The sequence below is a fragment of the Aphelocoma coerulescens genome, chromosome 5 (genome assembly GCF_041296385.1).
Source record: "Aphelocoma coerulescens isolate FSJ_1873_10779 chromosome 5, UR_Acoe_1.0, whole genome shotgun sequence".
NCBI lineage: Eukaryota > Metazoa > Chordata > Aves > Passeriformes > Corvidae > Aphelocoma > Aphelocoma coerulescens.
In genome coordinates, this window is record NC_091019.1 from 62,523,675 (window position 1) to 62,590,578 (window position 66,904).

Here is a 66,904-nt window from a genome sequence, read left to right on the forward strand (position 1 = left end):
CTCTTGTGTTTAACTTGAAATGGGAAACCTTTGTTTTCTTTGAAGTTCCTTGATGCAATTGTCCTTAAAATTAAGGAAACATAAACTGAAAAATTCTCATAGAAATAAAAATGTTTAATATTATTAATGGAAAAATGGCTTTTATGAACAGCATAGTTGCATCAATATGATTCACAGCTTTCCAAAATACTTGAACCAGTGATTATTGGTTTACTCATTAGATACACATCTTGGCCAAGACATTTTGAAGCTGAATTTTCTCCCTCTTTTACTGGGGGACCCTGCTGAGCTCTGGTGCTCAGAGCTATATGTCACAATGATAGAAGGGTATGGGTTGGAAAGGACCTTAAAATATTATCTCATTCCACCCCCTGCCATGGGCAGGGACACCTTCCACTAGGCTGCCCACAGGGGCTGTGGCTACCCCATTCCTGGGAGTGCTCAAGGCCAGGCTGGATGGGACTTGAAGCAATGTGGGATAGTGGAAGGTGTCCCTGCCCATGGCAGGGGGTTGGAACAAAAGGGTCTTTAAAGTCCCTTCCAACTCAAACCCTTTGAGTCTGTGATTCTAATTTAATGGCTGAGGGCTGTCTCTGGTGACTGCAAAAGGGTAATCCTTGTCTAGAGAAGATCAGTGTTGATGAACAGGTTGCTGAGACCTGCTGAGCGTGGCAAACCAAGAGGAGCTCTGTGTGCAGAATTTCTGCCCCTTCTGAGGGGTGCAGATGATTTTGAGCCGACACCATCCATCACAGGCTGCCATGCTGTGGGATGGGAAGCTGAAAAGGATGACCACCCCCAGGACCCGTGGTGTGGCAGTGCCCAGCTGCTCACAGCCTTCTGCTGCTCCAGGAGACTTCTGCAATGGGAATGGTGGCATAGGAAGGCAGGCAGGGTCTGGAGTGGGGGTGGGGGCTGCTGTGACACTGTGCTGCAATGTCACAGGCTGCTGCTGCTCGTGGGGCCCTGGAGAATTCATGAGAATTGACAGCAAGGTCAGGGAGATAATCTGAAGGAGCTAAAGCAGCTGGAAACCTGGAGAGAAAAATGACAAGTTCTCTTGCACTTTTTGAAGCTGAACCTTATTTACTTCTGGGGACAGATCATCTGAAGGACTGATGCACACCAGTGGCTAAGGTAGAAATTCCAGGGAAGTAAGAAAGCATCCCTTTAGAAACATGTGGGTAACGAGTAGCAGAGGAAAAAGAGGCAAGGATAATTTTGGATCTGAGATCGATGCTACTGGAATTTTTCTTTTGATTTAAGAAAATTTGCAGAAGATATCTCATCATTAAAAAAACCCAACAATACACCGAAATGCACTCAAGCATAACTAGATCTGAAGTGCAATTTTCTCAGTGACACAACCATCACCCTGGGTTTTTTTAACATACATGGGGCAGGGAGGAGACAGCAGTCAGGCAGCAGCCCCCCTGACAAGGCAAATTTTTCATCTTGCATACACCTAAGGTAATTCCTTTCCTGCCACTGAATTCCTGGTTCATAGCCCTCTGTGAGCAGGTGTTTTGGGGCACAGGTTAGTTCAGCACAGAGAGGACTTGCTGAGTGTCCCAAGTGTAAGTGCATCACGTTTTAGGTTCTGTAAACTGCAGGGATACAAACTGGCCGACAAAGTTTTGTGAATTGGACCATGAGTCATGACTAATTAATCAAGCTGTTCTAAATGCATCAACTAAAATAACGCAAATATAAACAGAAGTTATGTAATTCCTCCTTGCCTGTGCTTGGGCCTTGCTTGTGATGGTGGAAATATAAACTGAACTAGAGCGTATAAAAAGATTTCCAAGAAAAAGCCTTTGTTTAATGTTTCCTATGCATCAGATATTCCACTTGCCTCCCAGATGCATATATTCCAAATCATGCCTTTGCTGTCCACAGAAAATTCCTCCATCTATTTATACTTTCAAATCTATGATCTTATACATTAATAAATAGTAATGAAGTCCTGAAGTAAATACCAATGTGATGGTTTCACTGGAGATCTTGCTGACATTTATAAATATCTGCAGCTTTCATGGTTCAGGACACTGGCAGAGCTCAGAGATTCTGTTAAACTTTATCATATAATTGTACATATGGTCCCTCTTTTGAAAGTATAATGCATGGGGCTGATGGAATATTTGTGTTAGGCAGCACTGCATGTGTTTGCCTGCTTCATGAAAAACCATGTTTCTGTGCAGGTGTATTTTAGCTGAACCCACCATTTTTCATCTCAGCTGACACCAAACAGCACACACAGTCTGGACTTCCCCAAGCTATGGAAATATTGCTATCTTGTGCTTACTCACTGCTCTGAGTGAGTCATTCATTTCTGTGTCTGTGCATTTACACTCCAGGAGATAATCCAACGAGACTAAAAGCCACTGCACTCCTTGTGTGTGCTTTTGTCTGTCAAAGGGATTACAGGACTTGGGTCCCCATGGTGGAAAGTTTAGCTCAGTGACCCAAGAAATACTTTCCAATTGAATGCTGTCATTGCCCTGCTCCAAAAGGTGACAGAGGAATTTCACAGGACAGCCCAGAACTGAACCTTGCATGGGACAGTCTTGGGCCAGGGATTTTTTGCTGGGATGAGGCCAAGTTGAAGAGCTGTAAAGCATCAGTAGCAATGGGTTTGAGTCTGGCTTCTCCAGGAGATGTTTAAGTGACCAAGAGCAAAGGACTTGAGATGGAAATTCATTTCAGCCTCAGATTCAGGGATGGCACAGGGATTTCCAAGCCAGATTCTTGCTGGAAACATTCAGTACTGCTTAACTGTGCAAAAAGACAGTTAATGTGTGCAATAGACAGAGCCCTACATAGTATCTCCCAATTACACCATTATATGGGGAAGTGGAAGGCAATTCTTCACCCCAGAGAACTCTGTCAAAGTAAGACTTTGCTCCTCATACAACAGGGAAGATCCTCACCACCTTTAGTCTCCCAAAGGTCCCGTCATCTGAGGAATCAAATAGTTGCCATACCTGATCTCTGCTAGAACTGGCAGGAAATGGATAACTTCCAGGTAAAATGATGGCTAAAACTCCCTTTTTACATGGTTAAACTTTCACGCTGCAAGGGAGTTCCATGCTCAGTCGTTCCCCATCTGACTTTCCCCATCTGATGGAGGCCTCGGGACAGCCCGAACGAGGGGAACTGTTCAGACAAAACTCTCTCAGTTTGTGTGCAGATGGCACAGAGGTACAGCTGCTCCCAGTAACACTGCACTGGGATGGTGAAAGGAACTTCCATCACCTGCTAGATGGATTCTGCCAGCACTTCTGAAGCCCCAGCACTCGCATTTAAAGTGAGTTAAAAGTATTATGTGCTGTCTCTTTGGGAAACTTCTCTCACATGAACTTCTGAGAACAGTTGCTTTAATCCCCTGTCTGGTCACTGGAGACACAGGACGGTGATTGCCACTGCTGCTGCTGAGGATGAGACTGGAAGAGAGCAGCCAAGGCATATGGAGTGGGCTGCTGTTGAGGTAGACACTGCATCCTAGGACAGGTGGGATTTCTGCTTGCAGGCTGCAGGATGGCAGCTCTGAGCACACTACACGAACCCAGATTTTTCAGACAACGCACAAAGCACCTTTAGACTCTCTTCTCTCAGGATTTCCAGACATGTATTTATACTGGCCTAAAATAAATGTAACACAGAGGAAGGGAGAAGGGCTGGCTGCATATGCCACAACACAGATGAAGTCAAGCGAAAAAGCCAGTGTTGGCGGCACATGAAAAATCAGTTCCCTGGAGCAAAGTAGGCAACGACTTATTTATGCTGGCTGGAAAAACTGCTTGTTCTACAGACTTGTTTCCCTCTTGCCTACAGGTCTCCCCAGGTAAGGGTAACCAACCTGGTAATTTTGCATATCAGGTCTTTTTGCTGGTAATGTTTGTAGGTGCTGGATGTGTGAGTTAACCAATGGTTCACTGCTAAGTGATTCAAGATGTGTAACCCATCCCCAACTGTCCTTCTGCTAAAGGGAGGAAAAGCAGTGATGAAACAAGCATGTGCCTAAAAAAAGGTTGTAAAGTCATGTTCTGATCCATATCTCATAGAGTCACAGAATCAGAGTACCCTGAATGGGAAGGGACCCACGAGGATCATCAAAGTCCAGCTCCTGGCCTTGCCCCTCCTCTACCTCCTCTGTGGCTGAAGATTTTGTCCAACTTGCAGACGCCTGTGTGACCCCACCAAGTGCTTCATGTCACCACTTGAGACCCAGGGGCTGTGCAGGACAGGCACAACCCTTGCTGTGAAGACCAGCTTGTAAGTTTAAAACCTGCAGAACACAATTGTAGGGTAACCTGGGGCAGGAGGGAACAGCGAGGGTGGCTGGATGTGCCACCTCTGTATCCTACTAAGAGAAAGGTAACCAGGGACAGGAGGAGAAGAAGAGGCCTCAACTGGCACCAGGAGAAGTTTAAAATACATATTAGGAACAATTTCATGACTGAAAAGGAAGTCAGGCAATGGAACAGGCTTTCCAGGACAGTGGTGGAGTCACCATCCCTGGGAGGGCTCAAGAAGCATGTGGATGTGGCACGTGGAGACATGGTTTTGTGGTGAGGGGGTTGTGCTGTGTTAGCAGCTGGATGGTTGGACTCAATAATTTTAAAGGTCTTTTCCAACCTTAATTACTCGATGATTCTGTGAATGTTGCTAAAAATGACCACTGGAAAAATGAAGTTTAAACATCCTTAGGTGAACCCATCAAATTAGTGCCCTAGTTGCCTTACTGGATGGATCATGCAATTTCTCAAGCTGTTCTCTTGCTAACATGGATAATTACTCCCAGCTCAGATAAGCCCAAAGGTACCAAAATAACGTCCTTCTCACAAATAGTTTTTTTTTTTTTTTAAATTCTGATTCTCCAAAGACGAGGTCTTTTAAAGGTCATATCTTGACAGATTTCCCCTTCTTACCCCCCTGTTGTGCTAAAATAGATCAGTATTATTGACCTTGACAACAATGCCTGAAAGGTTTAGTGACAACCTATTCTGTATCAACGAGCACATAAAACTGCTGTTTATGGGCTGGGGCGTTCTCGGTGCAGGGAGATCGGCTACTCCTGACAAGGCACGGAGTGAAAGGATTTAATGTATCCATCTGAATGTGAATTGGATCGTGTCCTCCTGACATGAGATCCCCAGCCCCAGGGAGAGCCCTGCTCGGCGCTGTGGTGCCGCATTAGTCGCTCCTAATGGCCACGCGAAGAAACAGAGCATGACAAGAGCTAAATAACATCGGGAGCGGGGAAATGGCCAGGTTTCCCCCAGCCCCTCTCCTCTCCCAGACTTTATAAAACATGCAAAGCAATGAAATGCTTTTAAAGGGGGCTTATTTTGCCTCTTTTTTAGGAATAAGCTTTGTGGAGGTGGACGTGTCACAATGAATAAAAGCATCCGCGGGTGGCTCGTGTTTAGCTGCTCTCCCACGCTTAACTCCAGTCCTCAGCCTGTGCATGCTCTTACACCTGCTCTGGGGCAAGAGGTCCTTCTTAATTGAATTCTTCTTTTCCTCTTTTCTTCCCCGATGCCTGCTCCAAAATGATCAACAAAAATAAGAGCTGAAACTCTGGCCCCAGCAAGGGCAAATCGAATGTGCTTGTGGTGTCAGTGGGGGCAGGATTTCACTTGTTCAGTCAGAAACAGGTTTTGCCAGAATCCTGACTTTTTCCCCTTGAGTTATGGTGATTATTGAGGGAGAGGGGAAGGGGGAAGGGAGAGGGAAGAACTATAATAGATAAAGAGATGAATAAAAAAACCCCACATGCAGTGGTAAAATGTACACTGACTATTGTTATTCTGGTGTTTTATGATAAAATTTGGAAAGCAAGGCACATGAAGAAAAGAAGACAAGCTAAAAATTAAGGGTTTTGTTTCAGAGTTTACCTTTCTGTGCTTTAAGGGGTTATTAATAATCCCTCTTAAAGGGCTGAGTAACCTCCCATCATTAGCCTTATCTCCACAATGCCTGTTCTATCATGTTCATTTCAGGGTCAAAAAATTCACCTTGAAAAGCAGCAGCACACAGCAGATTTCTCCGAGATCCAAGCAGGGAGACTTGTTTACCAGCCCTTCCACTATTCCAGCCAACCGAGGCTTTGTGTGTTTGGCCTCAGGGTGTCTTTCCCTGGATCATTGTGTCTGGAAGTAGCATGGAAGTGAACTAACAACTCTTCATGGTCTCTTCTGGAAATGCAGGATTGTTGTCCAAGGATCAATAGTTTCTGTTTCAGTACATATATTATTGAGTTGGCATGATTGAAAACAGCATTTGGGAAGAAGAGGGGTAACTCACTGCAGCACAAGTCTCAGGACTGGAGAACAGTGAGTACAGGGACATCATTGTCCAGGGAGGCCACGGAGCTGATCCAAGGCCTGGAGCTCCTCTGCTGTGGAGACAGGCTGAGAGAGCTGGGACTGTTCAGCCTGGAGAACAAAAGGTTCCAGGGAGACCTTAAAGCCCCTTCCAGTGACTAAATGGGCTCCAGGAGAGCAGGAGAAGGATTGTTTACGAAGGCATGGCAGGGTAAGACAAGGGAGAATGGTTTAAACTGCCAGAGGACAGGGTTAGATGGGATGCTAGGAAAAAATTCTTCCCTTTGAGGGTGATAAGGCACTGGCAGAGGTTGCCCAGAGAAGCTGTGGATGATTCCATCATCTCGTTCCAACTCCTGTCATGGACAGGGACACCTTCCACTAGAGCAGGCCCCATCCAACCTGGCCTTGGACACTTTCAGGGATGGGGCAGTCACAGCTTCTCTGGGCAACCTGTGCCAGGGCCTTATCACCCTCAAAGGGAAGAATTTTTAAAGGGTCCTTTAAAGGCCCTTCCAACTCAAACCTTTCCCTGATTCCAAGATTCTTGTCACCTTTCCCTGATTCCAAGATTCTTGTCTGTGTGGGGAGGAGAGCTGGAACTGGGATGAACATTTGTCTGCACACACATTCCCACACCCCAGTGCTTATGCAGAGACCCCTAGAAATCCTACCCTCCTTTCCTTCTCAAAAGGAAGAGCACCCTGTTACTCTCCCAGTAAAAGATGTTTCTCAATTTCATGTTTCACCCACATGAGCTTGTTTGATTCCTGCAGAGGCAGAAAGCACAAAGAATTGCCAAAAGAGACCTTTGACCACGGTAAGCTCAGTTGCATTGCACATCTCTGGTAAGCAGAGTGTCACCACCATCACTTACAGCATTAGTTTAGTGCCACAGAGCTGCTGCAGGTCCAAGAAATCCAGCTTGGGTGGCTGGTAAAGCAAATTCCTGCTTTAGTGATTTAAAAGACAGTTTGCAGATCAAAGGGGTCTTGGAAAAAACTAGGGCACAAGTTATTTAAAATAGATTCTCGGTTGGAATAAGCCACTGCGGGGTTCCTTTCCTGAGGCAGCCCCTACCTCCAGTTATTGCTCTGGGAATGCAAACAAAAGGGGGAGGTAGCAGAGGATGAACAAAACTCCCCAAAAGTCAAGAAAAGAACGAGGAGGGAAAGAGAAAAGATTAATTATTCCATCACCAGCAGACTCCTGAGCAGTGCATTTGTTCTTCCCGCAGGAAAAGCCCTTCCTTTGCCATCCACAACAATCACCTGGCCTCTCTCTTGCCTTCAGCCCTTTCCCCCCATTTCAAGCCCGTAATTACTGACACCAGGTGCATCGCTCCAGCCCATCCCTGGTGCCGTCCCCATTCACAAGTGAAGGATTGCAATTTGCCAGCCTCCCCCGAAGCGCTTTGTCCCAGCCTCCTGCCCCGGGTGTAGCCTTACATTGACCAGCGGCACGGCACAAAGGGGAGGGAAATGGAATTCGCCGGGGGAACAAAGGGCATTAGCGCTCCCCGCCTCCAGCCCCAGGTGACCCGCAGAGCTGCCTGCAGGCTCTGTGGCGAGGGACAGCAGGCTCGGGGCGTGTAAAACCCCGAGCACGGCAGCGGGGCTGGCGGCAGCTACACCTGCAGCAGCCACAGCTGCCTGCAGCCACACGGACACAGCCCTGCGTGCCATCGCTGGGGGCAAGCACGGCCAGCCCTAGCTAAAGCTTTAATTACTGAAATATTTCAGCTGCTAGGATACTCGGTGCTGATGGAGGGCAGCGTTCACCCCCTCCCTCCCCAGCCCTTGACAGAAGGGTTTCCCGTCACTGGACACCTCATACACGAAGCGGCCCCAGGCTTTGCTGATGGCTGCATTTGGGATCAGGTGCAGGAACAGAAACGCTGTGAAAACACAGGGCTCGTGGCACCCGTGATGCTGCCTCTTTGTTCGGCTGAAGCTCCCGGAATTTGCCTGTTGCACCCACACGGGGCAGGACCCATCCCTTTGTCTGCGGCATGAACTCTTCTCAGCCAGGGCAGATCCATGACTGGTGCCTCTGGGCTCTGCTGTAAAAAAAGTTAACAGTGACGATGATAATGACAGGAAAGTGAGAACTGAGATGATTTAGGTTTGCAGATCCATCCTTTGATTTGGTTTGATGTAGCAAGTCCAGGCATGGATGAATTGGAGATGAAGGGATGTAGTGCTCCCCTCTTAGCCCTGGCTTTGTAGCACACATAGAATCATAAATGGTTCATGTTGAAAAGAATCTTAAAGATCATATCCAACCCTGCTGCCATGGGAAGGGACACCTTCCACTATCCCAGGTTCCTCCAAGCCCCATCCAATGTGGCCATTCCACCGCATGTGGAGTTTCTTGCAAGATTCTTAAAATCTCTTTGCAGCTACCTGAATCAAAGGTGTGTCCTGTCTTTCCCTCCCAGAAAAATCCCATCAAAAATCCCAATGGCCTTAAGCTGAAAGAGAAAAGGCTTAGATGGGATGTTAGGAAGAAGTTCTTGGGTGTGAGGGTGGTGAGGCCTTGGCACAGGTTGCCCACAGAAGCTGTGGCTGCCCCATCCCTGGCAGTGTTGCAGGCCAGCTTGGATGGGGCTTGGAGGAACCTGGGATAGTGGAAGGTGTCCCTGCCCTTGGCAGCAGGGTTGGAACGAGGTGATTTTTAACGTCCCTTCCAACCCAAACCATTTGATAATTCCATGGTTCTGTGATCCAAGGGAGGGCAGCAGTACTGAAGTCACTTTGTCTGAACATCCCTAAAGCAGCAGCTCACAGCAGATGAGGAGAGCAGCATGGCCAGCAGCTCTGCTGAGCTCAGCACAACCTCCTCCTAAAGCCCCAGCTGCTGCCTGAGTTACCCCTGCCAGAGCTCTGCTCTCCCTGACAGGAGCATGCTCACTGCTTGTTCTGGAAAACAGCTCAGGCACCTTCCTGCTCTTCCTGCAGATGCTTCTGACTCATGCTGATCTCCCAAAGATTAGAGAATGCAGCTTTTGAAGTGCTCTGAAACATATGCTATAAAAGAAAATAAATTAATTGAAGCAACATTGGTCTGAGCCCTATCAAGGCAGAAATCAGACAGAGGCAGGAGGAATGTCCTTTTTTCCAAGGCTCCCTCTGACCCATGGGCTGGAGGAGGAAGCGGACAGATATTTTTAATGGAGACGTTACATCACCATTTTTTTTACATTCTCCATCTGTATGAACTGTAAGACAAAGTGGAGCCAAGTGTAATTATTCCTGAAGAAATTAAGACATGAGCACAGGCACAGCATCAAGGTGGAGATTCCAATATTGGAATCTTCCCAGTTTGACTTTCCTCTTGGCCAAATGAAGATCTGTCCCTCCGTCCTACCACCTTCACCTCCTCCCTATAAACCTGCAGCTACCTGTAAAGCTCCCAGGGCACCTGGCCACGCTCAGGACCATCTCTGCACTCACTAAGACTGGTGCGACTTAAAACCAGGAGCACTGGGAAAGAAATCTCTTGAGGGACACTCCTTTTCTTAGGAATTTGAAACAGCAGTCTCAGCCTTGCCATTTGATGCAGTAAATATTTCTCCCATGGGCAAGTTATCAAGTTATTCTAAATTGGAAAGGAGCAGCATAAAAAAGTTATAAAACCCACCTATCTCCAAAGTGGACTTGATCCCAAGCACTGTAGGAAATGGGCTCACCAGTGGGATGAGGATCCTATTCCATATGAAGCCCTCACCAGGTTTTTGCCTGTTTCTCCATGCTCACCCCACAATTACCCTTAGAGGTTTTCTTCAGCTGCTGAAAAGAGGAGCACAGAAATGGGTAAGAGGCTGCACTGCAGCATTCTTGGAGTTTTCAGGTTCACCTGGATCCCAGACATGACAACAGCCTGTCTGCTTGTCCCACCCCACTGCCTCGCTCTGCCTGGCTCTCCCAGAAGAGGATTTTTGCAGCTCAGGAGCAGAATTGGAGAAATCGTTCCCATGGAAAGGCTTTGACATCTCTTCATGAAGGAATTTGCTCAGTAAGAAGCATTGCAGACCACAGATGTGGGTTTACCATATTGCAACACCCTGATTTTTGGAGCACACTGAAAATGCAATTTTTTTTTTATCTGAGACTACAGATTTCACCTGTGTATAGATAAGAGACCACCAGCTTTAGATTGCCTATAAATTTTCTATTTATTACATTTGATTTTCTATTAACTTTTTATTAACTCTATTTGGTTTTCTATAATCTATTAGTTTTTCTATTTTGATTTTCTGTTTCATTTCCTCAGCTATTTTTTCATCATTCTGCCTTACAATCAGCCGAGATGAACAGACAGTTCTGGCCTCTTCCCATTCATTACATGGGACTGTTTTGGTTTTCATTAACTTGTTTCTCTCTTTTTGTTCTGGAAACCATACCCTGTCTGCAAAAAGAAAGAGAAGGCAAATACAAGTATTTTGACCCTCAGATTTCTGTCCAATTTTCTACTGCTGAGATGCCTGGACCTTGTCTTCACACTGGCCACTTTTTCTACTGCTCAGCTCTGCAGCAGCCAAACTTTGTGGCAACATCCCAGATCCAGCATTCCCCACTAACCAGGAGAACGAGGCCATCCTATTCTAGGACATCTCCCTGAGAACAGGCAGACAATTATTTGAAGCACAGGAGGGGAAGGGGTGAGAAAACTTCAGTAGTGAGAGCCTGTTCCACAAGCATTTACAAGTCTCATTTATGAACAGGAGACTACTGCAGGAAAGTTCAGCGTTCACAGCTGGCTGGAAAAATCCCACAAATACAGTTTCCTTTGACTTTCCCTTCTGCAACAGTTGGGACTCAGTCTGAAATTCAAATTAACTTTCGTACCCGCCCTACAATTCCATTTTGTGCCCCAAAGCAAAATTTCCTGCATAATTGTGTGTATTTAGGTCACTTCTCCATTGTTCTCTTCTGCAAAGAAAATCGCTGATTTGCCAGTGGAGAAAATTCCTAATACAGTTTTCAAAAGCACTTTTGCAATTAGAGATTGTGCTCCTAAATGAGACTGGAACGTAGGCATGGATTTGCTTGGGTAATGTCTTGAGACTTTCTATGTCTGTTTTTGACAGCAGTGACTCCATTTAAACACAGACTGCATTTGACATTTATACAGGGCTGAGCTTGCTTGCCAAACTTTATTAAAAGAAGTATTTATCCTACTTTCATACTTTAATCAAATATTAGCTGTAAGTATGCAATATGTGCAAATATTAATCTAACTAATTAACATTTATTCTAGAGAAATAACATCATCTTTTGCTGTTCTAAGGTTCTATTCACTGCAAATTTTTCCCTACACTTAACATTGAGTGAAGTTCTTTTGTTTCCAAATTTCTGCTGTGAGAAGTACTGGGTTGGTATCTCCTGTTTATGTCTGTCTGTACAGCACCAGCCACATGTATGGGCAGATCCATATAAACATTTTAACTCATCCAGGTATCAAATTAAAATATTCTGAGCTGACTGCAGTGAAGAAGAAAGCTCTCCTGGAGGCTCAGTTAACTGGCTGAGACCAAGGATCTAGGCAAAGTGAAGCTGTACCTCTGTATCTTGCAATGAACTAAGGAGCACGACTCAAAATTTGTATTTTTTTTACATCTTAGAAACGCATGGCTTGTGGCTTCATAAATATTCTTTGTGAATGTGCTCCAGAACAGGTCCAAACATCAAGCAAAAGGCCCCACCAGGGCTGCACTTCAGGGCAATGACACCAAAGGTTGGGTGGTGGAAAGCCAAAAGCTGATGCTGCATGTACATTTCGAGGCATTAATTAAAAAATCAAATCAAATCACTGCCACCCCACCCCCTCCAGACGCGTGCTAGGGACAACAAAGCATGGCAGATCTACCTCAGGATGCTGGGAGAGAGGGGAAAAAGAATCAGGTCAAAGCACACAATATACAAATCCTTGGGATGCCGTAGGGCACAGTATGCAACGACCTCAGACTGTTTTGAAAATTGATTACAGAAGGCCTTCAGCTGAATGGAGTCAATGACCCTCTCCCTGCACAGCAACAGAAAACAGCCACATCTTCTCTGAGCTCATAGGGATGAGGGTTCCCAGCCTAAGATCCTCATGGTGGCAAGGAAAAGGGGACAAGGATGGGAACAACCCCTCGCAGCTACTCCTCCTCAGACCAGGAGAGGAAAACACGGCCTTTCTTTTCAAAAAGATTTGATTTCCATGAGATTAAAACAGAGGAATCCCAGTTTTTCTCCTTCCCTTCAGAAAAACATCACCAGCTGTGCTGGGGGTCAGGATGTAATAGACAAAGAACGTGTGTAATTCAGGAACTACAACTGCCTAATGAAATATATGTCAAAAGAGACAGCTGGCCTGGAGGCTTGGGCTGCCCTGTGCCTTTGTCTTAAGGTTTTCTCTGGTTAGAAGTACAGGAGAATGGGGACTGGTGAAATGGGGTGAGTTTTAGCTGGTATGTCCAGTTGCCAGCATCTCCTTTTTTGCACTTACAGGATTTGTAACTCCTGCCCAGTTACAGCTGCTCCGCTCAGACAGTGAGAGCTGTGACCAACACACAGAGTGATGAGATTTGGTGCCAGAGAGCAGAACAGACACGGGAGAGAACAATTGAGTGGTTCTCTGGGGAGAATAGAATGGTGATTTGGGTAGCAAAGACACAGAAACTCTAAGACTCTTGATGCTCCCACCAGACATAGAAAAATGAGTTTGATTTTGTTACTGGTGGGCAGATACTCTGCTTCTGATAATTGTTTCCATCACCCTTATGAGAGCAGGAGAACTTGTGAAGTTTTTGTTTCAGTGACATGCATTGAATCTGCTCTCTCCATCAGTGCTGCACCTCGAATCCTGGGGTCAATTTTGGGCCCCTCATGAAAAGGAGGACATTGAGGGGCTGGAGTTTGTCCAGGGAAGGGCAACCGAGCTGGGAAAGGGTCCAGAACACAAATCTGATGAGGAGCAGCTGAGGGAGCTGGGGGGGCTCAGCCTGGAGAAAAGGAGGCTCAGGTGAGACCTTCTCACTTCCTACAATTCCCTGACAGAAGTGTGGAGTCAGGTGGGGGTCGGGCTCTGCTCCCAGGTAACAAGGGACAGGACAAGAGGAAATAGCCTCAAGTTGTGCCAGGTGAGATTTAGATTGGGTTTTAGGGAAACATTTCATTGAAAGGGTTGTCAAGCACTGGAACAGGCTGCCCAGGGAAGGGGTGGAGTCACGAACACCAGAGGTGTTTAAAAGATGTGTGAATGTGGCACCTGGGGACATGGGTTAGTGGTGGGCTTGGCAGTGTTGGGTTAACAGCTGGACTGGATGATCTTAGAGATCTTTTCCAATGTAAATGATTCTATGATCCAATGAACTGGAAATCACGTTGGAGACCATTACTTCCACAGGATTTGTAAATTGGAGCACAGGGATTACATCACCTAAAAACACACACTCCTCAAACACTGAGAACATGATACAGCAGCACCAGTTCACCAGACTAAGCACATTTTCCAGGAAATGGTTTAAAAAACTTCTGAAGTCAAGCAATACTGAAACAAAAAAAACCCCAAAAAGGGTCAGAAGTAGCTCCATTAATTTTTTTTGTGTCAGCTAACACAGACTGTGCAACTGTGTCTTCTGTTGTTTCTCTTTCTTCTCTCAGAAAAAACCCCATAGCAGCAGCAGCAGAGGAAATGAATTGTGAGTTCTGTGCCACACAAACATCTGAAGGGGCTTACTCCTGAGCACGCAAGGAGCTGCCTGGCTCCAGCTGGGACTGGATGTTCAGCACATGGTGCCACACTCTGCCAGCACAGGATCCACCCAGTGGAAATGGACACGGCATCTACACACAGGCAGATGGGCTGAGACAAGGTGTTCACACCACGGCGTGAGTTACCTGCCTGGAGGAAGAGTTTGGCTTTTTAGCAGTGCCCTAAGCCCTGGCAGAGGGTTCAGCCTGGAGAAAAGTAGGCTCAGGGGGGAACCTTATCACTCTCCACAGCTACCTGAGGGAGGGTGCAGCCACGTAGAATGATACTATTCCTAGTATGAGGAAACTTAGAAAATGCAGAGAAGATGCAGAAGGGAACACAATTCCCAACACTGAGGGGATTTTCAGACTTTTACTGGATAGTCTGGTAGCTTCAGGCCAAAAAGAGATGGACAAGGGAGAAAAATCAAAGGGATCAGGTGCATGGGAGAGGTGGCACAAGGAATGTGCTTCACTGCACGCAGAGCAAGAGGCACCTGCAGGACAAGACCCAACTGATCCCCCGGTAAAGGGAATATAAAAATCAGGCTAAAGCTACAGTCTATCAAGAAACCAGGTGATAAGGTGAGTGCAGCCCCTTATCAAGTGTTCATATGAAAGCTCTGTATTAGCTATTAGACAACAAAAGCTGGGCTGTGGCCTGGGGCAGGGTTATTCTGGCACTGAACTCATGCCCATGCTGAGGTTTTTGGGTGCAGGCAAACTAAGACCCTCAGTTTAACATCTGAAACAGGGCAAGGTTCAGCCCATCAGGCTGGCACCTATCAATGTTTCCTTACAGAAGAATAAAGCTTTCATACTGAAATTCCCGTGAGCTTTAAGACTGTAGAAGCATTAAGTTAATACATTTCTGCAATTAAATATTTACATTATTTTAATTCATGCTGCGCATTTAATTGATATTATAATCACTAAAAGCCTTCCAAATCAGCCTTCTGCTTTGGTATTTTTTTCTCCCTGAAACTGATTCTTGACATCTGACCAGTCTCCGGTTCTTTACTGGGAGTTAACAACAACCAGCTGGGGGTGACTTCACTTGCCTTCCTATTCCAGTTGTATACATTCTGCTAAGACAGCTGTAGGTGAGCATTAAAATCCCCCAAATAAAACCAACTTAGTAACAACAGCAAGTACAAAGATCCAAAACCACTCTGAAGTGCACACTTCCAGATACTTACAACTTGGAGTAAAACATTCTCAGGATTAAGACTGATTTAAGTTGATGGTGTCACTTCACATTCTTCAGGTAACAGACTCCTACTGTATCCCTGACAGGGGTGATCACCAGAAGAATAAATTACTCTTCTAAAAGAATACTTCAAAAGGCTTCTGGCATTTTGGAAAAGGTAATTTGGATAAGCAGGAAATGCAGGGGAAAAAAAGCACAGCTCAAAAGACTTGGAGGACAGGCTTGTCCAAATATCCTATTCTTCTTGGCCCAGACACTCCACAGGTTATTTTAAAAACAGATCAGAAAATTTTGTTTCCTTGAAAGCCTTTTTAAAAAATGTTTTATTACTTGTAATACACCCTGAACTATTTTGTTACCTTCTTTATAGTGTATGGGAGAGGATTCAAATTTCAGAGAAAGGTGAGTGTACTCACCAAGTTACACTTGGTGTTCATGAGCCAGCACAAACTCTGATGTTCTGTTCAGAGTAAGAGGGAAGAGCCATGATGCAGCTTCAGCAAGATGACAATTCCTAAAGAGAATCAGCAGGACACTGGGCAGTGTCACAAACACTTCTACTGCTAAGGAGCAGAGGTAAAGACAAGAAAACACAGAACTAATTGTATTTACTTCATATCTGCTCTACTGTACAAATAAACTCCCTGTTTCAAATGTCTGTTCAGCAAACCCTTAATTCTAGGCAAGTCTAAGTTGTAGGTCACAAAGTTTTCAGTCCTGTTTAATAGGATTAAAAACTTCTAGCAAGCATTTTCTTCAAGTAAAGCATGTACCCCAGAAAAGGCTGCTAATTGGGAAAAGAGAATAAATCGCTCCCACAGCTGTGGCTAAGCAGGACCTTTGAAAGCTGCAGATAATTTTAAGCTCTCCCACTTTCAGTAAAAACACTGGAAAGTTTGCACTAAAATTGGTATGTACAAATTAACTTAACCAATACAGGAATTCTCATTATACTGGTGAACTTCCAGCCCTGCAAGCTCAGGAATGAGAGCCAAGCACCACGTTCACCCAAGTCCCAGAGCCTCTCCTGTGTATGTGTACTTGCAGGGATAATTGTCTTAGTTATTTCTATCACAGAATCATGAAGGTTGGAAAAGACCTCTGAGATCGAGTCAAACTTTCTAAAAGTAAAATCTTCTATTTTTTTGCCATATTTACCTCTGTTCCTTCAGAACTTACTAGAATAATCTCCCATATTCTTAAAAATTGCCAAAAACTAAAACTGAAATGAGTTAATTGATTTAACCAGGCTTCAGGGTTCTGCCTCTCTTAAATTAGCTCACATAAATGCAGCCTCATGAAATTCAGCCACAACCAACATCTGCAGCTGGCTTAATATTTCTATCTAAACAGCTCTGATGGCATTCAAATTCATTATTACATGTCAGGATTAAAAAAAACCCCCATTTAAATAAACCAACAGTGCTATTCAGAGGTATATTATTCTTTTGCTTTGAGGAAAAATACACTGAAATTCATATTTCCAGTAGGATGGGATAAAAGTCTGAGCTGCAGAACAAAGGGATATACTTTGTCTCCCATGTCTGCTCCATTAATGTGAACCAAAGCTAACAGTCAATCTTATAATAGCAATTCCATTTTTTAAATCCACAGAAAATATTCTTTTATTTTGCGAGACAATTCAGTGGTTCTGAGTTCTAATCCTTAAAGGGATGGAGCTGAATCTTTTAAGTTCTTTTAAAAGAAGACAAGTTTGCTCCAGGTCTCAGGTGACAGCAGAATCCCCTCCTGCCCCCTCCCCAGGTTTAATTTATTTATTCCATGTCAGAATCCTTCCAGCTCTGTCTAGAAAGATTTCCACGGATGACAAATGTGAGCTGGTTACATACAGGCTTGTTTTTGCTTCAAATCTTAAAGGCTAAAACCATATTTATTTTAGCCTTTAGCATCCCTTGGTTCTTAGATATTACATTACAAAGCCCTAGCTTTTATTTTACAGTACTGCATCTGAATCAGGGCAAAAGATACAAATGTATTTTGCTCCTATGTGATGTGGTATTCCAGAAGTTGGGCATCTTAATCCATCCCTAGTTCTCTTGAAAGCCCCAGACCAGGCAGCCTCTGGGGAATGCTGGGGCTGGAGCCAAGCACATGCAGCTTTATCTTGGAATTTCAACATGAAAGGGAAAAACAGCAAAAAGGGGGGAGTTTTATAATTGTAACTAAAAGTAATCACGATAAGCCATCAGTATTTCATTTTAATCTAACTCCTTTGAGCCAGAAAACGGAAGGAGGCCTGGAAAGTTTGTAAAATCAGGGACAATAAAAGAGATGTGAGGATGGTTTGTGTAGCATTGCACTCAAATACACACACATGATGTAATTGCCTGTTTTATTTAGTGGAATCACTTTTGTAGATTAGAAATATTTCCAATTCCCGTTTACTCCAATGCAAGCCTCCACCATCGACAGGCGTAACGCAGTTTGTTCAACTGATTCCAAAGGAAAAAAAAACCAAAAAGAAGAAAAAAAAAAGAAAAAGGAAAAAAAAAAAAAAAGTACAATCTCAAAAGTTAAGTTAGAAAGTTAATTTCACACATTTTCTTTGGGACCAGGAATCTGTACATAGTACAAAATATACATTTATTGAACTTTCTGTAAACACACAGTTTGAATTGTGTAAAACTGTAAATAGTGGGTGAACTACGTGGAGAATAATTTATTATATATTGTTATACATTCTACTTAAGGAAAATAGTTATGCTCTTGTATATTACTCTGTTAAATTTATAAATTCCATAATGAAGCTGTGTAATCTGCAAACATGCTTTTCAAGCTTAAATCTCTCCATTCGTAACACACATTTTATACAGGTCATCAATGAAAAAAGTTACACTTTCCACAAAATAGATATAAAGAGGTCATGAATTTTCTAAAAAGACAGGCACAGCATGTCACTACAAACAAGACTCTTATGGTACGGTGTGGAGTCAATTCTGTGAGAAGACAAGGTGTAAACTCTCTAATTCAGCATGTTTGTACGTGGTCTTAGTAACAAGACAGATGCTAGAACCCAAAATCTCTGCTTATAAAGATTTATAAAATAGCCGGTCCTGGAAGTCAAACCTCCCACTTTTCAGATATCCAGCATTCCCTGGCTGGGAGAACCTCGGCTTTTGTCTCCTATCAACTCTTGGTCACGAGTAATTGAGTTTTCCAAGCAGTGAAATACCCAGCACCATTTGCCAAGAACATTTGCATAATTCAGCACTTACACCAAAGACTGGATTCCTGGCACCAAAGAGTTAGATCCGGTTAATAAATACAATTTAACTCTCGGTGCCCAAGGTCATCAGCAAGAACAGGCTGGGAAAACCCCAACTCTCAATGCCCATGGGCTGCAGGGTGTTAACCTGTGGAATGTGGGGTAACAGCACCCCAGCACTGGGGACTCTGGTGTGCAATGCCCAGTTTCCAATTTAAGAGGCAGATTTCCAAATTGCAGCAGACTTCTCAGTCTGGCATCACTCAGCAAGAATAAAAAGTTCCCCTATAAACATTGTAAAAGATCCTTTCATAGGGTGGTCCATAGAATGGGCTGGGTTGGAAGAGCCTTTAAGACCATCCAGTTCCAACCTTTCAGGAGTCCATTGCTGGACACGGATATAATTCTGTGTGAATTCAGGACATTTATTCCTACATTTTCAGGCTCTCATTGTTTTTCCATCCTGAGTATGTCATCTTGGATTTAAGTAATTTACAGCTAAAAGCACTGCATCAAAGATCAAACCTCTTAAATTGCTCTTCTGAGGTTTTAAAAGCAAAAAAATTCTTAGACACTTTAAGAATTAAGAAATTATCTCAGATTAATCAAACATTTTGCTTTAACATCACAACCGTCTTCCCTTTGGCTTTGAAAAGCTTTTTCAAAACCTAAACTGACTAAAGATTACATTTGTTTTTCATTCCAAGAGAAGTGGGACAGTTAAGGCTCCAGCAACACGTGCAAAATTTGTATGTTGTGAGCAAAAGCTCCATCAACGTCAGCAGGATGTAAAGTTAAGTTTGTGCCTGATTTTCCCAAGCCTATCTGACTCTTATTTTCCCCTGTAGTGTGAACAAAAATACTGTGATCCAACCTGAAATCACAACAGTGAAAATATAATTGGCTACCCAGTATTGGCACTGCTCAGACTGGCTGGAATTCAGTAACACAGCAGAAATGAAACTCTGGACCTTAGTCTACAGGCATCAGTAGAATAAAAGTATTGAATGTTTTAGGACCTGCCAATCTGTTTTCTCATTTTTCTTGAAGATATTTCTCAAAATAAATAACAATGGCAGCTCCTTCAACTCCCAAGGCCTCCTCACAATACACATGGGGAGTCCTGTCCACCTGTAAAAACCCCACACTCCCACCAAACTCTTCAGAGCCAACACTTCAAGGAAGCAAAAAGGAATTTCAGCTTTGCCTCAATGTCATTGAGCAAGCTGAGAAGTGAAGATGTCGTGCTCCTAAAAGAAAATGGTACTGCCTGACACAGCACCCACCCTTCAGATAAACAGCTGCTAACACAGTAGTAAGGACCATTGGTTTTATTCTTCCCATTTTGGGAAAAAAAAGAAAAAAGAAGAAGGCAGGTGCCTAGTGATATTTTAAAAAGCATCTGGGCAGGAATCAGTTTAAGTTACGTGTAATAATCTGTCTATGCATAAACTACTCTAGAAATCTGACCTGTCATCCCACTTCTACTCAAGTTTTGACACTTTCAGATTTTTTTAATTCTATAAAAGGCATTTTTAAAGTTAAGCCCACTTTCCCAACTTTTGGGGAGCAAAAGTTAGGGGGTTTTGTGGCCTTTAAAACAAGCCTCTCCCAAAACACTTTCCTAAGACATTGTTATCATTCCTGTTCCCTTAGCCTGGAAGCAAAGACTTTAGAAGAATGTGTACAAGAGATGGGCAAAAAAAGGATCTGTTTTACTGCTACTCAAAAGGAACATCAAACAAAAACACAGAGAAAATGAGGAATATGCACAAAGCCTAAGTAACTACAGGTCAGCAACTCTGACACAATCAGGAGATTAAAGCTCCAGATATTATTTTCACATATTTAGTAAATGGTAGAAATACTTGTCATTTTTCTGGAAACAAATTGTCAGTGGGAGACAATGTAAACTCAACTTTCAACATTATCTATTTTTTTTCTACTTGAATGCATTTAGTGGTCCATGATACTAAAGAGAAGCTTCAAGTTTTCCTACAGCTTCCTGACCTCGTGTGAACATGTGCCACGGCCCAGGTGGCTGCTACCTCATTTACAAAGCAATGTTATTAGGCAAAATAAGGCCACAGAGTGCTTCAGATGTGCACACCTGAGTCTGCAGAGAACTGCAGACTGTGCAAGCACTCCACAGAAAAAGCTCACAGAAGACTGGATTCTCTGATCAGTATTTCAGACAGGTTAGTCAAAATTATTTAGTCACAGAGTGGTACTTCTAAATTCTGCTCCTTTTTTACAGCTTATAGCAGGAATCACATTCATTTTATGTGCTACAGCATCCTGGAAATTCATATCTGGAGCCTCTTTTCACCACTTAAAGGGTTAAAAAACCTCTCCAGTTTGCACCCTGAACTGGTCTATAAAGGCTCAGGTATGATCACCTCGGACACAGGTAGTAACAAGGAGCCACACTCATTACCTAGGAGACACTATTTTCACATCTGGTGAAGCCTGGCACCAAGTAACAATTCATGTTCTACACAAGAACATCAGGTACAGCTGTGTAGTTCTACAGTTTTCCTGTTTCTGAACTTGTGCAAGGTACATCAGGTTTGTATCAAATACTGTATTTGCCAAAGGATGAGGAAAAGAGCACTGCCTTCCTAAAGGTTAGCCCCTTTCAGACATGGCCAAGTTTAAATATCAAGGAATTGAAACACACCAAGTCATTTGTGCACAAAAGCAGTTCAAGAAGGTGCAGGTAGAGGTGAAGGTGAACGTCTTGGCATGATGAAATCCTGATGTACATTGAACTAAGGTAAGCTGTAACAACCGTATCATTAACCTAATTGTGGCAGCTGTGCTGCCTCTCCCACAGGACAGAGCTACAAACCTCTAGAGAATGCAAACACAGAGGAAGATTGTCAGCATGGAACTCACACACAAGATATTGAGACCAAACTTTGATGATTCCAGTTTAAAGAAAAAGAATGTTTATCAAAGCAAAATATTTGTCTTAAGTACAGAGTGGGGAAAGATCTGCAGAGGCTTCGATGCTCCCTACACAGGCCATCATTTATCTGGGTGTGGTTTCCCAAACTGCAGCAGGAGGGGTGGGGCAACCATTCCTTTGCTCTCAGTCCTGTCTCCCCACTCTCCATCTTTCCCTAGCACCAACACCCCACAGCTGGATTATCAATTTACCCAGCTGAAGAGGACAGGTTTTTTCTTTCTCCTAACTGCACACTCACATAAGGACAAGCACTGGCACAAAAAAAGGCAGTAGGGGCAAACTTGGAGCAATGGTTTCGTCTTGGCATAAGTTGATCATGAAACCATATACTTTGTTCATAAACTACTAAAAATGGAATGCAGTAGGAAGTCTATCCTATCCCAGTGTATGAAATTAAAGTGGGATTCTTACCAACTGAAGTGAAAACTGATCCCTAATTTTGTTAAATCACCTTAAGCTTCCAACTCTTGAACTGAGCAAAATGGCTCAGACATTAACCTACATAGTGACAGCACCAGCTTTGCAATAAATAATGTAATGGACATTGAAGTCAGTTTGTTACAAGTAAATGTTGAAGAGATTAGCTTTGGCACCTGCAGGAACTCTCAAGGTAAGCACTACCATGACTCATCTGCTGCTCAGTATTCACCAAGGCACCTTGCTGACACAACCTACGGCTGCTGCAGTTCAGAGCAGTTTAATGACAAGCAGATGAAATTCCTCTCTCCAATTCTGACTCCAGCTCAAAGTTTAACTGAATGATGGCCGTGCCTCAACGTTGTGGTAGTGCTGCTCCTGGGCCAGCTGAGGGCAAGCCCAGCTGAAAGACTCTGGCTCTGTTTCTGCCCCAGCGCGAGTACCGGGGACTCTACAGATACAAAGGATTTACAAAGCCTTGCAAACCTAGGATGCTACTTGATGTCACTGCATTTAGTTCATCCAACATTGGTTTAAAGCACATTTTAGAAGCCTCTGTCTTGAACATATTTCAATGCTGAATTAGTGAGGATTATTTGGAACAGTTGTCTATAAAGCAGTTACAGGTATTCTCCCAGAACGATCAGCGAAACATTTAATCTGACTATAACAAAACTCACAGAAACTGTAGCCAGTGAAGCTGTTAAATGTAGAAGGAAAACAAAGTTGCATGGCATACAAAGCAAAGTAGCTTTACAAATGTCATTTCCTTTTAAAAACAAGCAAATCAGGACCATCCTATTTGAACATGTATTTAAAAATACATCTGTTAACATCACACAATTTTCATTTTTGTCACACAGGAATCTTTTTCCAAGAGGGAAATAAATAGCACACAATACTTCAAAATAAAAATTGCTGCCTTGCCCCTGAGGTGCTAATGTTTTTAGCATTTAAAAAAAAAAAGCTTCTGGTGCAAGAAGGAGATGCACAAAGGTGCAAAAGTGCCTTTTTCTTTTCAGAGCAGTGAAAAAAGTACAGCTTGCCTCTTTTCTAGGATGCTTTATATACTTAACTCATTTATTCTGTAATCAAAATCTGTATCTAAAATGGCAGTGTTTATGCATACATCATAATTCAGTGCTCTGAGCTCATCAAAACGCTGAACGTAGGCGGGAGAGAGAAAGGCCTGAAACGGGCTTTCTGCCACTACCCTCAAACCTACTCACATCACCTGTAGCAACAGCAGAATTATTTTCTTTCTAACCTTCAGGAGACCTCATCAGAAGAGGCTTCAAAAATCTCCTTTGTCACTGAGACAGTTTAAGTGATTATGGTTTGAAGTATGGCTTTTCACACCACAGTTTTGCTTCCGATTTTTAAAGTTTAAAACTCAAAGGTTCCACAGTCCAGTTCAAGGTTTTGCAGTTTCCAAAACTAAACTTTAGTCTCTATGAAAAAAAGGACAGAACTTTATCTGCCTAGTCCTAAATTAAGTTTAGCTTTTCGCACTAATACGCCATGTATTATTAAATATGCTCGTTAATTAGGTGCCTGTGAAGCTATAACTTAACAGCATTATAGTTTTGCACTCTACAACAAAATTAGACATTTTAAGCATTTATTCATAGGTAGGTAAGGAACTGGTTCTTTAAGCAAAAATTGCTATAAATTTATAAATACAAATAGTGCTTATGTTTTCTTCATTCATGCTTGAACAGATTACAAACTGAATACAATGAAGTTACGTTTAAGCACCCCACATAGACAAGAGGGATAAAAGAAAAGTTTGCTGGTATATACTATACTTAGTTCCAAGACACTATAAGTTACTTTTTCACTGTTCAGTGTTCCCTAACTCTGCATTAGTTTTAAGGCTATATATACAAATATGTATATGTCAAAGTTAGGGAAAGACAAATATAGCAAAATGCATTGTACTACATTTTCCTATCAAAAAGTAATTATACACCAAGTTCTGATTCTGTTTAACTGCAGTAAATGTTACAATCTACTTGTTTTACTGATTTTCCTTTTGGGGAATCTGCCTACTAAATGAGTAAACTACATATTAAATACAATATTCTCAACCAAAAAGACAATACAAGGTGCACAAAACAGCAGTTTTGCAAACACGACTGACTTGAAAACTTAATTTTCGTATGCTCAATGGGAGAAAGCTAAGCTTAAATCAAATTAGTTTATTACCTTATAAAATTTTAAATTAGAATTTTAAACAACAAACAGTTAAATATTGTCAACATGCTATACCTCAAATCACAAGTACTGTTTAACCACTAGTCTCTCGTTCTAAGTAAGTGGGTCAATTAAAAACACACACCATAAAATGTTAAAGATTGTCAGGCTTTGACAAATGTATTTTTATCAAACAGTAGGCAAATTCAAACCAATGCACATCTTCAGTAGGGAAGGGAAAAAAAAAACAAACAACACCAAAAAGCCTGAAAAAACCCACACTTGTAAAAAATAGGGTAACGGATTAATCCCACATCATCCTCTAGCATATGGCTATATCTTGGGCAATAATCAAAATCCTTCCCATTTTAAAAATGGGCTACCAATTAATAAAAATATTTTTCCACAAGTAAAATATCATTTACAATGGCACTGACATTTTAAAAGGCAGGAAAAAAGGAATTACACATGTATGGGTAAATGTCTTGTTTGTTAAATCAAGCTTTATTGATAAAATGGAATTCAGAGTATTTTTCTTGGAACAGCAGCAGACCCAGCCAATCAGGATTGTAAAAATGCTGCAGACTCCTACTTTATGTAGAAAGTTGCCTTCGTGCTCAGTGATTAGTAGTTTCAGGTAAGGGTTAATGAAAAAAGAGGTGCAAAGAACCAAGGCATTCTAATCCCAAGATTGGTACATGTATGAACAGGATACTATTAATAGGGCATGATTTAACTCCCACTGAACTCAAAATCACAAATCCCTTCAACTCAATGTGAGAGTAGGAGTGCATCCAAGAAAATGATATACGTTTGTTGAAGAATGTGCACTACTCCTAAGTTATTTTTCCATTGCCAAGCAAAATTCACACACTGTAATTTCTGGTAGGTTGCCCACGAGTTCAGCTTTCATATAAACCAAAAAGTTGTCTTTAACAGTTTTGTGCACCTCTTGAGCACCTAGCTGGCTAGGCTGCTGCTCCTTGCAATCCAAAACCACAACATGATTTTAAAAGGGATATATATTGTTGCATCACACAAGCCAAAACATTTCTTTTAACCTTTATAGTGATTTAAAGCAGTTTCATAATTAAATATGAGCATTTTGTACAAAGACAATTGCACTTTACAAAAACAAAATCATACAACATAAATTGCTGGAGTCTGATTTACAACATGAATTTATGGTTTGAAATCACGTTTACAGAAGTCTGTTTTACAAAAAAGATCAGTTCCTGGGCTAGATGTCGTACTGCTGTAGTCATTCTCACCAACACATCATATTCCCTTCCTTAATTAAGGTTGAGGATGGATGTTAAGAAGGGTCACTGAGGTTGGGCTGCACTTTCATTTGCAGGATGAAACGTGAACTCCACAGCTAGATGAGCAGTTTTACCACATATCATCAGTTGAGGCAGAATCCTTAAAGAAAAAAGAAGGAACCCTTTAAAGTCTGGAGTGCCCATCCTTGCAGCAGTTTCTGGATAATCCAGACTGAAAAGGGTAAAGACTTAAATCATTTCAGGAGTCTGTTTTCTCTCCCCTTTCAGACAGCTTTTAAGAAGTATCTAAACCCCACATACTCTTAATTAATGAAACATTAGAACCAAGAAATTTCAGAATATGACCAAGTGTTTTATCAATCCTGAAAAATAATATCCTAGAAATGTTACTCAAAAGCATTTCCAGAGCCTTTCTAGCTATTTCCTCGAGTAGTTAGAAGCAATACAAAATGGATATACTCAGCTCACAGGTGCGAGAAAAGAGCAGGATGTGCTCATGCCATGTGTTATCACCATTATCATTTTTTGTGTTCTCAGCCCTCCCTCGCTGCATGGGAAGATACAGACATCAACTGACACCCTGTTATAACTCAGAGCTATTTTAACACTTTAAATTTAAGGTTACAGAAGTGTAGTTTAGGGAACTGAAGGAAGTCGTAATTTTGGATGGTGATAAAACCACAAAGGGGAAAAAAAATGTATATTGCAAATATTGAAAGTAGAGACATGCTGTGCTCCAAATCCTAATTGTATGGCCACCCTGCTCTGCATTACAACCTATCCAATATCTGAGTGTCCCTAAAATTCATCCCATTTAGGCCCACAGGCAACAGCAGATTTTGTATAACTACCACAAGCCTGAAAAATGTTTAACCAATTCCTGGTTTAACCTGTATTTAATTTTACCAAGTGTTTTTTAATCCATTTGCCTTCATGTCAGGCCTGTTTCCTTTTCCCTTGCTTAGACTGCTCTATATTCAGCTTTCTCTACTAGCCTCATCAGGCAGGCTCACAGGTTAACCACGAGCAAGTGAGGCCATGGCTCTGCAGCTGAAGCAACAGCTAAATCAGCAGCACAGGAATCAGAGCAAACTGCTCCTGTGCACCACCTTTAGTGGTTTCAGCATTACCTGCTCCCTTTCTCTAAGCAATTAAGGGCCAGGATGGGCTTTTACAACAGCACATCCTGGTGCTTCCACAGCTACACCTCCCCATCATTACTGAGACTGCAGGAGGTAGAAATATTATTCCTCTTCAAAAGCCCTGCCTTAGTGACTCTCTTGAGAGGAAAGAGGCTAATTAAGTCTCTAGCAATGCCACACATGATAATTTCTTAGCACTGAAGTTCTGCACCCTTCATTCAAACTTGCCCACAGAATCCGTAACAAACCAGAGAGGAACAGTTGGCACGGAGGTGTAGTAAAAAAACACAAACTGAATTTGCCCTTTGCAAAAGTACCACCTCCAGCTTTTCCTTCAAGACCAGAAGTAGCAAAGGAGAGCAATTACATGAAAGAGCAAAATGGTTGTTTCAAGAATGAAGAGTAAAAGCAGCATGAGTAAAAATGCGGGAGCTGCTTGCCAACTATTCCATATGCAAATTTCTGTATTCCAGTCGCCAACATGATTGCAAAGTTTGTGTACTGTACATTTGTAGAACAGCAACATACTACAGAATGTATTCTGGAGGTAAAGCATCCTCTTCCAGCCCCTACTTAGGAATTGTTATGCTAAAAATAGAATGAGGGCTACCAAATAAACTAGTGCAGAGTTGTAAAGCCAACGCACAATCTTTATGTCTGGCTGCATTTCAGTCATGTCACATCCAGGCAGGTAAGTAATTTCTGCTGATAGTTAAAGGATCAGTTTCACTGCTCTATGACATGCTGCACTTTCAGTGACAGAATGCTGTTCCTGGTGATCAAACTGCCACTGGAATCATGTTCACTGTTTGGTTGTTCTTCCCCCCGTACTGACAGTGGATTTATGTCTCTCTCATCACTGACATATCAGAACCCAAACTGTTCGCTTGCTGTAAGATGCTTTATGTTTAAGAATAAAAGTGTTTACACTGTCCATTTGGTAAACTAATATATTCTTAACCCATCTCTTTAACCTTTAGATATCACATTTTTCTTCTTGATGTTTAGGAAAAAATGTCTCTTATAAAGGAGAAAACAACCCCATGACTCCTTCCACCATTTGGCAGCACTTGAAAACCCAAGCAGGATTGAAATAATGAAATTCCAGAGGACAAATTAATCAACCCTACTGGAGTTTCGAGATTATGATCAGCAGAAGGCAGCAGAAAACAATTACAAAACACAATCCAAAGAGCACAAGTGTGTTATTCCTTTCTTGGGGGAAGGGATTTTTAACAAGAACTAGCAATACCTTTCTTTAAAAACCAGATAAAATAATTGGGGTGGGAGGAAAGATAATGTAAGAGGAAGGATACTTACAGCATCATCATTCCTGTAGGGGTTCAGTCTGTTATACACGGCTTCAATCACACTCCGTCTAGAGCAAAAAAGAAAAAAAACCACAAGACTTTAAGGTTGTGTTCTTCTTTTTTTTTCCAAGTAAAATTCCTAATTTTAATTTAAAATGCAAACCTTAGAAGATTCCAAATTTACAGAACCATATTTACCAGAAGTTAGCACCCAGTGTTCTTAAACATTCCATATCCTTTAAAACCTTTAGGCTCAAGACAAACAAGGCTGAATATCCCTCAGAGTTCAGCAAGAGAAGGGCACAACCTGACAGTCAGGTCTTCACTTGGAAAAAGAGCAGCAGAAAGCTCAGTGAACACTGAATGTCCTGGTCATTTGTGTGCCCAAAAAACACTGCAGTAGTGCCTTATGTATGTATTATGGCACTTCCATAGGGGAACAGTGCTGTGTTATTCTCTGGACACACAAAAATTACATTCTGAAGTACATTTTTGTTAGTGTTACATCTTAAAATGGACTTTTCATGTGCAAACATGAAAAAATTAGTTCTAGAACAGTACTCTTCTACAATGACATGTCCAATACTGTCCTGCAATTTTTCTCAAAATAAAAAGATTAAAATGCAAATTGCAGTTTTGTGTATTGTATCTTCAGACTGAGATAAATTTTGTCTGGTAAAAAAAATCAAAATATTAATTCAAGCATTTTGACAGTTACCTCCTTTTAAAAAACCCCCTGCTTAGCATACTTAAGATAGCTTGAAATTAACTTTCATCTCTGGGACTCTTGACTTTTCTAATACTGATAGAAAATTGATAAGAAATAGATTGATAAAATATTAATACAAAATTTGCAATCAACATGCAAATGAGCAACATTGATTTTTATTTAATTATTCTAACACAGAGTGAAAAAACTGAGAGTCAAAAAACTTGAAAACTGATAATAAAAAAACCAAAAACCACAGCCCAATGTGAGGCTGAAGGAAGAAGCTGCCATTGCCTTTCCCAGTATATAAGGAAAAAACTTTGGAGGGAGAACAAGAAGGAAAGAGGGGAGTAAAAAAACCAGGAATTACAGACTTTCTTTCAGATCCCCTTCTGCAGAACCAAGTATGACGAAGTAGCAGACTGTGATACAAAACAAACTTCAAAGAACAACCTTTAAACCACTGATGAATGCATGCAGAGCAATCACAAAGGAGTGCAAGAGAAGAAAAAAAGCAGATGACAAGCTTTGTAATCATCCTGCAACACTGAAAAGTCAGGAACTACCACGTATAAACATCATAGTGACTCTGGTGAATGATTATAGGGCATGAAAGAAGAGGATGGATTTAAAGCAATAAAATCAAGCAATTACACATAAAGTACATTGCATATACGGATTGGAAGGTTTCCCATATCTTTCAAGAAATAGGTTTCTTTGATTCTAAATACAGGCAAGTTTCTTGGAAAGCATTATTTTCCTTCCAAATTGGCAATAGTACTTTGAGTTATACTAACATCCAATTAAATCAGTATTACTCTAAGTCCCTATTCAAACTAGCATCACTAAGCACACAATCCCACTGAAGTCAGTCACTTCAGCACTTCTTCACAACCATGATGATACTGCTAGCCAAAGATGATTAAGAAAAATCAGTTTGTATGCTGCATTTCATGAGTAACTGACTCACTCATACTTCAACACTACAGCAACCCATCCTAAATACATGCTATTGTACATTAAATTGCCATCTCTTCTTTTCCTAGTCAAACAGTTCCTATAGGAACAATACTGTTTTGTAGAAGCCATCTTTACAGTTATCACTTTATAATTTATTCAATTACATACTTAAAGTCCTGATGTTTTGGTGTAAAATACAAAAATCATACTCTGAAAGGTTAAAAATACTCTGTATCATATGTGGCCAATCCATTTTAACATAGCATAGGCTCATGAAGAATCTTTTGAACCACAAAGGATTCAGTTTGGGGTGCAAACAAGCTAAGCATGTTGCTTCCTTAAAGACTGAACATTTGAGAAACCACAGAGCATCACCACTGAACTCTTCAAGAACAAAGCCAGCTACATAAAGCTACAAATTTAACTTCCCACTTTTCTTTTTTGATAGACTTCTATCTCGCTTTCAGATTTGTCACAAGCAGAGAGAAACAAAAGCAAATTTTTAAGCAATTACAACATGGCTACAGACAAGAAAAGAAAGCTGCCAAGCAAAACATTTTCTGCATATTACTTCTTGTGGAAGTATGTAACACATCCAAGTAATAGGGCATTATTTTCACATATTCAAATGTGAACATCTCCCCCAGAACCCCCAGTTAATTACAAAAAACAGACACTCAGGCCACCCTTAAAAAGCCCTCATTCCTTCCCAAAACTACAGTTTGACATTTAATTTTCGCAGTGATTCATTGTCAACTCCATTCTTAGGCTTGTCCTTTTCATCCAGAACAACTGAGTAATAAAAATTGGAGAACAGATCATCACCTTTTGTCTTGTGCCCTTCCTCCCTCCCTGCCCCCCCACTTTTAAGAGTGGCCTTGCAGTTAAGATGCAGTTTAAATCAAACCCCACATGTACACTGATGTGAACTCACTTGCTTGCCAACTCCCCCCCCGGCGGGAGGTTTGGGATGCTCTCAGTTGCTAACGTACGCATCACGTGGACTAAGTCTGGCACTCCTTCACCCTGCTTCTTTATGATCTCTGGGAATCAGAAGTACTTTTTTTGTAAGTGCAGTCCAAATTTAAATCAAAAAGATTGAAACACTCAGTTTTATAAAAAAGGCAGCTTAACATTAAAAATATTAAAACTATAAGCAACAGACCGTACTCGACATGGTAATTGATAACTCTGGTTCCATAAGGAAAAACCTGTAACAGATTTGACACAGATTTACTGCTGTTAACACACTGACTTGGTTTTAGAAATACACAGCTACCTAATAACAGTGGGAAAAGAAATCTTTAATAGCTTTCCTGCTATACATTAGATAGAAGATGTAATATCTTCCCAGTATATGCCCAAGGCACGAGGCAGATACTAACATCAGCTTTATTGCTGCAACACGTGATTAAATATTATTGTCATCACAGAAAACAAAATATTTTCAAGAAATGAAAGGTTTGACATGTCAAAAGTAATTCCCATGGCTGCATGTGTATTAACCAATACTGGTACCTCACTGCATTATAGCAACATGCAAATTTTACGAACTATTACACATAAATTAAAAGCCAGGGACATCATCTAATTGACAGCTTCATCCTCAACTCAGGAGATATTTAAATACAGGGCAGAAACTTAAAGCTGATCCACTCCAGCTGCTGGGTGAAGAGAATCTGTGCTGTAGCCATAGCCACGTTTGTCAAGACATTAATTCTTTAACTTTATTCTTAGGCCTGGTTGGTTTACGGTTTTTTTTTGTGTTTGCTTTTTTCACTTTTCTCCTCAAGTCAAAAGCACACAATTTTATTGGAATTCAAGACATTTCAGACCATACCACCCCTGAAGAGTCACTCTTTAAATAGGGATTTTACGAAGTCTAAAGAACAAGAACATTTAAAAAACTGCATCTCATTGATTTCTCTGTAAACATGAGCTCTCAGAAATTATAAAACACATGAATTATTAAGACCTGGTGCTGTTCATTTTCAAATGAATACTGCAACATGCATACAATAATGTGTACATATGTGCACATCTATACAAGCATGTATGTACATGCACACTATTCTTCATGTAATAAAGCCTTTACACAGTTTGAAAGTAGTTGGAATTCATCAGTACCGCTTTTGAAAAACACTCAAGCATTCAGATTTTGCCCTAAATTCCAGAAGAACATCCCAAGTGTCCATTTTATAATTTGTGACATAAGGCACATTGAAAGCTTTTTAAACCAACATGTATCCAGTCCTTTTTAGTTAAAAAAAACCCCTAAAAACCCCTAAAAACCAACAACTGTGAATTATTTTTGTGTATGTAATGGTTTTTCAGGGCTGTGTGTGTTTACAAAAACCATCAGCTCTGTTTTGTAGTCAGGCTGTGTAAATTATTTGCAAGGTATAGTGGAAACACTGCCTAGTCCTCAACCAGCATCAAACTCTGCAGCACAAAGCTTTAAGCTGTTTACTTCAAAACCTAAATTTTAAATACATGACACCGCACACTCAAAAACTTGCCATTTCCTCAAAATCTACAGCCAAAGTTCATTTTACCATCTAACATTTAGCAAAGAAATAATCTATGAATCTTAAATCTGAATAAGAAGCCAAGATCTCAGATTTGGTTTGCCAAGTTCCTTTATTGTGCAATTTTGAACATCTAGAATATGCTACATTATGCTAGTGCTAAAGTTCTGCTGTACAAAAATAAGGAATTTATAGTTGACCTATACTACACAGTTTCACAACCTGTAACTGCAGTACATTTAACATACAGTCTCCACTAAATGAATACATTTATATTTTGATAAAACTATAGATACAGACTGAATGAACACTGAAGACACAACAAATGGAGTCGGTCTGCTAGCTGTGTTTAATTTATTGGAATTATCTTGTTTCAATACACCTTCAACCCTCCCCCCAATCTTTAATTTACTTTTAAACCTTCTACACATTTTCATGGCATTAAGTATTGGAAAAATGTACTTACAACCCTAAAATAAAGGATTCAAAAATGGGAATTCCATACAAAGCTTAAGAAAAAGCCAGAACTTTGTTTTCGTGAAAATTAGGGAAGGAACATATAACAGCTAACTCGAAGTTATTTATCTCTAATCAGTATAAATATTGCAGGGATTATCTATTACGGAATGGTTCTATGTAAAAAAAAAATGAGAACAGAAAAAAAAGCTTAGACAAGTTTCTTTTTCGAGTCAACACATCAGTAACACATATTAGTGCAAATAATAGCAACACATTTTGGAATGACTGATTACTTCTACCATGAAGTTCACATGATACTTTAGGAGTAACACTGATTTATTGCAAGTAATGGCACAAGGATGGTTCTCCACACTTGCTGCTTCTTCCATTATTTGTTGCAGCTATGAATCTGGACCACAAACACATCAGGGGAGTCTTAAGTGACATGATAAGTAGAACAGTTTCTACATTTTTAAAATCTGAATCATCTCTCCTTTTTCAAGATGACCATCATTATTAAATCCTATTCAGTCTTATAATTTGCACTAGTTTTTAACAGTATAAAGGTATATTCTGGGCCGAGGGGATAAAAATACAACCAGAAAAAAAATGCACATTAGAAAGTATCGACTCTCATTACTTGTTGGACTTCACCAAGTACTGAAGTGCATAAAAATACATATGCATTTTGCCCAAGTTTCCATTTTAATGAGTTTTAAATTTAAATTGATATTACAGATTAGTAAGATCATTCTAAAAGTACTCTTTATATTTTTTTAGTTCCTTCAGCCAAAAATCAGGCTTTTAAAGTTAAGCACTGCCACTCATAGTATCCTAAGATAAGAGCAAGATTATTCACTGTAGTGTATGCTGATGCTGCAGCAGTCCTACCCTACTAGTCAATGAGGCATAAACCATTTACTTCAGAAACAAAGCAGTGGCACAGGAATTAAGTTAAATGTAACAAAGTTATCAATTCCTGTTCTTGAAATTCTGCTTTAGTTCAGGCCCTTCAACTTCCCTCATGCGTAAGTCCTAAAAGGCCAAATGCTGCAAACAGCTGATACAAATCACTGCTGGGTTGAGTAGTGTTTACTACATATTCATTAATTTAAATAATATTTTTGTGCAACAATAGATAAAAGATTGAGGATAACTCTAAAAATTAAGCAAAGACCCTTGAGGGAAATTTCCTCAAGTTGTTCAGACATCATCCCATTAAATTAGTATTAAAGTGCTTTATAACTACATATGGAATCCTTCTGCCTCTATGCAATTATCACACTTTGCTCATTCCTGCAATTTCCTATTTGTATAAATGCAAAGTACCAGCAGCCAAATTCCTTGTATGTACCATAATCACAAGCAGGTCCAGTGTTTAGGCTCTTCCTTTATAAAATTAAGCAGCTGTACAAAAATGCCAGCTTTCCTCCCCATAATATTCCTGGGGTACAATGAGGCCAGCTGAACACATAGCCTTGGCTTCATCGTATTTTCATATTCTAGGTCATGGGTTTGTCTGAACTCAGACAAAATATCTAAGATAAGAAGGCAATACTTGCCCAGATAAGGAGAGTTACCACGCTGTGAATCAATGTGTGAATGTACAGCACACTTGTTCTTCACCAAATCTGTGGGTGGGCACTCACACGCCTGGTGCAAACCCGCTCCCTGCTCTGCATGGAGGGAGCCATCTGACACTTCCCTCCTGCAGTGTGACTGCACTAGGATATTCCTGCCACGCTGTCAGGGAGATTCACACCAGCACTGACTGTGCACCAACCTCTCCTCTCAGGCAAGTGTTGAGATTAAAACACAGAAATGTCTGCCTGGGCATTTGTTCAGCGGCAGAACAGATGCAGTTTGTCAAGACCTGGCGAATGAGGCCCTGGAAAAACGTGGTACATTCTGAAAGAGCACCTATACAGGTTGTAAGTGCTTTAAAAACTGCACATGAATTTGTCTGAGCCCACAATTCCCCTGTAGGCAAGTTCTCTGTGAAATTTCTGGAGCTGCACTGTGTTACCCTCATGCAAGTTAAGGAGGAAAAAAGTGCATAATGTACTCCTCTGACTTACTAATCACTGCTACCATATTTGTGGAGAACTCTGCCTATTGTGCCCTGTGTGCTATTAAGGATTCTTGGGAGTATACACACACATAACTAGACTTGTAACATACAGGAGTCCACTTCAAAAATAGACTTAACCTATGCAAATAATGCATACAGCATGTCTTAGATTTCAGAAACAAACTCCAAGCTGTAGTTGGTTTCAAATATCAAAAGGCACTATAAATTCAGTTTTAATCAGAAATTATTTGAATCAAATTAATTTGAAATATCCTTTTTATGTGATCCAAAAAGCCCCAGACTTGCAGTTTCAATTTAAAGTTTAAGAACTGCTGAAATACAAATTTAAAGAAAAATTTTTAAGTTACTATCAGAGTAAGAGATGAGTTCCCAGCTTTCGTTTGTCAAGAATGCTTAAAGATTAGCTTTGACAAATTTCTGACATACTTTCAAATAAGTAAATATGTAAGCAGGTGCTTAAAGATTACAGTAATCAAGTTGCAATCCTACTATTACTGGATATTAAAATATTACAGCTAACTGATTTGTACTTAACTATAAGGAAAAATGGCACTCAAATTACCATCTTCATAGACACTTTGCAAGATATTCTGATTATTTCATTTAACTCCATGTAACAGGAACCAGGATTCACTGGTCTGAAGTTAGTGCTGTCAACAGACTCAGGAAGAAAGCTGAGCACAAATGAATTCTCTGCCATCCTGAATAATTTTCAGGGCTACAGGCTGCTGCACTTTCATAGCAGAACTTTTTCAGGATATATATGAGTGCCTTTTTCAGAGGTACACAGGATGGCCACGGCACTTGAAGATCTATTAAAAAGCCTGTATGTGTTAAGGGTTTAGTTGTTGGAAGGGGAAAGGGGCCAGGGGTCTGTTTAGAAACAAAGTTACTTATTTTTTTTTAAATGATCCACCTTCTACTCTGCTTTCCAGGTACTTGTCCAACTCTGCCTCTCTTTTCACCGCCTCTGGTGATACCTTTGGTGCATTCGGAAAACAGATCAATATCACACTCATGTTGTCTCGACTTCCCTGGTGGAAAAGAAAAAATGATTTGAGAAATGGATATACACCAGGCTAAACACACATCAAAGCATTTTAAACACAGAAATTCACAAATCATATGGTATCAGAATCCAACTTTTACTATTATGGATTAATATTATCATTAGAACTAATCTCCCTGTGCCCCTTACAGAATTCCAGGCCCATTCATTCAGTACAACTCTTAAGTCACTGTTTTTTCCTCTTTTATGGTGTGAAGACTACATGGAGCCAGTCACAGACAGTCCATTTTCTTCTAAAATCTGTAGTAAAGAGCGATATATAATTACAAAGTTATGTTCCATCTTGTTTTAAGCACCATCCAATCATTTTGGGAAAACAGCTGAATGGGTGAACAAAACCATCACTGCTTAAAAGCACTACGCAGGAAGGTGCTGAATTCAGACAGTGCTTCCACCTAAAATCACAGCTATTAGTTTTTTTCTTCCCCTTTTCATTTAAAACAAGAAAACTTACAAGTCAGAGAATTTGTTAGAAGACCAGCTGTAAAGTACCCAGGTCTTTGCAAAAAATGTTAACATTTAAAACTCCAACTAAAGAGAACCCCAGTACCTGAATACATTAAAATACAAACACATTCTGCTTATGCAGAGTAACTGTTTGGTCTACTTTCAATACCCCTGTGCTTTGGCCTACAAACATGCATCCATAGGCTTAAATTTTAACACTAATTAAATCCATTGATGTCAGCGAGATCAAGAACAAACCAGTGGGCAAAACAAGAGTATATGGGTGTATGGGGAGGTGCTGACAGTTGGCTCCTGCAAAGCTTAAAGCATCCACAAGCCACTGTTCCTTTCCAGGTATTTGTTTTTAGGATTATCCAACAAAGATAGTAAACAAAAATATAACCATTATCAATCTGCCAAGGTGATGGAAAGCAATTACAATTTTCCAGATGGGAAACAATGATCCTGTTAGCCATGTGGGAAGAACAAGGATGTTGTCTTGTTTCTTTAGAAAAAAGTTGGCTTTTTTACACTATGACTTCCAGTTTGCCTTTTCAAAATAAGTATCAAGCTATGAAACTCAGTAAGTGCATCACATTGCAACTTATTATTACAAAGTAGAAGTTAATGCAGACAAAGTTACATAGTTTTGTTAAACCAAATAGCCTCATCTTCTACTTGAGCTGGTTTCAGAGCTGTATCACACAATAGTGAATAAGAAATACAGTAATTAAACCAAAATAAAAACGTAGGAAGCCAGGTCTTCAAAATATGAAGTCAAGGTTCATTGATTCTGCATTTATCTTGGTGTAAATGTGACAGTAATGTTACTACTATGTGCCCAAGAAAGTAGGGGAAGATTAGGCAGGGGAAAAATACTCTCTAGCCTGATTAAGTCTTAAGAGTTAAGGTTTTCTAAAGTATGTTATGAAACAGAAAAGGGTAGTTATTGTCTTTAGCTTGCCCAAAGATTCCCATCAGCTTCTAGTTTTCCATTGATCACAATGTATCTGTACATGATTATAAACTCTTAATTAACCAAACCACACAGATAAACATTGCTTCTGTTGTGTGTTTGTTCCCCCTCTATCACCACTTTTGTGGGAAACATGGTCATCACTGTCAAAGTCACGTTACCATAAACCATTGGATACTTAGAGACTGGAATCAAACTTAATATTAACGTGTTCATAAACTTCAAATAGTGAAAACACAGTAAACTCCTTCTCTCAAGTCTGGCTACCTTGTACAAGCAGGTGTCAACTATCTCATTGCAAACTTTCTCAAGGTCATCAGTGACTTCAAGTCTGGATCTTACAAAGTCACACAGCTCTTCATTTCCCATAACATCCCAGATACCATCACAAGCCAGGATGATGAACTGATCATCTTCTTCTGATCTCTCAATTTCATAAACTTCAGGCTCGGGTGAGACCAGCTGTTCTGTGGGACCTTTCCCATGGACACATTTGTAATCAAAGTCCCCAAGTGCCCTTGAAACAGCAAGGGAGCCATTCACACGCTGAATCATTACGGAGCCACCTGCATTCTGTATACGCTCCTTCTCCAGTGGATTACTTGGTTTGTGATCCTGTGTGAAGAAGTGAACCTTCCTGTTTCGACAGAGCAAACCTCTTGAGTCTCCACAGTTGATGAAGTACGTGTGTTGGGGAGAAATCATGACACCCACAGCTGTTGACCCACTTCTGTCTGCGCCATGCTTCTTCTCGGAGATGACTCTCATGTGTTCATCAATTTGCAGAAAACCTGTTCTGATGCCGCTCTTTACACTTTCCACAGATGGTGGCCCATCTGGCCCTTTAAAATCCTGGTTGCTTGTGATGTGATCTAATAAATGCTCACAGCAGTACTTGGCAACCTGTGATCCAGCGTGCCCATCATAGACAGCAAAAAACGACCACCCATCAAGTCCATTTGGCAAACCAATCACAGCCGTGTGTGCATCCTCCATTTCCACGCGCCAGCCTTGCATACTGCTCAGACCGTAACGCAGCCCATTCCCCTGCCCCTGGGCATTATGCTTCTCCATCTTTGGCTTGTCTAAAAATGCTCCCATGATGATCTTCCTTCAGTTCTACAAAGGAAAAAAAAACAAAAGGGTTATTAAGGTATTTCTTAAACATCTCATTTAAAAATCCTATATAACGGCACAAGTAATGTTAAGATGACCAAAATACACAGCGATAAAGCTGATTTTTCTGTGTCTCCAGTCAAATTTGCATTGCTTTCATCTAATTTAAACAAGGACACTACTACTATCTGAACTGCACTGTTCATATTTTTGTATTTTCAGCTGTATTAATTGAAAAATTTATATTCACTGTCATTCATGGTTCTGACAAAAGCCTCTAATGGAACTATGTATGAAACCACTTTCAAAGAGGACTTGTTAACTGGCACACATCTGAATGGCTGCTCCCTGCAACTACTGAGCCATGAAAGAGTTCAATGTTTCCAGGACAGTGACATTCCCTAGATCCCTACCTGCTGGACACAATTTCTTGCTAACACTGCTTTTCTGGTAGTCATGGGAAAATGAAAGCAAACTGATTAGGTTTTCTTTCAGGAAGGGAGTTTTCAGGGTTTTTTGGGTTTGGTTGTTATTTGTTTTTTTTTTTTTAAACAGATAAATTATCTGAATGACCAAGAGGATGCCAGAGTCTGCATAAAGGAAAAAGCAACGCTGGATTAACTAGGAGCAGGACTGGAACGGAACAGAGCAGCTGTCCCTTTAGGCAGCAGTAAGCCATTAGTTTGGCTCAGCCCTCTTGTAAAAGCTCATCCTTAAATTTTCGGTTAAATTATGCAGCAGCTTCTCAGATGTCTGTGCTGCAGATTTACTTAAAACCCTCATGTATTCATGCCTCACTAAAAGATAACTGCCCCTGACAAGTCTGAGGAAATCTGTTTGGAAATAAAATCACAGTACTGTAAATTCCTGTGTGAATTGAGATTAAAGCCAGACCCATATACTGCACACCCTCTCCTCCTTCACCTCCTCCTTGGGATGTGATGCAGCAAATATTCATGCTTAAGAGAATAAGAGTTATATTTGCAGGCAGTGTAAACTGACTGGTTTATCTTCATGGTTTTCACACCCTAACCATCCAACCCACCCTTCTAATCCACATCAGTTTATTTGTGCATTCATTATTTAAAAATCATACAAAATAGGTCACACATTTTACATACTTGCAAATTATGCCTTGAGAAGCATCAAAGAGTCTGCAAATCACTGTTATACAATACAAGGTAATGGAACAAAACTATGAGCTTTTCTATTTGAAGACTGTGGACAAAAATTAGCTGGGAAAAACACCTCAGAAACAGACTTTACCTGAGGCCCCAACTAACAGCTACACTAGCAGAAAAACAGTACATCAGGGGTTCTAGAAATGTTTAACGTGACCATGGAATATATTTGACCAGTTTTCTAAGTGACAACATCACATTTTTACAACATGATTTTATTGCAATACAGCATCAGCCGTTAGTGACACCATATATCCAACAAAGCTCTTCACACTGTCTCTTCCAGCCACTATCAACCTTTCTAAAACATCTGTGTTAGAATAAACAGTCAAGAAATGTTTATATTTGATCTCATCACAACAGTGATTCAAATGTGAGGCACAGGGACTGGTTATGCACTCTTTGGCTCACATGCTTTGTTAACAAAAACAAAACACATACTTCAGCTGTATGGGGATGGCAGCAGCAATTCACCTCTGCTTCCCCTCATCCCAAACCCAGCTCAGGAGTTCTGTCTCTTCTCAAGTGAATACAAAATATTGATGCCCAAGCAAGCTGTAACTAACCAACGAAACAGAGTGTGCACAGTGTCTGTCTTGTGTCCCAAGCACATGTAGGAGGTTCACATTACTGAAGCTGCTAGGAAAAAAACACGACTTAAGACTTTTATATCTTCACATGCAACTCTGATGAAGTCAGAGTGATAAAAATAATTACAGAATGCTGCTATAAATCATATGGGGAATTATTTTGCTGAATAATACTTTTTATTCATTCTATGATAGCAGCAGAGTTGAACACTGAATGTTCTTTTTGTTGAGGAGATCATTAAACAGAAGGCAGATATTCAACTTTTTCACCTTAATTTAGAGCTCAAAAAGCAGAAACTTCCCCAGCAAATATATTTTTTGTGAGGTATTTGACATTATTGCTGTGTTTAAAACAAAACAGAAAAACATTAAGAACAGGATACAGTTACAGTGACCACAAACACTGCTGAAACATGAACTAAAAAGGACCATTTTTCTTCTAATCTCCCACCTTACTATGTACACAACAATCAAAGTTGTGCTTTGTAAACTGTTCGTCCTGCTCAGTAGTTTATCATGTAAATTAGAAATACATACAGTCTGTGTGAAGTTCTAACAACAACTACAGAACTGCTAGCACACCTCCAAAATTAATAAATCACTCTCCATTTAAATACCAAACTGCCTTATCCCTCTCCAGAAGGCAACCTGAAAGCTGGTGCTCTTTTAAGCTAAGATTTGTATGTGACATGTTGACTCAGGATTCTTCCTGAGGTGTAAGGGTTGCCCACCATGGATGTGAACACAGCTAGGCAGAAGGAAAACCACAATGTGGTCATGGAACAACTCCCTCAGAAATTGCCCACAGCCCACAGCATGAAGTGATCACCCTCTGAAAACTGCAATAACAGACTGCAGTAGTCTTCCTGCCACACTCCAGCTAACCAGACTTCCACCAAAACAGCAGTATAAACCTGTAGGAGAATAGGTCCGGTTTTCAAAATCCTCACTTTATCTGCAAAAAAAGCATTGTTTACTTGTGGATAGGATGAATATGCCAGACATTTAGGTTCTCCCAGAATTTCAATTCTCATTCAGGAAAAATTCAGTTAAAACTGACCAATCTGTGAATTCTGATGAATTGGAGACTACCTGCTACTTCTCCCCCCATATCCTTTGTCTTATATTACAATGTAAGATGTAACCAAAAGTCTGTGTTCTATCACCAGCTGTTAAAACCAGGTGGGGCAGTGTTCTTTATCTCTTCCCTGACACATCCCTGATAACTCCCTCCGGAAGGGTATCTTCTGTTAATGGACCATCAAGCCTTCCTGCATGACTCATAAAATTACATCATCCCATTGTGAGATGCTCTGCCCAGGGGGAGGAAACAAGCATTCCTACCTGGATATAATCTGAGGTTTGGAACACCACAGTAAGCCCTTACCTACTGGATTCCCAGAGGACAAGAGCTACATAACCACCACTGGACCTTCAGAGGAAGAGCAGTCCCTTCTACAGGGTCAGCTCTTTGACAGAACCATTTCTATCACTTCAAAGAGGGTGCAACCACCCCTTAACGGGACTGTGACTGCCACCGCCCTGCCCAGCAGGGTGTCAGGTCCTATCCTGACTCTGTCAGGTTAAGCCAGTGTTTCTGTATTATTGCCTTGTTACATATACTAGTAAAGAACTGTTATTCCTATTTCTTATATCTTTGTCTGAAAGCCCCTTAATTTCAAAATTATAATAATTTGAAGAGAAGGGGGTTACATTTTCCATTCCAAGGGAGGCTCCTGCCTTCCTTAGCGGACACTTGTCTTTCAAACCAAGACACCTTTATGTGTAGTTAAAACCTGAAGAATTTAAAGAGTCTTAGCTATTAAAAAAATTATCTTGGTTTTACAAGAAGGGACGGACACAAACAGAGAAATGCTGACATAAGAAAGCCAAGCCTCCTTCCTACTAAAAATACCTTTTAGACCTGTTTTTGAGTCCATATCTACAGAACCATCTTCCACACACCAGTGTCCACCTAAATTATGAGCACATTTGTCATTCTTTGATGAGGTGCTTTGTGCACTACAGTGATTGAGTTGGAATGACACCTTTGGTTAGCATATAACTCTGTATGCAAATCTGATTAACCTATAGCAGTGCAAGTGCCCAAATTACAGCATGACTTCGTTATGTAAAAACACAGACCCAGAACAGACTGCATGCAATGTGTGCAATACATAAAACAGATCCTGAACATGGCTTAACTCAGCCTCTCTTTACGTCTTTAGTCATCTTTCTTAACAGGAGCCCTCATTTTATGACCTTTATTCTCCACATAATTTTACTATCTTAACCCAGTCACACATTTCTACAATCATCTCAGAAAACTGCAGTCTCAAGGCAGGAGACAGAACCAGTCCTCTGCTTTGAAAGCCTCAACTTTTGGGATGCTTCAATGATGCACATATGTACTGAAGGAGACAGACATTCTCTCTCTTCCTATTAAAGGCAAAGTAAGAGAAAAGGCACTTTAATCATTAAATTTAGTGGCAAACATACACCATCCACTGTTGTTTTTTTTCTTAGAGAAGTACCATTCTGAACAGTACTGTAAGGGTGGTGCCTTGTAAAAAGATCAGAGGTACAACATTTCCTTCAGAAATGGTGACTCTCACACACCATCTGATGCTACAACTGCACAGCAATCAGTCAAGCAAACCTCAATTTTAATCTAAGATGATTCTTGGATCACCACTTCCGTATCAGTGACTTCCATTAGTTTTAGGTCCTAAAAGAGAAGAGCTTTCTGCAGCGAAAGCTTCTGGATTTTGGCTCTTAAAAACAGAGAGGCATCTGAAGAAAACTAGATGTGAAAATGGACCCCTGTGAACAGAAATGAACATGCAGGGGATGCAGCTCTGCATCTACAAGTGCATTTTAACCATGATTTCTGAAGCACTGATTTTGTGGAGGTCAAACTGAAGGACAGCCTCTCCAGCAAGTGCACAGAAAACTCAAGTTGTGGTTTGCAGATGGAAAAGTAAGAATACTGTACAGGGCCTAGAAAAATCAACACAAATAACAAGATCTTGGATAAAACACAAGAGTGTCAAAATTCAAAGGACTGCAGCATTAGAAACAAAACTGAAATAATGAATGGAGCATGCCAAAGAGTCAGTAGCTAAAGTCCTTGAAAGTAGATGCAACTGCACTCCGCAGAACAGAGTGGCAAAGAAAAGGAGGGTAATTAGTATACCAGGCCATGGACAACCATGGACAACCACAGATACATCACTGGAATGCATGAAATCTCTTTGCCCCTTCATTTGTTCCTCAAATTGTGCTATCCAGGCAGCACAACTGTAATGCTTTCTGCTATACAGGAAAATAAATTTTACCATTTTTCTATTTGCTTGTTCATTTGCCACAAGGTTCAAGCGAAGATAAGCCCTAAATTGTTCACAAAGGACAGTTAATGCAATTCCACATACCCCTACAGAAATACAAATTTATTTTTCCAAGGAATTTGGACAAAGATCTGATCGTTTTGTCCAAGAAAACTAACCACCCCCATCTGAAACTTTCAGTTGAACAATATGTAAATTAATAATCCTTTTGAAACAATGTTCAAGTTGTATTCCTTCCACTAGGATAAGCTGCTTATATGAACCACACTGAAGTCACAGGCACTTGTTCTAACTAAGCTGAGAAATACCACCACACTCCAATTTCCTAGAACAATTCTCTCAGTGACATTACACCCTGCGTGCTGTAATGAGGACCATACAGAAAGATTACAACCTTTACTTGAACTACAGGACACAAAGCAAGTCACCAAATTACACAGACTGCTACTGACTAGAAAAAGGGCATTTATTCACTTCAACTCCAGCCTGATCCACAGTACTTTTCCCTCTGCCTTAAGCAGGCTGGATGCAGTAGCCAGACAGCATGTAATTGTGCAAACGTGGAAACATTTTCAGAAGTTACAGCCTGCTGAATGAAAAACTGACAGTACATACTGGATGCCCCAAATCAATTAATTTCAACAAACAACATGTCAGAGAACATCCCAGGGATCGGAAGAATGACTAAAATAAAACAGAACACGCAGATGAGGAGACACAATTACACCACAGTCATGGGCTGAATGAAGTCATGAAAAAGCCTCCTGCCAGTGAAACGATTTAAAAACTATTGGAGGCTATATGACTGAGTTCTGGCACTCACAGTTTGAAACATCAATAAAACAGTAAAAAATTACAGTTGATGTTTCTGGATATGTACTTTCAGACACAGGAATACATGGCCAGCTAGGAGACGTGAACTATTTATGAAAAAGAAGTAAAAGAAATAAAATACAGAAGTGGGACTATTTCAATAAACACAGATTAACACACCATTTCCCCACCAGAACATTTGCTTCTTGAGGATGCAGCTGTAGTCTGTGTTATATTTCAGTAAGACAACTGCAAAAGGAACATCATAAGAAACTACCCATATGGGTAAGAAAATTTCTAATAACATTAAGAACTTTTGGTTTAGGAGAGATGTAGCAGGTATGGCTTGTGGCAGACAAAAAAAACCTCAGAAAACAAAAAACCCAGAAGAAGCAAGTTAATAATTCTGTGTGTATGAGGGAAAGTATGAACTGTTCCAAACTTCCTCAACTTACCCTCCCTCTCTCCCACTAATTAATATGCAACAGTGATGGCTATTACAACTTCACAGCACAGCAGAAAATACTAAATCACTGCACCTCTGATACAAACACCTATGAGCTCTGACCTCTTAGTAGCTGGTCCACAGGCACTGCCATTTCACTGATCTAAGTTGTTTGGAGAGTTGTTTTGGTTTTTACTTAAACATAACTTCTACTTAAAATCCCTTCTCCCTGCTAGGAGCTGACAGCCTTTCCAAATGCCTCCCTGTACTAAGCAGCAAAATATTTTATCCCATGTGGTGTGCATAGAAGGGCAGGTAGGATTTAGGAGAGGATTATTAAAGCCTTCTGGAACACAGAAGGTAACCATTTCTAAGTTAACACCCTCCCCCCAACAACATGTTTCAGCTTCTTCTTAAAACATTATTTTCTGCTCCTACCTACCTTTCCTGCAGACAACTAAACCTGTTCCAAGGTTAAATGAGAAGCTTCTCAGTATGAGTGTATTTTGGCTGAGGTTCAAGCTCTCTCCAGCAGAGACATGTGTAATCTGATTTTTGCAAAAGGAAGCCCTGGACACTGAAAAAGATAATTCACGTGGAACAAACTGTTCCTTCAGAAGTTTGAAAGATGGTGATGTAGCTTCAAGAATTCTTTATGGGGTTAATTTTGCAATATGGTCTGTTATGGAAGAAACTAGGTTCTTTCCAGAATCACCAAGACTGCTGCTGGGAATGAAAAATCACTACACTGATTCTGAGAGGAGATACAACTTGCATCCACAAGTGACAGTCACTCATCAGGATCCTAACATGACTGGCACCCTCAGAACATGATTAAGTGAGTTTTTATTGGCCAAGACAGAATTCTTGCTTCTTTCTAAGTATCTGTACTACAAATTACAAGTGGGAAAGCGTAAGAGAAAAAAACACAGCAACATCAAAATATGAGCAGCCCAATCGCTATGAAAAACTATGTAGACAACCAAAATGGCACTAACAAGAACTATGAAAATCAATGAGATAGCTCTGCATAAATTCATGTGCTGCTGTCTGAACAGTGTGAGAATGAAAACACCAAGGTCCTTGCTTGAAAGCATTAATAAGCAGAAAACATGCCCATGCTGGTGCTAAGTTCAGAATAACTTTCTGATTATACTTCATTTTCCAAAACTTTCTTACTTAGAAGTGTTGGAATATAAACAAAAGACACCCATTTTAGACACAAAGCTTAGACAACTGCTTTGTTAACAGTGCAGAAATTCCTGCAGGCTCCAGCCAAAATTCAGAGCCCCATTGAAGCAACTGTAAAAAAGAACTGGAAGATCCAAGGAAGCTGCAGTCTGTGTAGACAGATTTTGGGAGAAAGAAAGGCCTTGCTTCAGTTTATATATCAATGACATGCAAGAAGATTCAATTTTTTTTAAAAAGCAAGGCAAGCAAGTGAATTTAAGGATTCCAACCAAGCTGCTCATGACAGGAGTACACCCTGCTACACAGCCATTCCAACAGAACTACAAACAGCAATACGTTCACCACAAAGAAAACAAGGGTGGAAAGGAAACAGAAAGAGACAACCCAGAAGAATGGAATTATAGTAAGTCATAAAAGTTGAATTACAATTTTTTCCAGTATTTGTAATACCATGAGTGCTCTGCCACTGCCATTTCTCATCATAATAGATCATTACCCCACTCCTAAACATTGTGGACCTAACTGAAAACTCCTACTTGAGTATGAGCCACTTACAGTGAAAGAATTGAACAAATCTGAACAGATCAAATATTTCAAATAATAGCTAAAACCTCCCTTTTCTCTAAATTTCTTCTTTTTTTTTATCTCTCATCTACAGCTTGAAGCCTCAATATCTTCGTACACTGTCAGTTTTACCAGTCAAACAATACCTGCCACAAAAAAAGATTCACAGAAGAATGTTTTCTTTAAAGGAAGGCTCACATCATTCCACTGCCATTTCTGTGTCAAAGGAAAAAACCAAACAAAAAGCATTTACTTTATTTATCAAGTTCAACTAAACATATTCAGAAAAATCAAGACAGAATTGGAGTCCTAGGCCATCCTGCCCCCATCCAAAAGAGTGAAGATACTGGGTAAAGAGCCTCTAGACCAGAATGGCTTTTGTCCAGGATTGTTCTGCTTGTTCAAATGCAACTGGAGTGAAGTCAAGCTACTGCTACAATTTGTCAGTGTTTTAGCTAAGTGTTAAAATAAACCAAGAAAAAGATGCTCCATGGAAAAAGGTCCTGATGGGATTATTCACTGAGATTTCAAAACAAAGTGAGGCTTGAATAAGAATAATTAAAAAACCAACAAAACAGCAAATGCATTAACTGAACTATTCCTGAAATATGGGGAAAAAATTACATTCACACAGTCAGTTCAGGAAACTGCCACTTTTTTTACAGTTGATATTGTTTGTTGCCTGTGGTAATGTGTACAAATTCTTACAGAACGCCACCATCCCTCTGTCGTATTGTTTCACTGATAACTTCATCGCAAACATCTTAAAAATTTAGTTAATACAGTCCTATACTTTTAAAGAAAACTGAACACATGGAATCATCCCTCTACCTGATCTTCCATTTTTCCTCTTTGTACTTCTAGTTGCTCACCAACTTATTATTTAAAGCTTTCAAACTTCAGATCTTCCTAACTTCTACAAGAAGCATCAGTCAACTGTTTATGGTTTGCCTTATGAGCAATTTATTTTATCAATATGGCAGAATGACACCCAAGTGAAAATAAAGATTATACAGATAGAGCTTGGGAGTAAAAGAAAAATAAACTATTTAGAGAAAACACAACCGGTATGTGTGTGCCCAGTAATTAGAAGATGATGTTTGCATGAAGGCCCCAAAACTTCCTGTTTAGTCAAGCACTCAATATTATGAAATAATACACAAGTAATTTCCCAGACCCTTCATTTTACATGAAAATATTTGTGGGGTTCTAATCTCAGCAACATTAACACTATTCTGGTGAGGATATAGGAAAAGCAGCATACAGGATAGACTTGAAACTTGATGACTACACCTGGGAATAAAATGGCAATAAAATAGGAAATGTTCTGAAGTTACAGCTGTAACCTGGCTTTGCTTGCAAGGAAATGACATCAAAACTATGCCAGAAGCACATTAAGACCTGGAAGTCAAATCCTCAATGCTTAGGAAAAGCTGGAGTTTGTTCATTTGTATACACACAGAGATTTACAAACCTATTTTGCCCTCACGTCCCCAGCATTCCTATCTCATTAGAAGAACAAGGACAGAGGATGACTGCTGCAATAAAGCAGATTTTTTGCCCAAGACTACATAAAAATACAAAAAAGAAACCAATGGAAAAAACAACCCTATTGTTTTTAGCCTTTTATGCAGACAAACTTTCAGGACAGAAGGCTTTCCTCTGAGAGGCACACTGATTGCCAAGTTCACTTCTATCACTACCAGCAGAGAGGTGATTTGCCCATGATAAACAAAGCAGTAAAGGTGCTCCCCTCAGTCCAAACCAGAGTTCATGACAGCTCTAAACATTCTGGTCACTTAACGAGGACATTGTTGAATTCACCTGTTCTTCAAAAATCAAAGCAGTGCTAATGCCAGCATTTCCTAAGCTTATGGGGCCTTGCTGGGCAGCCTCAGAATGGCTCGTTTCAGAGTGGCAGCAGCTGATTTTTAACAAGGGTCTGTCCAAATACTTACTGTAATTGACTGAGGGAACCAGAAAATTATTTACTGACAGCAACTGATTTTTCTTCATTAAATTTTCCTACAATTTAATGCTAGCTGCTTAACCGCCCACATTTTTCCACATTCTGTAGTCCTTTCCAAAGACTGGGTTTTACTTAACAGCTGGAGAATTCCTTAAACTCATCTCCAAACACAAAGAGCTCAGGCACAGTTTACACAGTTCTCGTGGCTACTGCATTTTAGTTATTTCTATGTAAAAATACCACAGAACTTAATGGACGAATAGCTATGATATACCGTCAAGAAGCATACAGGCTACCATTTGAATTTCAGATCACAAGGACAGTTGGCAGTAAAAATGAATTGCACACACAGATACATAAAATCCTTCAAGTTACAGCTGAGACCCAAACATGAGAGCACATTTCATCCTCTAGGTCACAATCCAGCAAGGCACTTAAGCATGAGAGCAACATCACACATCTGAGTAGTCCCACATAATTCAGCTGCACGCAGTGTATCACCATAAGCACGCTGAAGTGCTTTGCTTTATTTAAACTGCAGCTATCAAAATACAAGCCATGTTACACTTGTGTTTGTTTGGTTTGTAAATTATTATCTTAGAAGACTTTAGAGACCTTTTTATCTACTAAAATATTCTTACTTTAAATGAGAACTAATCTGTTAGCAACGAAGAGGCAAATGTACTTTTCCCTCTCTGTGTAAACTGCTTTTCTCTACATTTCAATATTGAAACATGGTTAGCCAGTTTTGCTTTTTCCTTTGTAGCACTCTTAGATGCTCTTTTTATATACATACTGCTATGAAGTTTACACTCTAAACAGTAGAAGTGTACTTCATTGGAACTGTCAGTGAAAGAAGTTTTTGTTCTGTTGTTCTAGTCACATATAAACACCTTTTGAGAAGAGCTGGTAAAAAAATCTGAGCGACTGTTTCATGTAGTTATAAACACACTTTGTTCTGTAGAGTCCAATAGGCAGCTGAAATATCCATTAGTGAATTGTACTGGTATTTGTGTTTAAACACATAAAAAAAAAAAAGAAAAAAGATAACAACTTGACAGAAATCTGTAACTTAGTTTGTGGTTTAACACAGAGCAGAGTTAGCAGACAACTACAGTAAAGCAGACCTTGCAGCAGTGGTTTAACACCAGTAACACACAGTGGTTACCGCCTCTACCCAGGAACAAAATCAGCCTATTCACTCCCATGGAATCACACTTGCTTTCTCCTCCTGCCCTGATTACAATTCCCTTGGTCTAAACATTCCTCCCAGTCTTAAGAGTCAAGTGATTTACTCTGGAAATATTAAATCTTAATAAATGCTAAATTGTTCCTTCACAGACAGAGAGTACCATAAAGAAGCCACGAGTAGAAAGCATTATCTCCACCATGATCTGCAGCACATCATGGCTCAAATACATGAATCCTCCTTAAAAAACATTTTTTAGCTCTGGTGAATGGAATGTACATAAAATGCCATAAAATGTACATCTATGCACATTCCCTGGATCTTCTAAATATCCTAACAACATTGTCATTTTTTCAGGATTTACATATTGTATACACAGACTTGATACTTTGCATTTGCCATTCATTCAACAAAGAGGATTGTAGTTAAGCATGTGTAAATGTTACAGAAGTTTATTCCTTATCCTAGTATTCTAAACTGAAATTTGGATCATGTGATTAAAACTACAGAGACCAGTAAGAGTTCGGCAACCAAGTATTATCCAAAAAGAGATAAATTTCTAAAAGAACAAATGAGACTACAAGTTGTGTCATTTGGAAAGAAACAGATGATACAATTTTTTCTAAAAAAAGTAAAAAGTATGATTTATGAGAAAAGAGGAGCAAGAATTACAAAGGTCCACATGCAATAGTAAGAACAAATGCATTTTGGCTCAGGTTTAGCTATGATAAACCACTAATGTCTTAACTTCAAACATTACTACTACTCAAGTCTTTAAAATGTCTCCGGTTAGCACAGGCAAAATGAAAACAGTTATTTTACAGTACTTTCCATTCTAAAACTTGTTTATTTATTAGCACAGCCTGCATCATTCCATCACTTAATTGCAATGCTGTTCTGCCTAGCCAATTACATAAGTATTTTGTACATCAGAATAGACCTGGAACATGTGAAAATTAAGCCTATAGAAATGCCAATATTTTAGCAAGAAATATGCTATTCTTAAATTACTTATATTTAGGTCATTTTGTGAAAGCAGCTGCTTTATATTCCCTAGTTCCACTAAAAATGAAAAGTGCAATAAGATCTCTTATTGACAGCTGCATTCAAAAACATACCAGTTACATAAGTTTGCAAATTATACTGTGCCAGAGTTAAATATCTAAGCATTTTAACGACAGTTCTCAAAATGCAATCTCAGCAAGAATGACTCAACTCCACCGCATAAGTTGCACTCCAGATAAGAAGCAACCAGCTCGATTTTATAGGGAAAAAAAAAAAAACTTTTTAGTATTCTGTTTTAATTCAAATTGCTCTGAGTTCTGCTTGTTTGGACATGCAAGCTTCACCAGGCATTTGGCACTTCCATCTCTCTTTGCTTTCAACAAAAGTATCCCAGGCATACCTATAGACAGTTAAGGGAATACTTGGAAAACAGGTATAGTTTTCTACTGTACTTCGAGGGGAGAGATTGACCTGACAATCATCAAGCAGAGGACTAAACTGTAAACCAGAGCTAGGCCTTGCCTGTATATGAGAAAAACATGGCTATGCTGGAAGAGGGTGAGAGGACAGACAAACTCTCCCCACGGTTATCTGAGGACTTTATCAGAGAGCTCTGTGAGGAAAACATTAATAACTGGCATGATGCATCAGCAACTCTTCTAGCCCAGTCTCATATACAAAAGGGAGACCCAGAAAGGCCTGGGAGTGAGAACTTTAGGAGCAGCTAATGCTGGTGCAGTGATGCAAGCTGCTGTCCTTTAACACCTTCCCTTTGAATGCTACTGTGATTGGATAGGTAAACTGTAAAACTTACCTGGCTCACATTTTCTCTGATGTTATTCATAGAAGAAACCATGAATAGCACCAGAAGGGAAGCTATCAGAGAAGAAATGTGGCTAGAAATTGCAAAATTTTTGGTCATTTGGCAACTCATTCAGGGTGCTGAGTAACAGTACCCATCCAGCCTTAATTCCACTAGTACTTCACAAAACCTGCTTCAGCCACCTAATCACTGAAACAGCTCAGGAAAGTGCTACAAGGGCTCATATTTGGAAATTAATTTCTGAGAATCACAAGAGTTAGAACTTCTACTTTATAAATTGATTCAGCTTACTTGATGCTAAATATCACAATCTAAAGAAAACATATCACCTACCTTCTTTCCAGCTACTGCTCTCGTGATCTAAAACTGTCTCCTGCTTAAAAAAAATAAAAATAAAAAATTCCTTTGGATGACATACCTTAAGGACCTTAAGCCTTAAAGTTACCACAGAGACCACCCCAATGAACAGCACTTTCCCGTTTGACAGAAGATACAGCTCAAAAAAAATTTAGTTCTTCCCAAGTGCTGCTGTAAACTTAAACATTAGTTCTGTAACCACAAAATTTTGCCATCCACATGGCAACACTAAGGAATATTTTAATCGTACCAAATAAATACAAATACGTATCGAACAGATGTCTGCAAAATCAATTCTCTTGAAACGGTCAACCTCCAGCCTGTCTTAACGTTGTATCACAACTTCTAGAATACAATCTAATGTAACAAAAAGGTTAGACGTACGCTCAGAACCTCTGGCATTTCACACGCAAGCCCAATTACCCAGCACACCACCGCACAACTTTCTCACCGAAACCAGCATTTTCTTCCACGGACTTTTACCACGCACTCTGTGACAGATCACAGATCGTCAGCGCAACCTTCGCTCAAGACATTGTTTTCAAAGGCACCGAAATCTCTCTCCAACTTTAAACGCCCGAAAGGCGTTGGTGAGGGAAAGCCGCCCGCTGCATCACAATGTCACTATTTGGGGAGCGCTTGATGCTCCGACCCTCGCCAGGGTGGGGTGCTTTATAAATAGATGCGTGTTGTTTTGGTTTGGGCTTTTTTTTTTCCCAGTCAGTGCCGTGCCCCGAGCGTTTGGGTGGCGATGGGAGAGCAGGCTGTTTATAGCCTTTATTAAATGAACTCTGGGCGAGGAAAAGAGGGGGCAGGGAGAAAGGGAAAGCTGCTGCTCCTACCTGAGCCAGGCCCAGAGCCCGCCGCTCACCCTCCTCCCGCCGTGCCCGGGGGGCTGCGGGGACACCCCCACCCTCAGCAGGCGCCTGCAATGCAGGGGCTGCGCAGGGGGCTCCCGGCAGCGGCATCCCAGCGGGATCGCACCCCCCCTTCCCCATCCATCTCCCTCCCTCCGGCCGCCCGACCCGCTCCCAGCCGTGCCGCCGGGGATGGCGCCGAGCTCCCGCGCTCTCCGCCGCCCCCGGTTGTTTACAGGCCCCGAGGCCCCGCGGCGCCCCGGCCCCGCCGCCCCCTCACCCCGCCCCGGCCCCGCACTGCGCAGCGCCACTTACCCCCCCGGCCGCGGCGTCGGTGCCGGCTGTGCGGGCAGGGCCGCGCTCCCGGCGGTGCGCGGGGGAGAAGGGAAAGGAGGGGGGGGACGAGGAGGAGGAGGAGAAGGAGGGGGGCACCCGGCTGGCGGCCTCGCCTCAGCTCATTCACAGGGCGGCTCTGTGCCCAGGGGGAGCCCAGCGCTCATCTCGCCCCCGCCGCCGCCGCCGGCCCCCCCCCGTCCCCGTCCCCCGCCCGAGCTGCTCCGCGCCCACCCGCGCAGCGCCGCGCGGAGCGCCGGCCGCGGACGGACGGACGGACGGGCGGACACACGGACACACTCGCACTGCGCTGCCGCCGCCGCCGCCCCTCTGCGCAGGCGCGCACTCCGCAGGGGAGGGGAGGCGGGAGCGCGCGCGCGTCCCCGTGCCCTTTCCCTCCTCGCCGTCTCTCTCTCCCGTTAAAAAAAAAAAAAAAAAAAAAAATTAAAACGCCAAAAAAAGCGACAAACGGAGCTTTTCAGGGGAAAAAAGAAAGAGTAAAAAAAAAAAAAAAAAAAAGCGGAAAACAAAAAAAACAACAGCACCCCAGCAGGATACCCGGATGTCGGACGGAGCGGGGCCGTTACGGGTATTACATCACCCTCCGCCCCGGGTCCCGCGCCGCGCCGCGCGTGCGCCGGGCCCGCGGGAGCGGCGCGCGGGGCGGTGACGTCACTGGCTCCGCCCCGTCCCTGAGGGGGAGAGGCTGGCGCGAGAGCTGGGGGCGCGTGCTCCCCATCCCGATCCAAATCCTGAGCCCACTCTCGATCCCGATCCCGATCCCGGTCCTGTTCCGATTCCAGTCCGGATCCCGGTCCCGGTCTCGGTCCCGGTGCAGTGGCGTCAGCAGCTCAGCCCACCTGAGGATGATGGAGCGCACAGTGGGTCCCGAGGTGCTGGCTCGCCTCCCTGAATTACAGAATCATTTAGGTTGGAAAAGATGTCTGGGATCATCGGGTCCAACCTATGACCCAACACCACCGTGTCAACCAGACCATGGCACTGAGTGCCGTGTCCAGTCATTCCCTAAACACCTCCAGGGACGGTGACTCCCATCACCTCCCTGGGCAGCCCGTTCCAGTGTCTGATCACCTTTTCTGTGAAGAAATTCCTCCTGATGTCCAACCTGAACATCCCCTGAACGTCACAGCTTATGACTATGTCCTCTAGCCCTGAGGGACTCTTACTCGCCTGAATCAGAGCCCCGCAGGATTTCCCGTTGGAAGCACAACCGCTGGCAAAATCAGCAGCGGATTACCAGTAATGAACACATAATGGGTTTAATAATCCCACGGGTTTCAGCCCCCTTTGATGAAGGCTGGCCTGTGAACAAAAGACATGGGAGTGTGTTCATGGAGCAACTCCCCCACCAGTCTGCAGGGAACAAATTGAGAGGAGAAGCTTTTAGACAAACCTCTCTTTTGTCTCAAGGAGGGGAGGGGGATGCTCAAGGAGGCTGCGATGGGAGAGGGGTGGTTCTGGGAGGAATGGCTAATTCCAGCAAGCCAGGGTTAAACCTCGTGGCTGGGGATTTCTGAGGCAGAGTGGGTGCTGGGAGGAGTGCTTCAAGGGGGGGATTAGGAATGCACCGTAGCTCTGAGGATGCGAAGAAGGAATTGAATACAGAGGAAGAGATGCTGAGGAGGACTGGGAAAGGTGAAGTGGCTGTGTAGCAAGGTTGTCTAGATAGTTTCCATCTTTAACAACAATCACAGCAAACAGCCATATGTTAATTGCTTTAAACTGAGAGAATTTTACTTTAGAAATTATGAAGAAATTCTTTACTGCGAGGGTCGTGAGGCCCTGGTACAGGTTTCCCAGAGCAGCTGTGGACGCCCCATCCCTGAAAGTGCCCCAGACCAGGCTGGATGAAGCTTTGAGTAACCTGGTCTAGTGGAAGGTGTCCCTGCCCATGGCAGAAGGTTGGATCTGGGTGGTCTTTAAGGTCCTTTCCAAACCAAAGCATTCCCTAAACTGAATGTTCGGAGAGCCCTCCAATTGCTGGTTATGGTTGACAACCATCAGTGCAGTTTGTCAGTGAAGGAGGGCAGTTTACAGGAAAATCCTCTCAGGAGAGAGCTAAAAGAACTGTGAAAAATACAGTGAAACCTGCATGGCTTTCCTGTGACAGATAAACTGACCGTGTTTTGGTACGATGGCAGAATCTCCACTTCCCATTGCTGTCTTCGGCTGGATGGAATGTTTGGACCCGATCTCCCTGTATTCACCCTAATTGTGATCGTTACCACGATACTGAGCACTACTCAGTTGTGCTCAATGTTCTGTTAACTCAACAAATCGATGTTAGAAATTTCGGGCCTCTGTAGTCAAATGCAGTAAAATTTGTTGGTGGAAACAGACCTTTAGAGAGATTTAAATGCAAACCCTAACCCTTCCCAAGATTACACAGAATTGTTCCTGCGGGCATGTGCCATGTTTCTTTAACCATTCCTCTTTAATTTTTCACTCCCCTTTTCCACTTTAATAAAGCTCTCCTAGCACTTAGAACTATGTACAATAATGGATTTCATTTAGATTCCATGTTACCTATATCTGTGTTTTGAGTGAGGCTTTTTTAAATAAAAGTGAATGAAAACATGGCCCTGTATCTTTTTGGTGACGTCCTCATTTTAAGCTGCAAGAATGTCATGTCAGCAGAGAGTTTGCTGCTCTCATTTGCTATTTATACATTTTTCAGGGGAAATTGGACTAAGTCAAATTACTACAATATTTTCTTAAAGCATTAACTTTTATTTAGTTCCCTAGATTTGCCTGGCCTATTGCACTGACAATGGTAATCAATATTTACAAGAAATTCAAGCATCACTTTTAATTCTGATAAAACCACTCAGTATATCATATCCCTCTACTAAATGTATTTGTAGGTGATGAGACTACATCTCCCAGTGTACAACTCTTTATTTTCTCTTCAGCTGTACATCAAGTTGTGATACAGATGGCTGGGACCTGTAGTCACCACACTCATTAGCACCACAGTAACAAGAACGGTTGTGAAACTCAACTCTGTATCATAAGTCATTAATGAGTTATTGGAAGGATCATATTTCACTGTTTGGAACAAGAAAATTCTTTTGGCATTATAGTCATATTTAAAATGATGTGCTGCTTCCCAACCTGTTCTTAGAAAATATTATTTCTGGACAATTTTAATTCTGTTTCCTGTTAGAGCTTTTTAGAAGTCTTTAGATGGATGGTAATTGCCAAGAGCTTTCTGCCACCGATGCACACTCAGTTATTGCAGGCAGGAGGATGACTTTGTCCAGTCTATTCATTAAAACTCAATTTAGAAAATTCCACGCTTAGCCCGATGAAGCTGTTCCCAATGACATCATTTCCCATAAAAAGAGAAAATGGGACCACAGTTGCAACGGGGATCACATCGCAATTTAACTGCACTTTGGAATCAGCTTCCATTGTAATGGCCATATTCTGTACGAGCCTGCTGTAATCTCTGCACACTGTATTGCCCAACACCCCTTTTAACTCTTTCTGGTTTAATAGCAGTGCTTAAACTTCATGAAGTATCAGAGTTTTGTCTGTGTATTCCTCAAACAGGGAAATTTTAGTACCAATATCACAGGATCACAGAATAGTCAGGTTGGAAGAACCTCTGGAGATCACCTGGTCCAACCCCCTGCCAAGGCAGGAGGGCCACCTGGAGCAGTGACACAGGAATTGGCCCAGGTGGGTTTGGAGTGTCTCCAGAGAGGGAGAATTCACAACTTTCCTGGGCAGCTTGTTCCAGTCTTCTGCCACTGTCAGCGTAAGGAGTTCCTCCTCATGTTGAAGTGAGTCTTGTTGTGTTTTAGTTCATAGTCACTGCACCTCGTCCTGTCTCTGGGCACCACCAAAAAGAATCTGGTAATGTCCTCTTCACATCCACCTTTGAAACACTTATATGCATTGATGAGATCCCCTCTCAGTCTTGTCTTCTCCAGCCTAAACAGGCCCAGCTCACTCATCACGCCTCATAAAAGGGAAGCTCCAGACTCCTGATCATCCAGCCTCTGCTGGACCCTCTCCAGTAGCTCTTTGTCTTTTTTGAACTCTGGAGACCAGAACTGAACACAGCACCCCAGAGGTGACCTCATTAGGGAAGAGTAGAGGTGGAGGATCACTGTTGTAACTGTGAACTCTTGTATTGCACCATTTAGATTTTTTTGCCTTCTGAGAGAAAAAACCTGAACTTCTGTCATCTGAAAGCTTGGTTTTAGCTTCCCTTATTTACTGTCCCTGTTTCTTCTCTCTTATATGGTCTGCCATGAATATCTGATGTAGGTGGAAAATAATACATTCAAAGTTACTCTGCAGCCTAAAAAGTTAGTAAACAGTGGGGTTTTGTTTTGTTTGGAAAAGGATTTGTATCACCTGGTAATACTCATCTAAATATTAGATGTATAGATTGTTGTCTGGGCTGCCTTGGTTTGGTGGAAGGAGACAGGTGATCATTACTGTCATGTTTTCGCTGGTGTCTGGAGCAGGTTGGGTGAGTTCTTTGAAGGTGACTTTTTTTCTCTTCTGTAGTGCCTGTGAATTCAGAAGAAGCTCAGATGACAACTTAGACGATATTCTTAATTTTTGTATAGCTAAAATTAATTAATTACCGTACACATTAGAGATGCTTAGAGGTTATCTATAGAAATCTTTGTATTAATGATATGTGTGACCCGTAATAGTGTGATCTTGCCATAACTTCATGTTTGGCTTGGGAAGTACTGATGCCCTGCCCCATCCCTTCTCCAGGGGGCTGCACCTATTTTTGGAATCTCAAAGCCAGATGGATAATTACACTGCAGGCTTTCTGCCTTCCTGGTGCTATTCCTGCAACAAACACCCTGGTGTGATGACACCTGTAGGGATCTGCTCAGGCAGCTGTGCCGTTGGGAGCTCCATAAAATGCCAGAAGTGTAGTGATGATTAATAATCACATGATGTTTAAATCATCAAAAGCACACACCTAGGGTGTATCCTGCATCCAAACTGAATTTATCTGAAGGATGTCACAAAGATTTTGGTCATCACAGGCAAACATCCTGCATTCTTGAAATGCAGCAGTTTTGACATAATTCCCTTTCTGCTGGACTTTTGAAATGTGCTTCCCAAACTGCCATACTTTGTTGCCTCTGAGACCAGATCCATGCTCTCCTGATCACTTTAAAAAACAACAGTGATGATCTCATTTAAAAACCAAATGCTGGTAATTTTCAAACTACAAAATTAGGTACAAAATCATTAGAGCATCACAATGTGGTTTTCTTATTTTAGCTGTAAGAGAAAGCAAGTGATGCTCAGTCATGAGTTTTATTTTTCCAGGGAGAATTTGCTGATGGAAGTAACCTATAATTCAAGAAAATCAGCAGAAGCAAAGTACAGCAAAGACCAAAATATCAACAGAAGCAGAATGGTTTTATGCTGAAAATTAATATAAAACATATTAAACATAGAAACATAATAAAAATACAAAGCTTGTAAAATAAGCTCAATAAAAATACAAAACATAATATAAACATAATACAAAATAAAGCATATAAAATTCAAGCATATAAAATATATATTATAAATTAATATCAGATAAAAAGGAGAATAAAGGTAATATATTTACCATTAATGAAGGTTAGTATATAAAATAGTATTAATATTCTAGAATATTGGGGAGGGGTCATCCCTCCATTTTTCTCTTCTTTGTATATGAAATATGGGAAAAGCATGGCATCTCCCAATTTCTTCAAAAGCCCAAAGATGACAAAATTCCAGGCAACTCAGGAAGAGAAATGCAGTTTATTGAGGTTTTCAGAGCTCAACTGCAAAGCACCTGCATTTCACATGGTTCCTTCTATCTGTAGCAAAATGTCACCGAAGACCCGGTGGCCAGGAAAATTTGCTTTTCATGTGCAATGGGGAAATTAAAAAAGAATGTCAATATAGTCTACAGGCCTTTTAAAGAAAATGAAAAATGAGGGGGAAAAGGAAAAACAGTGATTTTTTTTTTTTTTCCCCTCTCCCTTTAGAATCTCTGCTGCCTTGGTAGCTGAAATGGAAAAGTCTTGCTAGAGTCTGTGTGTCCTGAACTTGTTATGGAAAAAGGGACAAAACAACCATGTTTGATGTCTGAAGAAGTGCTGGCACGGCTTGCCTAGCTATGCCAATTCATTTTGGCCCCTGTCCCTGAGCTCTCCACCAGTTTCACGGCAGTACAATGCATATGGTCTCTTTGGGACCATCTGTGCTTCTCTGCAGCACAGAAACCATCAATCAGCTTAAAGGCACATTGGGAGACAACATAAGTTGATTTGAAGTATTTTAAAGGCTGGGGCAGATTAATACTCAACAGGACTCCACCAGGGATACCTCCACAGTTCTTTCCAGCGTGGAGGGATACACTTCATTTAATCTTCATCACTGAACACCAAGAAATGCTTGTGTCTTGGTATTCAGTTTCTCAAAGTCTGATTCTCTTGACAAGATCTTCTTTACCTAAATGACAAGCTGCGAAGTAGAGAACACCCAGAACATTTTACCAGCCAGGCTTTGGCCCATTCCGTTCATTAGACGCTCTTCTCTTTTCAAAATGTGAAGGCACGTGGAAGTCGCTGTTTTTGTTTGCTCTTGGTCCGTGCAGGGAGGCCTCGCTGTGTCCTCACCGCAGTCGGTGACAAAGCTGCCACTGACCTCAGCGTCGCAGGATCAATTCCCTCAGTCATTAGCACGTTTTAAAAACTGCTCTTACCCAGCCAATTGTAATGGGCCTGCCCACAGCCGTCGGTTGTTTAACCTAAAAATTAGCTTAGCAATCACAGCTGAAATTACATGTCAGACTGTCAATGCATAAGAATACTTCATCCTGAGTCATCAAGAGTCTTATGATGATCTTAAGGGGTTTATAATTATGAACATCCAGGCAACAGACTCTGAAATTTGATAAAGACTGGAATTTCCAGATGTGAGGGAGATTAGTTCGGATGAGAGGATAAGATTTATATTCTGTAAACTCCCTTTTTTTTTTTTTTTTTTGTCTTACCAGTCCTTTTCTTCTTTCAATAGTTGCACGTAGTCGTCTTCTTTGTACAACCTAACACAACTTACGCTTTGCCACATTCATTCATAGAAATGTGCTTCAACAGTTGTCTCTTTTAACAAGCTGTTAGCTGGGACACAGCGGAGCAGATGAATTTTTTTGTGTCAATTAAACAGTTAAATTAAGCTAAAAGCAACATATCAGAATCAAATAGCCAAGGCAGGGAGATATTCAAAACCTAAACATTACTCAGTATTTTGCAAAATATGTTTTCCACAGCACCAAGGATTGTGGAGAGTCCTGGATTTAAAGGATAATCCTGGTGTGGAGCTGGATTTTTGCCACCTGTGTCTTTTTTTATTTGACAGTATAACCAAAGTTTAATTTTAGTTTCATTACATAGGTGCTGATGGGGTATGACTAAGAAGTAAAGACATTGTTTCGTGTTTGTTAGCATAAGGGACACGGTAAAAATGGATATGAGATCATGAGTTCCATGTGTTGACTTTCTTAGGAAAGTGAAACAAGCAGTAATTTGGATTTTTAGCACTTTTATGATATCTCTCATCCTGCAGTGACGGTGTTCTGTTTCTTTGGGGATGGTGCAGAACAAAAGATTAGCAAAGCAACATGGCCATTATGAAAACAAACTGCTTGTTGTGCAGTTCAAGCCCAGAGTCTGAGGAGAAGAAGCCTATCAGGAAAGGAAAATCTCATACTGCAGGTCACATTAGCATATGTTCTTTTGGAGAACATTTAAGGGAGAGTAACGTGGTGCAGCTTCATATCAGAGGATGACTCAAAACATGGATGCTGCTTGGAGATAATCCAAGTCTCCACCCTAACCAGAAAGGTATCCTTCCTTCTCAGGAAATTTCAGTTAATACAAGAGATTAGGAGGACAGCTACTTCTTGGGGGATTGTGAATGTGATTTCTTTTAAGGATTTTAAACATGTTTATTTCCTTGCTTGTTTTCTTTCTTTGTAGTATATGACTCCTATACCGATTAAGATAAATCTGTGTTTCCCTTCTCTTTGCATGTATGAAAGAATTCACCATATTTTTACAAATTCATGGAATTTTTTGCATTTTTTAACCTTCATAGGAAACATCAAAATAATTGGCTAGTACTTGACATTTATTGTCAAGTAATTACTCCCTTGTGTTGTTTTACTCTGTTTCATGTTGAAGATAAATAATAGGATCCCTTGTAAGAGACAAGATAAGGAAGAGAGAAAAAGCTTGTTTTACAAAGAGAAATGATGAGGTGAAAAAGAGAAGGCAGTGGCCATGTTAATTCACAGCAGCCTGCTGAAAACAAGATTGGAACCATTAGCTCACTCTACAGAGGTCACAGGATTGCCATTCTATGACATAAATTTCAATTATTATAGACAGTGTCTCAATGCAAAAGCAGCAGTTGCCCTTAGCTGAACCCACGTTAGACAAGAGGCTCATTACCAATAACACTTGGCAAATGGGAATTTTCCTGCAAGTGCAAACTGAAAAGTGGAGTTACACACCCCCAGAGCACTGAGCAAAACCCTACTCTGCTGGGTGAATCTCTGAGCAGGATTTGTGACTGCTCCAAAGAGAGCAGTTCTCATCTAACTGCAGGGACAACCTACTGAGAAACTCAGTTAAGAAAAAGCAACTCCTAGTGTCGCCTACAAAAATTAAGTTTAGTATGTTTTCTGAACACGAATCCTAAAAGCATTGAAGTTGATCCAGTGCCTTTCAAGTTAAGCTCAAGATTCCCACTGACTTCAGTGAGTCTGGATTGGGTTTAAATTTCTTATTTGCTCGGGGAAGCATTAGAACTGTCAAAGTAACTTTCATCAGGTTAAGCTGGATTAATGATACAGTAGTCATTTACCATAAAATCATGGTATAATTTTGGTTGGAAGGGACTTCTGGAGGTCAACTTGTTCAATTCCTGGCTCAAAGCAGGTCCAATGAGGAGTTGCTTAGGTTTTTGTCCAGGTGAGCCATAGAATCATGGAGTATCCTGAGTTGGAAGGATCATGGGGTCCAGCTCCTGGCCCTGCACAGGACACCCCCAGGAATCCCACCCTGTGCCTGAGAGCATTGCTCAAACACTCCTTGAGCTCTGTCAGGCTTGGTGCTGTGATCACTGCCCTGGGGAGCCTGTTCCAGTGCCAACCACCCACTGGGTGAAGAAACCTTTTCCTAACATCCAACCTAAATATCTTTGAGAATGGAGATCCCACCCGTCTGGGCACTTGTTCTTGTGTTTCCCATCAGAATTTCCTGTGTTGTCTCTTACGACTATGTCTCTCTGAAAAGAGTCTGTGATTGAAGGCAGAAATAAAACCTTCCCTTATCCTTCTCCCCTTACAGCTGAGCAAAGACAGTTCTCTAAGTCTCTCTCCACCTTGGTTGGCCTCCACTGCACTTTCTCCAGTGTGTTCAGGAATTTGTTTACCCAGGGCAGGTAACAGAAGGCTGCTTACAGAGCTTTGATTTAAATACCTGTGGCCAGTAACTTGCCTGTTGCAGTGACATGTGAAATGCTTTTTAACATCATTAAAAATCCCACCCATGCAAAATAAACCCTTCTTGTCCTTTGGGACTCTCCTGAACCTCTCTGGGTTGACAACTGTGCTACCATACATTTCTGTCCGATCCTGGGCAGGAAACATTTTTAGGTGTTGGTATTAGTTAGAAGTCTCAGACCTTATTTTGCTTTGTTTTGGATGCCAGAAAGGAACTGCTGGAATACCAGGTACACCAAACTTCCCTTCTCCCAATGCCAGCATGTCCTGTCCTTCACCTGATTAAGAAAGCACTGTGCTTTAATTCACTTCTCTGACACCCAGGGATTTTCCCAGATAATTAGATCTCTGTTTTACAATATTGCTGGAATGAGTGCTAATATTTAGCCACTATACCTCCTTACCTGTTTATCTCCTTCAAATATGTGCTGTCTGAGCAGGACTACTGCCTCTGGCTTTTGTTAGCTGAGATACACAGAAAAACCCCATCCCCAGCAGCCTATGCTTCTCGAGCTCCTTACATAATATCTTCATTAAAATGCCAATCACAGGATGCTGCTAAGAGCCAGATCAGGCTGGGATCAGCTTTTTAGGCTATGTTCACTTTTGGACTTTTTGCCTGAGAAATTCCACAGGTTCACATGCTTGATTATGCAATTATTTTCTTGAATTCAGTTTTTAAAAAACTTCCCCCATGCTGAGTTCACAGCCCCAAAGCTGATCTTCCTTGTGATTTATATTGTGATAGTAAAAAGTTAAGAAAGAGAAGTCTGGATTTTTCTCTTAAGAAGGTTTGTTGCTAATGAAAAATCCCTGGTATTTTGTGTTTTGCTTTGGGAAGACCAGCAGAGGGGGCCTAAACCAGAGAGCAAACCCCGTCCCAGATTTGAGCTGGAATTAGGAACATTATCAGTGTAAAAAACCCAAAACAGCCCCACTTTATTTTAGTTCTCTATTAAAACCAAAGAGGAATACACTGATGAAAAGGAAGGGAAAGTAGCTGTCCTAGGAAAACTGCAGTATTAAGAGACTGTCCAAAAAGTAGTCCCAATTATTAAGGGGGGAAAAAAATGGCAATTATTATATGACTCTGTCATTGGCTAACAGCCTCTAAAAGATGGTTCCCTGAAGTAACTTTTCATGGCTTTTGGAAGACATTCCCTCCACAAGCTACTCCTTAAGTCACCTCTGTGTCAGGAGAGGGAGGGAGAAAAATTCAGTGCAGGATTTAGAGCAGGCTCCCAACTCAGGTTCCCTGGCCACCCCCATGGTGGAGTTTTTTCTGCTGACTACAGCAGGTGCTCAGGGAGGCAAAGCTCTGCAGAATCAGCCTTCTGGAAATACTCCTTTTCCTCCTCCTGCTCCTCACAGTATTCAGTGTTGCAGGAGAGAAAGTTTTCCCTGTTTCTGTGAGTAGTCCTTTCAGTTCTAGTGCACTGAGACAGCTCGCATGGAAAGAAACCCTTCCAGATTCATCACAGCAGATTTAAATGGAATAAATATTGCATGTATATACATGCATAGAGAGGGATATATACAGATATAAAATTCCAGATGTGGAAAGGGAATGCAGACCTTTCCATTGAATTTGGTGACCTTGGAAAAAGCACCCCAAGATGATGGACACAGAACAGGGATCTAAGAATCAAAATAACAATGATATTGTCTGCCTCTTCACCAAGAGAAGATGGTTTGTTCTGAAGCAAGAAAGCAGAAATCTGTTTCTTTAAAGCAAAACAGAATCAAGAATTTCTGTCTTGACTGCTAATGTTTCATTTGAATAATCATAAAGAATAACATAGAAGTAATGTTACACAAACAAAATGCCATTATCATCAAATGGGATTTTCTTCAATTCACCTGAATGTGTTCTGTATTTCCGTTACTTAAATAAACACAGGTGATTTAGTCACACCCCAAGGTAAACTAAAAGAAGTATGTTATGAAAAGGAAATGGATAATATGGAACAAGGACTCTGGGTTCCATCACTGTCCCATCATAATAAACAAATCTTATCTTCATATAGATGGCCCATCTCCTGCAGAAAAGGTTGGAGTTTTTCTGGATTTCTCTTTTTATTATTTCTCTGAGTAAAAGTGCTTTTAATGTCAATAAACAGGAAAAGAAGTCAAAATAGAGTGGTCTGGAGGAATGTGCAGGTCTCAGGCAGACCTGACTTTAGTTCACCCTTATGTGAAGGATACATCTGGATTACTTAAGTCAGAATAAAACACCCAGTTAGGTTGGGGAGGGAAACTTGATGTGCAGGAGTTCTTTGTCTGGAGGCAAATGTTGTCCTTTAAAAGTAATGTGCCTCTTTTAAACAAATACTGTTAATGCAGGTGTCAGTGAACACTCACAGAGCACTTTTCAAACAAAACCCAAAGCCAAGCAGTTTATAAACAAATTGAAAAGCAGTTTATAATCAAATTGAAAAGTCATGAAATTGGGAAGAAGGGGAGGGTCAAGTGCAGCTGCAGGTGGCTGGGATCACTGCAGAGTTTTAGTGCTTCAAACACAAGTGTCACACCAGGTACAAGGTGGAAAATGGCTCTTGCTTCTTGTATTGAGGAAATCCTGCCCAGGGTAGGCCACAAAATTCACTGACCAACAACCAGGAATCATCTACTTCTGTGCCTGAAGATGCTCCTATTTTTGTCCTGGCTGTCTAAATAAGTATTGTCTTACCCCTGTGTATTTTACATTGGTATTTTGTATTTTTCTGTGATGCTCTGTTGCTATAAGATGTTTTTCTACATATTTTTCTATTTCTTTTTTCTGAGGGAGCAAATAGTGGCGTGTAAGGAGGGGAGAGGAGGAGAGAATGATTTACTCACAGTTACACTTGGCTTAACTAAACAGTTGCAAAGACTTGTGTAATCACCTTTGCTCCATTTTTGCTAGTAAGTAAAGCAATCTTTGAGCTTTCTAGTACTGAGACCAACTGGACTGACTTGGCTTCTGTGTGTAGCTGATGTCCCTCAGACATACCCCACATTCCTTGGGACAGTGTTTGTGTGCAAAGCCATACCAGGAACCTCAGTAACAGATTGAAAGTATGGATGATCTGAGGCCAGTGTTTGACTGACTGGTACAGATGCAGCTTACTCTGGCAAAAAAGTGCAATTTCTCTAGTTTACCACCTATTGCTTGGGTTGTATTAATCTATAAAACAGTGGCAGACAGCTGTATTTATTGTTTTGCAAATGGATAGAAGACACAGTATTTCAACTTGTCCTAATTGTTCAGCCTGGAGAAGGGAAGGCTTCGGGGAGTCCTTAGAGCACCGTCCAGTGCCTAAAAGGGCTCCAAAAGAACTGGAGAGAGACTTTGGACAAGAGCCCAGAGTGATAGTATAAGGGGGAATGGCTTTAAACTGACAGAGGTTAGGTTAGACTTTAGGAAGAAATCTTCCTTAAGAGGGTGGTGAGACCCTGGCACAGGCTGCCCACAGAAGCTGTGGCTGTCCCATGACTGGAAGTGTTCCAGGCCAGACTGGATGGGGCTTGGAGCAGCCTGGGATAGTGGAAGGTGGCCCTGTCCTTGGCAGCAGGGTTGGAACAAGATGGTCTTTAAGGTCCCTTTCAACCCAAACCATTCTATGATTCTATGATAATTAAAGCTAGACTTTGAGTTTTAAATTGATGGGAGCTCACACACAAAAGTTTAACTAAACAGAGTGAAATGAAATGGATGCAAGTCATTAGCAAAATTAAGGAATGATTTGAAGGAAGAAAAGATGGGAGTTATTTTCTTCAAGTCTCTAAATTGCCTGAGAAAGGCAGCAGGCAGAAGGGGCTATGTGTGAAAAAACATGACGGTGGAACAACATGCTAAAAGCTGAAATGAGAGGCAATTAGGCAAGATAGGAATGCAGAGGCTTAAATGCTGAAAATCTCAGAGACTTGAACTCAAGAGGGTAACTTGGATGCAGAAATCAGGGGAGCTTCTCCTGATTTCTAGCAACAGGAAAAATTTCATTGACATAATGTCAGCAGAAGTGTACCTTGAATCAGCATCAGATCACAATGATTGCCACATTTAAAGGGCTCAAATGGATGTTTCTTACCTAGGATACAGTTTTAGGTTTTCAGTAAATGCTATTACAAGAGAGATGACACTTTCTGAAATAGGAATTTACGGTTAAACGAGGTATAAAAATAAAACCAATAGGAGGAAGGTATATATCCATTGTTTGATCAGACAGATGTATGTAAGAAGCATTTTTGGCACTCTGTTACATTTACATGGGACTGTCTTTTCCTGGATGTGTGTTTGTTTGTCTCCTCTTCAGGCAACACTAAACCACACAGCACAGGGAACATTCTGAAGCAGATAGGAGGAAGGCATGGCCTTACTTCACTTGCATTCATTTTATGACAGATTCTCCCTGAAGTTTTGCCTTCCTAAACAAAGCAAAGAGCTCCTTACAAAGTATTCTGTTTTGCTCACAGTGAAAGAGAAAATAGAGGAAAAGGATGCTGTACTTACTGCTGTTCATTTT

The 66,904-nt window shown here is 41.1% G+C and overlaps 1 protein-coding gene across 5 annotated transcripts; it reads right to left on the reverse strand.

Moving 5' to 3' along the window:
* Positions 1–17,617: 17,617 nt before the first annotated feature.
* On the reverse strand, positions 17,618–53,246 carry PPM1A (protein phosphatase, Mg2+/Mn2+ dependent 1A). 5 transcript variants are annotated; one of them, XM_069018510.1, is made up of 7 exons: positions 52,829–53,243; positions 51,633–51,672; positions 37,334–38,185; positions 35,491–35,608; positions 30,430–30,538; positions 27,837–27,894; positions 25,500–25,585 (listed from the first exon to the last, which is right to left on the reverse strand). In XM_069018510.1, the coding sequence occupies exons 3-7, from the start codon at positions 38,165–38,167 to the stop codon at positions 25,538–25,540; spliced, it is 1,167 nt and encodes a 388-aa protein (XP_068874611.1). In that variant the 5' UTR covers positions 38,168–38,185; positions 51,633–51,672; positions 52,829–53,243; the 3' UTR covers positions 25,500–25,537. The 5 variants fall into 5 exon arrangements, with proteins under 5 accessions (XP_068874613.1, XP_068874611.1, XP_068874612.1 ...); XM_069018511.1 differs by having other exon boundaries at positions 51,633–51,675; XM_069018512.1 differs by lacking the exon at positions 51,633–51,672 and having other exon boundaries at positions 17,618–25,513; positions 52,829–53,239.
* Positions 53,247–66,904: the final 13,658 nt, after the last annotated feature.

What these genes read in the sequence shown, in the direction of transcription:
- PPM1A (XM_069018509.1), bottom strand. Translation starts at nt 38,167, where the DNA reads ATGGGAGCATTTTTAGACAAGCCAAAGATGGAGAAGCATAATGCCCAG. An exon ending in TTGACACCTGCTTGTACAAG is followed by an intron (nt 35,609 to 37,333) that starts GTAGCCAGACTT and finishes CTTTTCCACCAG; the next exon opens with GGAAGTCGAGACAACATGAG. An exon ending in GGGGGGGAGTTGGCAAGCAA is followed by an intron (nt 27,895 to 30,429) that starts GTGAGTTCACAT and finishes TTTTTGCTCTAG; the next exon opens with ACGGAGTGTGATTGAAGCCG.